Source organism: Schistocerca americana, unplaced genomic scaffold, assembly GCF_021461395.2.
Source record: "Schistocerca americana isolate TAMUIC-IGC-003095 unplaced genomic scaffold, iqSchAmer2.1 HiC_scaffold_73, whole genome shotgun sequence".
NCBI classification, from domain to species: Eukaryota; Metazoa; Arthropoda; class Insecta; order Orthoptera; family Acrididae; genus Schistocerca; species Schistocerca americana.
In genome coordinates, this window is record NW_025726489.1 from 459,431 (window position 1) to 531,519 (window position 72,089).

The window sequence follows — 72,089 nt, forward strand, 5'->3', positions numbered from 1 at the left end:
GGAAAAAAAATCTGCCTTTTACAGCTGCTGATTTTTGTCATTTATTTTACGTAGCCCATCCATGATGATCTACAATCAGTTCTTCCTTTTTATGTTGTATTTTTTTGTAAGAATGTTGAAATATAGATGATTGTTATGCATGTTTGCAGCAGCTAAACTTCAATATTGTACTTAAAAATGTTATTTGTTGTCTTTTTTAAATTAAATTGTTGTATTTAAGAAGTGAATTAAATAATTGTTATCTGTGACATAATTTTGTAGCAGCTAAAATTAAATGTTGGTCTTCAATATTTTAATTGTTATAGTTTGGGGTATGATTGTTGTACTTAGAAAATGAATGTGCGCCTGGTGCACTATGTTGTTACAGTAATTTGGAGTTTATTTTGTACATCATCTGGTGTAAATTATAAGGTATTTAATAAAGGTGAAAGTAATAATGCTGTTCTTCTGGTGTTTTCTTCCATTAATTATTTGAAAAATTCCAGAAAGGGATCATACACTTCACACAGTGGAAGAGGTCACAAAACAAAATTGTGTGATGTCTTCTCACGTGTGCTACTTCATGCTCATACCTGACATAACATCTCGACAATGTCCCTTGTTATAATCACCAGACATCTCTTGATGCACAAAGCTGTCAAGGTAGTTGCTGATCCTTTTGTACACATTACACGCCATCTATCATTCAGCGAATTCAATGTAGAATTCCAAGTTTTTGCTGATTTGGTAGGCTGTGGCCTGTTACTGAGAGCTTGATGACCAAATAAAGAAAAAGATGGTGTGCTATTCATTATATAGAGGAGACGGTAAGTCACAATGTGGCGCAAGGTAAAGGCTGCTGTGTGAGTTGTGCTTGTTCGAATGTGTGTGTGTTTTCTACTTTAAAAGAAATCCTTTTGGCCAAAAGCTCATATCTATAGCAGTCTTTTCCTTATGCCTGTGTGTGGCTCAAAATCTCCTCTATGTGGTGAGTAGCAACCTATCCTTTTCATAGAATTGTCATTATTACATCCTGGACGTTCCATTGTTTGATGTTCAGATAACTTACAGCCATGCAAATGGGTAATGTCTTTTAACGTGTCAGGAATTTCATTGGTGAACATTCCATCATTTTCTGCCACAAATTAAATAAGACATTACTGTCCAAAGCACTTTACATCCTCAGTGAGTGAAGCTGCATCAGTGTGGAAACAGACAGTATATGCAGAAAGGTAACACACGGTGCCAATAATAATTAATGCCGTGACACAGTCAAATATGACTGACTTCAGATGTTATTGATAGTGAAATATTAACCGAGAACAGGTGTCAAAAGGCACCAACACTGTCCCTCTGTTGTTTGACCCGGGTCAATACAGATCCAAACAGAATTTAAGCAAAAACTTCTGTCTCTCAACAGCTTCCTTAATAACACTGTTCCAGTAACTGGACATGCATATTGAAATACCTGTGTTTTATATTAGATTCTATGACCTGTGCCCAGTCAATATTTTGCGGTTGCAAATATGCTTGACTATTATTAAGTGTGTGTGATGCTTATGCCCTACATACGAGTCCTCCAAGCTACTGATGACCTGACCAATGTACGACATGCCGAAATGCTACGGCTGCATGGGGAGATACAATTAAATCCCCCCCCTCTCTCAAAGATCAGCAGGTTCAGGAATCTAACACAGAAAGAATTTAATCGTAGTTTCTGTCATACAACTTAGTCCAATTTTTTGCTAATACAGAAATAACATTTTGTGATTTATATTGTGTACTCTTCAAAAGATCTAATTATGTCCTCATTCCTTTCTTATAAACGAAACAGGAAAAAACTGACAATAATTGTCATTAAAATAAAACACACAAGTGTCTCCATAGCATCATTGAGCTCATCCTTTCAGCATTTTTGGCCCAGGCAGTGAACATAGCAGCAGTCAGTCTATGACTTGCAGCAGGTGAATCCCAGTCAGCTGCAGTGCTCATGCACCCCACATAGATAATAATAATAAACAAAATCTAACGATACACATAACCAAGGCTTGATTTGTGACAGTATACCGCTGATGACAAAAAAAAATTAGACCCAAAGATTTTGAGGTGTGGTACAATAGAACTTTTGCTCTAGTTGAAGCGGTATAAGACAAATGTTGTATTCACACTTTTAAAAAGCTCAGAGAAGTGTTATAACTTTTTCAGAAGTCTAAATCAAACTAAGGAAATGACAGAGTGCTACTTACCATAAATATATGTTAAGAAGTCTATTTTTTTTCTTTTTCTTTTAACAAATCTAGCACTGCATATTACTGCCAAATTAGTCATTACCTATATGACTGTTCCATTTCATATCCCTACAAAGTGCTTCACACAGGTAATTGTATGAATAGACCTAATCCAAGCAAGACACCCGATACTGTGGTCGTACCACACTGCGTTTTCATTTTGTGAAATGCACGATTTTACATGTCTGAACATTTAAAAGAAAGTTTAAAATTATCAAGATCTGACGAATGTTTGTACAATTTCTTTCAGACTGTACTTTATTCTAGATAAATGCACTATCTGTGAAAAGAGTGACTTTACTATTAATATTGTCTGCAAGGTCATTAATGTACATGAACACGAACAGCAAAGGTCACAACATACTTCTCTATGAGACATGTGAGATTACTTCTACATCAGATGATGACTCCCCAGCCAAGATAATATGTAAAGTCCTTCCTACCAAAATATCCTCAATCCAGTCACAAATTTCACTCGATACCCATCACGGTAGCAATTTTGATAATAATCATCGATCTGGCACTAAGTCAAAAGCTGTTCAGAAATCGAGAAATATTGCCTGCACCTGTCGTCAGGAAGACGAAAGTTTTAAGGTCATCAGTTTAGGATAAATGAGATGACGTTGACAAAACAGATTTTTAACACACTTGGAAACAAACCTAAAGTTTCTGCCATAGTTCAGGGGAATGAGAAAGGATCTTTGACAAGCTGGATTAAATCTAGGCGGTATCTCAGACCGACCAGAGTTACAACTTTAAAGGCTTCTACACTGAGCATAAACTGTGAACAGAGCAAATAAGACAGGGTGCTGGAGGAAGAATGCAAAGGCGGCTTCTAGTAATGTGCAATTGCTATTCTGCGTGGTCTTTAATAGCCATTATCAAATTTTAAAAAATTGAGAATAACAATAATACGATACACAACAGGAAGGGTACAGCAGACTTTCCCTGATTGTTCCTTTCATTACCTTTCCTTGATCTTTTTTTTAAAAAATGATAATGTTTCTATGTCTTTCCTGGTTTCCATTGAAAGGTTTGGATTGTTTCAAAGATTAATTTACACATTTTTTAATATTTTAATGTATTCTAAGACAGGAACTCAAAGAGCACAAGTATAAAAAAACTACATGTAGGACATTCATGTAAAGCTTTCCATTTTTAACTGCAAAGTAATGCCAGTCTATTTTGTTACAAGAAAATGAATGTCATTTCTCAGGTTTTATTGGCATATCTGATTAATAGTGTGCTTCCAGGTGTTCTACCAAGCTGTTTAATCTGAAGAAAATGGATGGGTTGGTCATCAAAATATTGTGCATAAAATGGAAACAACTTACCAGAATACTATTAAATTACTACCGTTGGCCCTTAGGTAGCTATTAAAAATCTAATCAGTCTTATATGACTCGTACAACAAAAATATTGTTGAAATTAAAATTGATTGAAATGCAAATTTAAGGTCTTCAATTGATCCCTGTTCGACTTTAGGGCACTTTTTTATGATAATGTGATATTCACTTTTGGAAATGCTTTGTGTATACAGCAAGTTGCAAAATAGATGGAATCCTTTGCTAAACTCTAAGACCCCCTACAACTGATAAGGGTTAAGTGGTTCCCAGATCAGAGGAAGACAATAATATACTGGGTCAACAAATGTTCACAGACCCTCACCTTCTTGTCCCACATTCAAACAATTACAATAATATAAGTTCATCACCACCAATATAACCCACTTCCTCAAATTAATTTTGCACATTATCACTCCAGTTCTCAGTCTGTTGGGTGTCATCATTGGAGATGATAGCCTGATGCCAACTTCTATCTTGCTGTCCACAATCCACCATGAGACTTAGTTCTCCAGAGCTGATGCTATTATAAGGAGTTGTGATGGAAGAACATGAGGAGCTGATGCTATTATAAGGAGTTGTGATGGAAGAACGAGTTCCAAACAATGGATGCCTTGGATCTGTTTGCTGCTGCTTCTTTTTAATCTCTGCTGCTAATCCCATGAGTGAAAGATCTCTACCAATGAAAAAGTAGATTTGAATGACATCAAGTTTCTTCTCTTGCCAATAGTTGTTTCTACTGAAGACAAATGAGTCTGGTCATCTTTGTTCATTTGCAGTAATTCAAAGGTGTCGTGGCACCTGATATGTACGCTTGAAAATAACAAAACGATCAAAATTGTAATTAACAAAAGTATTGACAGCAGTAAGTTGTATTTATCACATTCAAAAAGTTTGTAAAAGCTGTGGACCCTTGCTTTATCATGTCAATCCATTTGTGCCAATGGCTAACAGAGTACCATTGATCATTATGTCAAGTGGCATTTTGCTTGCATCGTAAATATTGAGTGTCAAAAGTTAATTCTAACAATATGAAATAGGACAGATTGCTACTCACTAGTTAGAGCAGGCAATGGGCAGCAGACAGGCACATTGAAAAAAAGAACTGTCAGATACTATAGACTCAAAAAAAAAAAAAAACACTTAGGTACTAAAGGAATTATCCAAATACCAAATAGGGCTGAAATCAGTAAATGTGACATACATGTGAAGACAGAAAAATAATTACAGTTTCAGAAAAAACTGGATGATTTATTCAAGAGAAAGAGCATCGCAAATTGGATGAGATGGTCCACCTCTGGCCCTTATACAAGCTTGGCTCTGGTTGATAGAGTTGTTGGATGTCCAACAGAGGGACATCATGCCAAATTCTATTCAAATGTCACGTTAGATTGTCAAAATCCCGAGGTGGTCTAACGGCCCTGCCCATAATGCTTCTTACATTCTCAATTGGGGAGAGATCCAGCAACTTCGCTGGCCAAGGTAGGGTTTGGCAAGCACGAGGACAAGCTGTGTGTGGACAGGCATTATCTTGCTGAAATGTAAGCAAAGTATGGCTTGCCAAGAAGGGAAACAAAATAGGCTATACAGTATTGTGAACAGACGAGTATGCTGTAGGGGTGACATGGATGACAACCAAAAGAGATCTGTTACGAAAAGAAATCGCACCCCAGATCATCAGTCCTGGTAGTTGGACCGTACTCGTATGGGAGGCGACATTCAGGGTGGTATCCCACCAATGTCTGGGGAGTCTTCAGACACATCTGTGCTGATCATCGGGGCTCAGTTCATAGTGGGATTCATCACTGAAGCCAATTATATTCCAGTCAATGCAATTCCAGACCAGAGACGTGCCTGGGGACACACCAGATAACAGTGCACTATACAGCCAAACGATGAATGATAGTCTAGTGTGCCATTACTTTTCATAACAGGACCCCTTTGGTTGTCATCTTTACAACACAGATGTCTGCTGACGATATTATAAACCCCATTTTGTTTCTCTTCATGACAAGCCATCATCTGCTTACATTTCAGCAAGATAATGCCTGCCCACACACAACTTGTCTTCATACTTGCCAAACCTTACCTTTGGCAGCAAGGTCACGGGATCTCTCCCCAACTGAGAATGTCTGGGGCATTATGGGCAGGGCCACCCAAACAGCTCATCATTTAGACAATACAATGCACCACTTGGATAGAATTTGGCACGATGTTCCTCAGTAGGACATCCAGAGGTGGACCAAATTGCTCAATTTGTGAAGCTCTTTCTCTTGAATAAATCATTCAATTTTTCTGAAATTGTCAATTTTTTTTTTTTGTCTGTGCACGTACATCACATCTACATATTTCCATCCCATTTGAATTAGTCTTTCATGCTGCATAATGTTTCTTTTTATCTTATGACTGTAATCTAATGGACAGAGCCCATCTCAGCATAAGGAGTCTCTGCTGGTTGGTAGGGAAATGGGAGCAAGGGAGGGCATTGAGGTGTGGGGCCACAGGAACGAAGCCTAGTAACTCTAGCTGCAACATATTTTTCATTCCTGTAAACCCCATTGCCTAAACCTTTGCTAGTCTCTGTGTCTCACATATCTAGGCCTTTACCTGCTCCCACCCCAGCCTCACACCACCTGATATCCCCCACCACAACTGCTGGATGAGGACTCTGTCCCACACTTTCTAATATCTAAAAGTCTTCCTTCAATGTGCCTGTCTGCCACTCAGCGTCTCCTCTAGGTGGGGAGCAGAAATCTATCGTATTTCATATTATTGTTATTCCATCCCAGATTTCCCAATGTTTAAAAATTAATTTTAGGCTTGCTGTAAAGTATCACACAAGCACTAAGTGGTTATTTTTTCCGATATTCAAATTATATTTTGCTCTCATTTTCGTCCCTTTATCTAATTGACTTTGCCTTGTAACATTTCTGCCGAAAGTGCAAGTTATTCAGAAAGTAGGTAAAAAGTAGTGAATTCTTTCTTTGAATCACTCTCACTTTGTCTCAGGCACAAGCAAATGTGTGTACTGTATATGCGTTTAGCTGTATCAAATTATCTTCCCTAACACGAAAATGGGGTCATTATTCAATTTATCTTGAAAGTATGTGTGAAACGCACTTTCCACAAAAATGCTCATATGCGTAACTCTTAAAATATGAGTTTGAACAATAGGTCTGGAATTATTAAAGACAAGATGAAGAAACCATTGGATTGTATAATTTTTTTATTAATCACAATGAAACAACATGATTCAAAGACATCAACAACATCAATGGAAGTTCAAGTGAATTGTCCGCCTCCAATTCTGATCAGAGAGAAACACTCCAATAGGAAACAGGGCACAACATCCTGCCCCATTTTCAAAAGATGCAATGTCAAATATTACAACCTGTAAAAAAAAAAATTAAAAAAAAAGTCATATGATAAATATTGTTTACATATCGATTACAGTAACAGAGGCATATATGGTCTAATAGGAAGGGGGAACAGAAGGGCAGGACATGGGGAACATTGAACAGATGAGATGTGAAACCACGGTAAGTTAATAGTGGCAATAATGCCAGTTAATTACATGTGTGGGAAAAGCAACCGCTCGAGATACTCTTGTTTCTACAACTGATCTTCCGTTCTTTCATTGTCCCTATTTTTCTCATATTAATAGTTCTAGTTATAGAAGGTTTTCTAACTAAACACTTATTACGATTTTGTAATGAAACCAATCAACAATACAGTCTCATTCTCTAATGGAAGAACACAGTACACCGCGTTTGTAAATAACTTGATCCAGCAAAACTTTTTATATGAGTATCTGGATATTCATTACACAACATTTAATTAAGTATCAATACAAAGACTTATATAAAACATTATTTACAGTCAAAACACATTATTCAAAATTGATGTCCGTGTGTGTATCTTTACATTAGCAATTATTAATATAGTTATTATTGTTAGCTTTAATATGGGCTGTTAACATTTCTAAACTTTTAACTCAAAAATGAACTGTAAGCAAAATCTTTTATGTTAAAAAGTTAATGTTGAAACCACTGGAGTAACTTTATAATGTATTACTGTAGTCATCCTGGGGGGGGGGGGGGGGGGGGGAAACACCACCAAAAAGTAATTAATGTAGAGTAATGAAATTTCAGGAACATTTGTCTAGGTAACATATTTAAGTGATTAATGTTGCACGATCACAGGTTAATATAAGTGCGAGATACACCATTGCAAATGTGATACACTAATACAATGAAATCCAGTGTAACTGCCAGAATGCTGAATGTAAGCATGCAAACGTGCATGCATTGTGCTATATAGATGCTGGATGTGAGTTTGTGGGATGGAGTTCCATGCCTGTTGCACATTGTCACCAATACCGAGATGGTTAATGCTGTTTTTGGAAGACACTGGAGTTGTTCAATAATGTCCCGTATGCACTCAATTGGAGCCAGACCTGGTGATCAAACAGGCCAAGGCAACATGTTGACACACTGTAGAGTACTTGTGGCTATTAAAGTGGTATGTGGCTGAGTGTTATACTGTTGGAAAACACCTTATGGAATGCTGCTGTTCATGAATGGCAGCACAACATGTCAAATCAGCAGACCGACATACAAATTTGCAATCAGGGTGCTTGGGATAACCACAAGAGTGCCACTGGTGTAGGAAGAAATTGCACCCGACACCATAACTTCAGGTGTAGGTCCAGTGTGCCTAGCACACAGACAGCTTGGTTACAGGCCCTCAACTGGCCTATTCCTAACCAACATACAGCCGTCACTGGCACCGAGGCAAAAGCAGCTTTCATTAGAACACACAACACACCTCCACCCTGCCGTCCAATGAGTCTCACTTAGACCACTGAAGTCGCAAATGGCGGTTTTTTGGGGTCAGTGGACTACACGCTACACGACGTCTAGCTCCGAGCTGTTCTTGAAATAATCAATTTGTAACAATTCATTGTGTCACTGTGGTGCCAACTGCTGTTGCTGATGCAGTACAATGTGCCGCAGCCCTACGCCGGACACGGTGGTCTTGCCTCTCGGCAGTGCCATCCGGCTGTCCAGAGCCCCGTCTTCTTGCAACTGTACATTCTCGTGACTGAGTTGAGGTGGCACAGTGGTTAGCACACTGGACTTGCATTCAATTCAAACATGCGTCTGGCCATCCTGACTTAGGTTTTCCACGATTTCCCTAAATTGCTTCAGCCTAATGCCGAGATGATTCCTTTCAAAGGGCATGGCCGATTTCCTCCCTAATCGAAGTTTGGGTCCAGTTCTAATGACCTCATCAACATAACATTAAACACTAATCTCTTCCTCCACAAATTTTGGTGCCATCACTGCCAGCATACGTGTGCAGTGGCTACATTCCTAACAAGTCTTTCTGCAATAGCGCAGAAGGAACATCAAGTTTCTCACAGCCCTATTACATGACCTTGTGCAAATTAAGTGAGGTGTTCACAATTACATTTTTGTCACCTTAAAGGCATTCTTCACCAACATCAACTAACCACGTCCAACTTCAAAAGTAACTAATGCTAACGATCATTACAGACGGTATTTAAAGCAAACCTAATCTGTATCCTCATAGTGGCTCTACCAACGCCACTCTTGTGCGTCTGAACTGAACAATGAGTCTGTTGTACAAGATGTAGCCGGTACTTTAGAGCTCATAAGCAGCTGAGATGAAGCTAATGCTACAGTTGTACCTCCAGAAGCCAAAAGAAGGAAAGCGTTAGGAGATGGAGGAGAAAGTGGTACGTTATCTACAAAAAAATATAAATGTAAGTGGTATAAATGTCAACCAACGTAAACAAACACTAGTGAACCAGGGAAGAGCAACGAACATTATGTTGCGGAATGTCTAGCAAATAAGACAGTGGCCCAGGTGTTTGAGGATTTTTTTTCTGAGAAACTAATGAATACTATTATCGAACAAATGAAATCTATGCTTGCCAACATAACAACATAAATTTTCTGCTAACCAAAGAAGAACTAAAATCATTTATTGGCATACTACTTCTGAGTGGTTATCATAAACTTCCCCATGAGAACAGGCTCCTGATGTCGGTGTTCCTTTAGTCTTCAACTCCACGACAAGAAATAGGTTTCGGGAAATAAAGAGATTCATTCATCTCAATGACAACTCGAAAATAGACAGAAACAACAAGATGCACAAACTGAGGTTGTGCTTTGAAACGCTGAAATAGGAATTTGGTAAATTTGGCGTATTTCATTCAGAACTCTCAACTGATGAAATGATGGTACTTTATTATGGCAAACATTCAGCTAAAATGTTTCTGAGGGAAAAGCCTATCAAATTTGGATATAAAATTTGGTGTCTTACAAGTTCCAGTGGCTTTCTTTATAATTTTTCGCCATACTGTGGCAAGACTGACAACAGGAGCCTCTAGGTGCAAGGGTAATAAATGAACTAACCAGCATGATTCCAGAATCAAAGTATCCGAATTACAAGCATTTCTTTGACAGCTTTTTCACCAGTGTTGACACACTGATCACACTCAGAAAGAGTAAAATGAAAGCTACAGGAACAATAACAGAGATCCAAACTAATGCATGTCCTTTGATTGACTCAAAGAATGGCAAAAGAAAAGGAACGAGGATTCTATGACTACATATTTGACAAAGAGAACGAAGTTCTGGTTGTGAAATGGAGTGACAACAAACCAGTATGTGTAGCGACAAATTACAGTACTATTACTCCTCTGAGTTCTACTAAAAGATAGTCATGGGCAAAGAAAAAGGAAATATCTGTTACAATGCCACATCTCATTGAAGAATACAATGCCCATATGGGTGGCGTAGATCTACTGGACAAGCAGATATCACTTTATAGGACAAGGATAAGGTCAAAGAATGGTGGTGGCCATTATTCACACAGATGATAGATATCTGCATAGTAAACACATGGCGTGCATACCAAATTGCTAACTCTAATGAGAAGCTCTTACTTTTGGATGTCCGATGGAGAATAGTGATGTTTTACCTAGCAAGGAAAACAGAATCAGTACCAAAACGCAGAGGACCACAAGGAAGCAAATTGAAGGGAGGACGGGTGAGCACAGATGTACGACTAGATCCAGGAAATCATTTCATTGTGCCAAGAGAAACACAGACGAGATGTGTTTACTGCAAGAAAAAAAACAACAAAAATTTGGGATAGATGCAATGCTGGTGTACAGACAAGTGTTTTGCTTCATTTCATACTGAATTCACATTCCATAATATTAAAACATTCTTTATTTAATGTTTGTGTTGCTTCTTACAATATTATGCATGGAGAATAAGATTGTGAATTTGGATAGGGCATTTGGCCAATGTCCCAAAAATGGGACGGTCTGTAGTTTTTGTTCTAGTAAACCGAAAATTTTCAAAACAACGTTTTATTCAATTGATCACTCAATGTAACGTATTTATGTATAAAAGTTTGCAAAAAATAATCCGATAGAGTTTTGGCCAGTAATGGGTTAAGGGAAAATCAGATGTAACACAAAATGTCTGTCAGAAAATCTGCTACAGTAACCAAATCACAAACCCCGACTGCTCACAGATTATGCAATGGACAATGGTAACTTCCGAAAATTCTCAAAAACACACGTTTATTTGCATTGATATACAATGAAATTCAGGGGTGGTGTATACTTTGGCTGAACTGTGAACCACAAAGCATTGATTTGCTACGAAGTAAATTACGTATACAAAACAATGGTAGCACTAACTTACAAAGTATAGTTTTGTAGGCGTCTGAAAATTCTGAAACTAAACTATTTCTCACATAATTGGACAACAAAATTAGAGACAGACTATTTTGAATGAGGATGATAGGCCTACTGTTCTTAAAATTTTTGAAAGAGAACAATTTAGTTTAAGCCTACAATTGACAATAATAGTAATAGTTTATCATGGCATTCCCAAATGTTCGAAATTTCACAACATATCAGAATACAAACAAGTATCAATACAATCAATGAAAAATTATGCAGAAGTGACATGAACAGCAAAATATGCAAATACAGAACTTTGAATAGACACATTATCTAGTACAAGCAGTCCCCACATAAGGGAAAATTCCTAAGTCAGCTTTATTTAAATGGGTAAATAAAATAAATAACAAAAAACTGGAAATTGTCCCTCCTCTTGCAATGAATTGCTACTGGACAACTGCTTTTGTACATTAAATGGAGAGTACAGTACACATCTAATTAACACCAATGGATTTCTTTTCACAGAATAACAATCTTTGGATACTGTACTGCATAATGTGGGAATTCTGAGACATCCTGGGTTGCTGCAGAGTGATTCATTTTCTAAAATAGACAGTGTGTAATGGTGTCCACTGTTAACACACTAGGCATATTACACGGGCCACTTGTTCACTCCTTTTGTACACACATCAGTTAGACTGAGGTAGCAGTGGAGTTTAAAAGAAGACATTCATACATGGCACTGAATTTAAGATAGAAGTGAATTTAAAGCAGTATTTGGAATATCTTCATGCAATAAACCAACAGTCTGCAGCTGATTTAATGATTTCTGAGACACACTCTTGAAGACTGAAGTCAATAATGACAGCCACTACTGAAGAAAACTAGCTTCACCTCTGGATAATGATGACTGAAGAGGGCAGCTCCCCACTGTCTCTACCAACAAAATGAATGCAATCTTTGAATCAGATCAGAACTAGTTTGTTGAGTTCCTGCATGGCAATCTTCAGATCAGAAAAATAGTTGTTAGATACACCACCTTTCAACACTTGAGTAAAAAAACCTGCTGCTAAATCCTGATATTAAACAGTTGAAAAATTTGATTCTCAGTGGTCAAAAGCAGCATACAATAACTAATGACAGAAAACAACTGTACCAATCTGAGAAACAAAGCAGTAGTCATGTGATAGATCTTCTCAGAACAGACCCATATGGCAAAAGTGAAAAAGGGGACACAAAAATTATTAATGTCATTGGATGAAAATGATATTTTTCAACTTAAGATAATATAGTTACTAAAAATATTTTTAGTTAACCAACTAGTTTCAGCTCGAAAAGCCATTTTTCGGTTTACACACATAGCGAAGTCCCACAGAAATAAAAAGGCAGCAAACTCACACTATGTGCTGCTGTTCATCATGGCTTACAAATTACAGTAGAAATGCTACTGTTTATTGTACTTTAAAAACACATAAAATGGCTTTTTGGGCCAGAACTAACCGTATAATTAAAGAGAGGTCTTATTAAAATACAACAGCTTAAATGGAAAAAATATCACCTTCATTCATTACGAAGGTTGTCGTAATGTCAGAGACATTTAGAATGTATCACACATATTTAAATTTAATCACCTGAGCAGATCAGTATCCTTCATCACTCCAAGTAATGTTGTAATCAGGATATGCAGTCTTCAGAATTTCTACAGTCTTGCTGTGGTCTGCCTTCCCAAACCCCTGAAATGAAGCAGTCCTTGGATATTTTAAAACTAAAGTACAATTAAACAGTGTGCTACATATCACAATAATAATTAAACACTAAAACGAGAATCTTAACTACAACTACATCATATGTAAACAATGTGCTTGTACGTACACTAAAAATGCATCTAATACAGAGCACACGAAACTGTAAAGCAATCTGAAATTTTCTAAACCACACATCACAACACAAAAGCAGCAGAAAAAGGAAGTGTGTAAAGACCTTCAGACCAGATGTGCAAGCTGTAGCATCTGAATTAATTTTTGTATTGATGGGTCTGGCATTGTACACAACACTGAAACACAAGCAGCAGTAATCACGCAAAAAATTAAACACATACCCACAATCTGCAACTGTATTAACTGTGATAAATGAAACAGGTAGGTCACAAAATATGTGAAACACAGTCTGAAAAATATAAAATAGGTTCGAGGGGTACAGAGGAATCATTTGATCTGCTCCAAGTGCAAGGAATTGTTGATTTGCGTGATTACGACAACAACTGACCTGGCAACTGGAAAAAGTCTTGTAAAAACACCAGGATCACCACAATTTATGTGCTGCCGTAACTATACTCAATCAAAAGATAGAGAGGCTGGTAATAATGTCATTCTCTCTCTCTCTCTCTCTCTCTCTCTCTCTGAATATACAGGTGGTAGCAAGAATTGTGGCCTCAAAAATAATCTGAAAGGTGTGAGAGAAAATCATGAATCAGATTGGATAGCTCAGTTGGTATCAGCATTGTTCACGGAAGACAAGGTTTCAGGATGTAGTCCTGATCCAGCACATAGTTTTAATTTGTCAGGAAGTTTCATAATCATGGCTGCTACCCAGAACAAAAGTAGCAATTTCAACCAAAACACTTGTCCACAACACCACACCCAAATTATTGTACACAGTTGTAATAAGCATCATGATGATTTACAGGTATTAACATCTGGTGACATTTACTTCTGACCATCTAACAAGGTATTCTATAATTTGTGCCATGTAACCAAAGCAGAAACTGCTTTCCCATGGAGGAGCTTGGCATATGGAATTGAACAAAATTGTTTTATGACCTGTTTTTCACAGAATACTGGCAAAACACAGATAAAAAAAATAAATAATAGAACAGTTGGTATATTTGATTGCACAATGTCCTGTACTGTCCTAAAGTGAGGTTGGATTGGACATGGTAAATAATCAACTAAAATATTTTAGTTTCTGACAATTCAGTCTTAGGGAGGAATATGCACAGAAAAATATGGATGTTGCATGTACCAGAGAGAGCTATTAATGTGACTGGACAAATTATACACAAACAGTAACATTCTTAAAAACTTTAAAAATACTTGAATTATAGGGCACACAATGTATGAACAGAAACTTCACTGTTTTTAAAATATATTTTGTTAACTGTGGTCTGAAGCTTATACGAATTGTAGAAATGACATCACGTAACACTTTAAGCTATTGATAAATTTTTTTTTATCGATGCAACCAGTTTTGGTCAAAGACCATTTTCGAGCACCTGATGTACCCACAGCACAGAAACAGGGAAAATTCAGGCAAAAAGAATGTTTCAAAATTGTAGTAACAATACACACAATGCTTGTGGATGTTTATATTTCTGACATTGTATTCTTTTGATATATATATATATATATATATATATATATATATATATATATATATATATAAAAAAACAAAGATGAGGTGACTTACCGAACAAAAGCGCTGGCAGGTCGATAGATACACAAACAAACACAAACATACACACAAAATTCAAGCTTTCGCAACAAACTGTTGCCTCATCAGGAAAGAGGGAAGGAGAGGGGAAGACGGAAGGAAGTGGGTTTTCAGGGAGAGGGTAAGGAGTCATTCCAATCCCGGGAGCGGAAAGACTTACCTTAGGGGGAAAAAAGGACAGGTATACACTAGCACACACGCACATATCCATCCACACATACAGACACAAGCAGACAAGCTTGTATCCTCGCACCTAGTAGCAGGGACCATAGTCAAACTTTGAACAAAAGTACTAAGCAAGAAGAAAACACAAAAGTAGCAATGTGAGTGGAAATTGTGGCCTCAAAAATAATCTGAAAACAAAACTTATATATATATAGTTTTTGCTGCTAACCAAATTCTGTAAGTGCCGCTTGTATTGTTACTATAATTTTCAAACATTCTTTTCACCCAAAATTTTCATGTATCCACGATGTATATACAACAAGAGCCTGAAAATGGTCAACTGAAACCAGTCACACAGTAAAAAATTAAGTTGAATAACAGCTCAAGATGACACATACTGTCATTTCTACAACTCACTGCTTTTGGTATTACCTGTGAGTAGCCGTACACTTTGATGACCTTGGCACTGGGGTCGTGCTGTATTCTGCCACCACCAGTGCACTCGGTATCAACGCCGAGGCCTTTCACCCTGTCCATCGTCTCATCGTAGACGTCCGAATGGAAACCAGCTCGCTTGTATCCTCGCACCTAGTAGCAGGGACCATAGTCAAACTTTGAACAAAAAGTACTAAGCAAGAAGAAAACACAAAAGTAGCAATGTGAGTGGAAATTGTGGCCTCAAAAATAATCTGAAAACAAAACTTAAAAGAGCTGATGTTATATCCACTATCTATAGGAAACACAAACAGGAGCTTCTGTGTTTTCTAGTACCTACTGCAAATGAAAATGAAAGCTTTTGTAGATTCGGACATGTGTTCTCTCGGGAAACATGGAACATAATGTAAATCATCTAGCTGACAAGGTAGTTGGCAACATCAGCATGTGGCTTTTGGAGAACAGATTAACACTTCACTGCCAACAACTGAACTCTTGGTCGAACAGACATTTTAAATTCTTAAGAGTGAAGGTAGATGAAAAGCTCTCTCGGAAGTATCATGTTCAACACCTTAAGCAGAAAATGAACACTTCTGTCTTCACTATACACAATGTCTTGGACACAAACACAAAAGCTTGTTTACTTTTGCTCTGTTATCTCATATGGTGTTATAGTTTGGGGCAATTCTGTGCACTTAGCAAGAATATTCTCATCCCTTAAAAATGTAGTCAGCAAGCTCTGCAGTGTCAGGTTGTGAACATTCAGGGTTGCCGCAAGTTTCCCCAAGTGACATTCCCTGATTTCCAGCAAGTTTTAGCATTTTTCCCTGACAAAATTCGAGGTCTCAAGGGCAAGCACGCACACACACACACACACACACACACACACACACACACACACACACACACAAAAGAGAGAGAGAGAGAGAGAGAGAGAGAGAGAGAGAGAGAGAGAAGTAAGGACTTCTGTATTTCTTCACCTCATGAGCAAAAATCTTAAGTACTAATCTAATCTTTTGTAATGAACAGTTTTTAGATGGAGAAAGAAAGACAATGGTATACAGTATTTCATTGAGACCACCGTCGTTATTTTATTTCAATAAAACTAAACATATTTGGTGACACAAATACGCATTTCCTTGGAGTCGCAACACAGATTTAAAATACCTACACTGATTTCAGAAATAACCTCAGAAAAAAGTAGGCCTATTGAAAGAAGTATTAAGGCAGGCCAAAATATACGGGTACATAGCATACGAACCGCCAGTGACTGCCACAAGTTCTTCTTCCTATCGCTCGTACTTTCTAATATACAGGATGTAGGTTACGTCTGCGAACACTTTCAATTATTTATTGCACAAGAACCAAACATTGCACATATATCACACATGTCATTTTGAAGAAAAACCATGAAAGTTCTTTTTCATGTATACCACCACAGCACAGTTTGGTGATTTGCCGATAGCACCAGTCGTAAACATGGCAAGTTCAGGTGTGGAGCGAGCTTTCTGTGTGTTGGAGTTCGACAAAAAAAGTGTGTGCTACAGCTGTTCAATGGATGTTTAGAACAAAGTACGCTAAGAAACCACCAACAAGGAAGGCACAACAAATTTATTATGACGGGTTGCTTGTGCCCAGCACAGAGCAGCAGACGTCCCAGTGTGAGTGAAGTGAATTTGGATTGCGTACAAGAAACATTCATAAGCAGTCCAAAGAAATTGGTGCGTCGTGCATCCCGTGAACTCGAAATTGCTCCACTGACTGTGGAAAGTCCTGCGACAGAAGTTGTCTATGAAACCATTCAAACTGGAGCTAGTGTAGAAGGTCAATAACGACGACAAGGACAAGTGTTTTGAGTTTTGCTCAACAACTGAATAAGGATGGGGATGGCATTTTTGATCGCTTAAGTTTTAGCAATGGGAAAGTGAACAGGCATAATCGTCGAATCTGGGGTACAAAGCATCCACATGAATGCATTGAATTTGAGTGTGATTCGCTAAATGTTATTTTTTTTTATTTTGTGCTTTGCCATGTTGAAAACTGTACAGGCCATTCTTCTCCGTCAAGAGCACTGTCACTGGATATTCCTACTCGGACATGTTGCAGCAATGGCTGATGCCTCAGATGCAATCGGACTCTCCGTTCATCTTTCAGCAGGATGGGACTCCACCCCATTTTCATCGTGAAGTTCGTGGGTACCTGAACACGGAGCTGCCGCATCAATGGACTGGCCGTGCTACAGAAGGGAACAGCTGTTTCATGAAATGGCCTCCCTGATCACCAGATCTCACTCGGTGTGACTTTTTTTTTCTGTGGGGACACATTAAAGATCTGGTGTATGTATGGTCTGTACCACGTGATGTAGCAGAGCTCTGGGAGAGAATACGAGAAGAGAATGTCACAGTCGACGATGCCACGCTGGGACAGGTGTGGCACGAATTCGATTACTGTATAGATGTCTGCCGGATCACTCATGTTTTGCGTATTGAATGTTTGGGGGGGAGGGGGACCAACAACAACACTTTCAGAGTTTCTCTTCAAAATGCAATATGTATGACATCTGTACAATGTTTAGTTCTTGTGCAATAAATTATTGGAAGTGTTCCCGAACTTTATGTACATCCTGTATAAATGATTTTCTAAGCCCCAAAATGTACTAGAATAAATAAAATGTTTATAAGACAATGTACCGCACAATGTACTTGCAGTGAGAAAGTCGCAATTCCTGAACTCCATCGCCCGTGGCCTCTGGCCTGCCGAGGAGCACCACAGTCCTGAGTCCTTGGATAAATCACAAAAATCCACTGCACACACAAACAGAGCCAGCCTGGGAGCAGATCGGTGAGTCTAGATCCGACGGGCAGGGCTTGCACATTATTGGGAAACAATGGGCTTCAAATCGGCAGCCCCAATCCCTTACAGACACCCACAGAAATGGCCTGTCATTCATAAGTCACTGCCATTATGTTGATGAAATGAGATGGTGGTGATAAATCCATCAATTTGTGCAAATACTCTGAGAATTAATGCTAATGAAGATAGATGGCAACTCACAGTAAAGATGATCGCTGAACCATGGACAGACACGTAGAAAAGACAATCACGCTCTCACAACTAAATTTTCTGCCATAGCCTTTCTTAGAAAATGACAACACACACACATATTCACACAATCACTCAGACACAACTCATGCACACATGACCGTCATCTCCAGCCGCTGGGTCAACAATCTCCAAGAACCATATCAAAACAAATCACTCCTCACGCGTCCCAGCGGCAGCTACTAGGCTAGTGGCAAGAAGTGGTAGCAGTACTGACTGCAAGCTGAGGGGAGTGGTAGGAAGGGGAGAAGCAGTAAGAACGAGGGAGTAGGGAAGTGGTGCATGTATTAAGCTGCACCCAGCCAGCGACGATGCATTAAATCCCAGTAAACAAACCGTTTCATCTACTGCACAGGAGACCCTCACAATACTTGAGAACTTCTCTATGCAATATGTAATTTATCCTAATCTCTCTAAATTTTGTATTTTATTAATTCTGTAATTTTTTGTTTTAAAATTTTATATTCAGCTAGGTACCACCTCATCCCATGAGCTTTGGCTCATAAAGTCTCAAGATATCAGATTTAAAAAAAAAAAAAAAATTGGCAATCCCAAAACCTCACACGCCAATATAATGGTCTGCATGCAATTATCCTGTTGATAATGGCACATTAAATTTGTAAATGGAAAAAAAAACTGATGCCCTCGATAATTTGAAGCTCTCATTTAAAGTCACAATTGTATGTATTATAGAACACTGTACAGGAAAAATGGAAGTATAAATGTAGTTGTGTGTTTTAGTGAAAACGACATTTTTCTCAAATGATGGAGAACCATGGAGATACGTGTTGCTAACATCTGCTCTATACCATAAACCAGCACAGTACTTGGATGGCACTTTATAAAGTTTAGTCAAAGGCCTGTTTTGTGAGGTGAGAGAATTTCTTTCTGGAAGCTGAATGCATTGCTTCTGTCACCAAAGACAGCAGTAAGAAAAAATTATGCATTCAGGCCCCTCACATCATACATCACCAGTACAGACCCGAAGATATTTCTCATGTAAATCTACATGACACTCTGGCAGTCCACACTTAAGGATACAGGGCATTTTTCCAGCTCAATATTATGTAAAAATCAACACCTATTTCTTTCAGGCACTGTTTATAATGTATATGTTTTACAGATTTTTTGTTGATATCAGATAATAGAGCACACTTTCTAAACAAATTAGAAGTATTTTGAATATTTTTGAACCTGCTTAGGGTTATTTAAAAAAATTAACAAGTAAATTGATGCTCTTTTTTCCAAAATGCTTCCTCACACTGAGGTACCATTTAATCCAATGTTATACATTTGAAGGAGACCAAATTTTAACATTTATAATGTTTTTCCTAATAAAAATGTTATTTTTTCTATGATTTAGCTAATTCTGCAATAAAGCTTAGGTCTACTACATAAGTATGGACTACTGCAAGTTACAGAAAAAAATTAGATTAGATTACAATAATACTTGTTCCATAGATCATGAATACGACACTTCGTAATGATGTGGAACGTGTCAGGTTAATAAAAGATGTCTGTACAAGATATAACATTACACAAAACATTGCATGACACTAATGTTTAAGTTGTTGTTGTTGTTCCCCCTTAATTTATATCTAAAAATTCAGCCAATGAGTAGGAGTTGTCATCTAGAAATTCTTCTAATTTATTTTTAAATGTTAGTTGGCTATCTGTCAGGCATTTGATGCTGTTTGGTAGGTGACCAAAGACTTTTGTGGCAGCATAATTTACCCCTACCTGTGGCAAAGTCAGACTTAACCCTGCACAGTGAAGATCATCCTTTCTCCTGGTGTTATAGCTATGCACACTGCTATTACTTTTGAAATGGGTTGGATTATTAACAACAAATTTCATAAAAACATTCCACGTGGGAAAAATATATCTAAAAACAAAGATGATGTGACTTACCAAACGAAAGCGCTGGCACGTCGATAGACACACAAACAAACCCAAACATACACACAAAATTCTAGCTTTCGCAATCCCCAGTTGCTTCGTCAGGAAAGAGGGAAAGACAAAAGGATTTGGGTTTTAAGGGAGAGGGTAAGGAGTCATTCCAATCCCGGGAGCGGAAAGACTTACCTTAGGGGGAAAAAAAGACGGGTATACACTCGCGCGCCCACACACACACACACACACACACACACACACACACACAGAGGCTCTGTATATGTCTGCTTGTGTCTGTATATGTGTGGATGGATGTGTGTGTGTGTGTGTGTGTGTGTGTGTGTGTGTGTGTGTGTGTGTGTGTGTGTAAATCCGTCCTGTTTTCCCCCTAAGGTAAGTCTTTCCGCTCCCGGGATTGGAATGACTCCTTACCCTCTCCCTTAAAACCCACATCCTTTCGTCTTTCCCTCTCCTTCCCTCTTTCCTGACGAAGCAACTGGGGGTTGCGAAAGCTAGAATTTAGTGTGTCTATCGACGTGCCAGCGCTTTCGCTTGGTAAGTCACATCATCTTTGTTTTTATGAGGGAAACATTCCACGTGGGAAAAAAAATATATATATACTTACCAAACAAAAGCACTGGCAGGTCGATAGACACACAAACAAACACAAACATACACACAAAATTCAAGCTTTCGCAACAAACGGTAGCTTCGTCAGGAAAGAGGGAAGGAGAGGGAAAGACGAAAGGATGTGGGTTTTAAGGGAGAGGGTAAGGAGTCATTCCAATCCCGGGAGCGGAAAGACTTACCTTAGGGGGAAAAAAGGACAGGTATACACTCGCGCACACACACACATATCCATCCGCATATACACAGACACAAGCAGACATTTGTAAAGGCAAAGAGTTTGGGCAGAGATGTCAGTCGAGGGGGAAGTACAGAGGCAAAGATGTTGTTGAAAGACAGGTGAGGTATGAGCGGAGGCAAATTGAAATTAGAAATTAGCGGAGATTGAGGCCTGGCGGATAGCGAGAAGAGAGTATATGCTGAAGGGCAAGTTCCCATCTCCGGAGTTCTGACAGGTTGGTGTTAGTGGTAAGTATCCAGATAACCCGGACGGTGTAACACTGTGCCAAGATGTGCTGTCCGTGCACCAAGGCATGTTTAGCCACAGGGTGATCCTCATTACCAACAAACACTGTCTGCCTGTGTCCATTCATGCGAATGGACAGTTTGTTGCTGGTCATTCCCACATAGAAGGCTTCACAGTGTAGGCAGGTCAGTTGGCAAATCACGTGGGTGCTTTCACACGTGGCTCTGCTTTGATCGTGTACACCTTCCGGGTTACAGGACTGGAGTAGGTGGTGGTGGGAGGGTGCATGGGACACGTTTTACACCGGGGCCGGTTACAAGGGTAGGAGCCAGAGGGTAGGGAAGGTGGTTTGGGGATTTCATAGGGATGAACTAAAGAGGTTACGAAGGTTAGGTGGACGGCGGAAAGACACTCTAGGTGGAGTGGGGAGGATTTCATGAAGGATGGATCTCATTTCAGGGCAGGATTTGAGGAAGTCGTATCCCTGCTGGAGAGCCACATTCAGAATCTGATCCAGTCCCGGAAAGTATCCTGTCACAAGTGGGGCACTTTTGGGGTTCTTCTGTGGAAGGTTCCGGGTTTGAGGAGATGAGGAAGTGGCTCTGGTTATTTGCTTCTGCACCAGGTCGGGAGGGTAGTTACGGGATGCGAAAGCTGTTTTCAGGTTGTTGGTGTAATGGTTCAAGGATTCCGGACTGGAGCAGATTCGTTTGCCACGAAGACCTAGGCTGTAGAGAAGGGACCGTTTGATGTGGAATGGGTGGCAGCTGTCATAATGGAGGTACTGTTGCTTGTTGGTGGGTTTGATGTGGACGGACGTGTGAAGCTGGCCATTGGACAGGTGGAGGTCAACGTCAAGGAAAGTGGCATGGGATTTAGAGTAGGACCAGGTGAATCTGATAGAACCAAAGGAGTTGAGGTTGGAGAGGAAATTCTGGAGTTCTTCTTCACTGTGAGTCCAGATCATGAAAATGTCATCAATAAATCTGTACCAAACTTTGGGTTGGCAGGCCTGGGTAACCAAGAAGGCTTCCTCTAAGCGACCCATGAATAGGTTGGCGTACGAGGGGGCCATCCTGGTACCCATGGCTGTTCCCTTTAATTGTTAGTATGTCTGGCCTTCGAAAGTGAAGAAGTTGTGGGTCAGGATGAAGCTGGCTAGGGTAATGAAGAAAGAGGTTTTAGGTAGGGTGGCAGGTGATCGGCATGAAAGGAAGTGCTCCATCACAGCGAGGTCCTGGACATGCGGAATATTTGTGTATAAGGAAGTGGCATCAATGGTTACAAGGATGGTTTCCGGGGGTAACAGACTGGATAGGGAGTCCAGGCGTTCGAGAAAGTGGTTGGTGTCTTTGATGAAGGATGGGAGACTGCATGTATGGGTTGAAAGTGTTGATCTACGTAGGCAGAGATGCGTTCTGTGGGGGCTTGGTAACCAGCTACAATACCTACTCCAGTCCTGTAATGAGAAGTAGTAGAAATGAGAACAGCGAGAAACTAACATCAGGATTGATGGTCACGAAGTCAATGAAGTTAAGGAATTCTGCTACCTAGGCAGTAAAATAACCAATGACGGACGGAGCAAGGAGGACATCAAAAGCAGACTCGCTATGGCAAAAAAGGCATTTCTGGCCAAGAGAAGTCTACTAATATCAAATACCGGCCTTAATTTGAGGAAGAAATTTCTGGGGATGTACGTCTGGAGTACAGCATTGTATGGTAGTGAAACATGGACTGTGGGAAAACCGGAACAGAAGAGAATCGAAGCATTTGAGATGTGGTGCTATAGACGAATGTTGAAAATTAGGTGGACTGATAAGGTAAGGAATGAGGAGGTTCTACGCAGAATCGGAGAGGAAAAGAATGTGTGGAAAACACTGATAAGGAGAAGGGACAGGATGATAGGACATCTGCTAAGACATGAGGGAATGACTTCCATGGTACTAGAGGGAGCTGTAGAGGGCAAAAACTGTAGAGGAAGACAGAGATTAGAATACGTCAAGCAAATAATTGAGGACGTAGGTTGCAAGTGCTACTCTGAGATGAAGAGGTTAGCACAGGAAAGGAATTCGTGGCGGGCCGTATCAAACCAGTCAGTAGACTGATGGGGGAAAAAAAAAAAAAAAAAAAAAAAAAAAAAAAAAAAAAAAAAAAAAAAAAAAGGACCTACGACCAAAGCGTGTGGGACTCCGTACTTGATAGCCGCCCCCCCCCCCCCCCCAAGTTTGAGGAATCAGCTGTTGTTTTAACATCACATAAACCACTTATTTCAACTTTCTGCATTCTTCCAGTTAAGTATGAATTAAACCATTTTTGCACTGCCCCCCTCAAACCATAAGGATTTAGCTTATCTAAAAGAATTCCATATGATTTACACAATCAAAGGCCTTTGAGAGATCACAAAAAATACCAATGGGTGATGTCCGGTTATTCAGAGCATTTAATATTTGATCAGTGAAAGCGTATATAGCATTTTCTGTTGAAAAGCCTTTCTGAAAACCAAACTGACATTTTGTTAGTACTTTATTTTTACAAATATGGGAGGCTACTCTTGAATACATTACTTTCTCAAAAATTTTTGATAGAGCTGCCAGAAGAGAGATTGGGTGGTAGTTGTTGGCATCCAACGTATCCCCCTTTTTATGCAATGGTTTTACAATGGCATATTTCAGTCTATAGGGGAAAACACCCTGCTCCAAAGAGCTATTACACACGTGGCTGAGAATCCTACTTATCTGTGGGGAACAAGTTTTAAGTACCTTGCTGCAAATGCCATCAATTCCGTAAGAGCTTTTACTTTTCAGTGGGTTTGTTATTTTACTGATTTCAGAGGGAGAGGTTGGTGGAAATACAGTTGTTTCAAACTGCACAGGTATTGCCTCTTCTATTAGTAGCCTTGCCTCTTCTAGTGAAGATCTAGATCCTTTTTTCTCCACAACATTTAAAAGATGATTATTGAAAATATTTTCAATTTCTGATTGTTTGTTAGTACACTTATCATTCTGTTTTATGGCACTTAAGTCTTCCCGTGCTCTTGGTTGCCCTGTTTCCCTTTCAATAATATTCCAAATTGCTTGAATTTTATTATCAGAGTTACTGATGTCAGACATGACACACACATGCTTCTGGACTTTTTAATAACTTATCTTAGTACCGCACAATAGTTATTGTAATATTGAACAATTTCGGTGTCTCCCTCTTGCTGTTAGATACAGTTCTCTTTTATGGTTGCAAGATATTCTTATTCCTTTAGTTAGCCAAGGTTTTTTATATGTTTTCTTGGAATTATGTTTAACTATTTTCTTGAGAAAACAATTTTCAAATACCCTTAAAAATGTATCATGAAATAAGTTATATCTCAAGTTTGCATCGGGTTCCTTATACACTTCATCCCAGTCTAGCTGCTGTAGGCTTTCCCTAAAGTTTGCAATATTTATATTGTTAATTGAACACACTGCTTTGAAAGTCTGATTTGATATACTGCATGGAGCTATGTCATGTACTGTAACTAGCTGTGCACCATGATCTGAAAGACCACTTTCAACTGGATAAGCATTTATGTCCTTAAACTTATCTTGGTCTATAAAAAAGTTATCTATCAATGTACTGCTGTTCTTTGTTATCCGAGTAGGAAAATCAATGACGGAGCTCAAATTGAAAGAACTGAGTAATACTACAAGGTCATTCTTCCTATTACACTCTTTCAGGGAATCAACATCGAAATCCCCACAAATGATAATTTGCTTCCCCCTGTCTGACAGATAGCACAACAAAACATCCAAGTTTTCTAGAAATAGCTGGATATTCCCTGAGGGGGGTCTATACACTGTTACAATTATGAAAGTGCCATAATTTAGTTTAAGTTCAGTGGCACATGCTTCCATATGTTGCTCTACACAAAATTTTTTAGTTTCTAAATTTTTTACAATGTGGAAGATTTTGACATATATGGCAACTCTTCCTCTCATCATACATGTGCAGTTAATTTGTACCCATTGATGCTAACCTTTTGCGTATCAGTGACAATGTGATGCTCAGACAGGCATAGTACATCTATTACATTCTCAGCTTCTATATCTTCTAAACAAAGCAGAAGCTCATCAATTTTATTCTTCAATCCCCCAATATTTTGATGAAATATACTAACATTATTTTTCACTTTACTTTTGTGAGTATCTTGAACTTTTTTAACATCTTTAGTACTTGCTTGGCTGAGTTTCCCACTGGACACTGATCTTACACTAAAAAAAAAAAAAAAAAAAAAAGTTTCCATCATGAGATGTAGTTCCTCCCCCCTTTACATTTCCTGCCATCAGCCCAGCCAGTTTACCCTTCCCTTTCTTGTTGAGGTGTAGGCCATGTCTAGTATAGTCCCACCTACAGAGTGAATCAACAGGAACCACACCAATGTGTGACCCTGCACCAGATCCAAGTAGCCGTTCCAACTCCAAATTAACTCTCCTGACAGAAGAGCTCAAATGGGGTCAGTCGTGGCGCTCCAGAACCGACACTAACTCAACACTGGTATGACTCAATGTTGATGCAATCTTTGCCAGGTCACACCCTATGCTGTACCCCAGATCTCTGTCAATACTGTTGCCCGACCCACCCACAATAACCACGGTATCTTCCTTAGTAAAGCCTCTACATAGTGAACCTAAATCCTCTGTAACCTGCCCCAGCCCAGTACTAGGTTTGAAAAAACTTGTGACCTGGTATTCTGACCCTAATTCATCCTGCAGAACTTGGCCCACACCCCTAGCATGCGAACTGCTTAGCAACAAGACTCTCTCTTTGCAGACTTCCCTACATTCTTATTCAATTTGCTGCTGAAAGCTTGTTGAGCCCTGTCTACATCTACTTCTGTGAGAGGCTCATCAGTTCCTGACTGAGGCAACAGGTCAAACCTATTTTGTACATTAATAACAAAGCAGTCAGAAGAATTTCTTGGCCTGTTCCTTATGCCTGTTGCCACTTCCTACCCCTGTTTACCCTTCTCCCCCCTTAACCTGCCCAGTTCTCACCTAGCCTCATCTAACTCAGCCTGAAGGGCAGCAATTTTCCCCTCCTGTTCCACAATCTTTCTATCTCTACTGCATAGCCTACAGAGCCACTGATGAGTCTCGCTCATTTTCCCAATTCCCACGCCACTACAATCGCCCCAATGAAAAAAGTTACTACATCCATCACACCAGACCCCGGAGCCAACAATTCTACAGCACGTCAGGCACTTTACACTCATGGTACAAATCGATTTTAGTGACAGAAAGACAATTGAAGTTACCGGAAAACAATGAAAATATGTGTACGAAAAATTAGGCCTACTCACGACTATGTAGACAGTGGATCAGAAGTTTTTTTACTGGAAATTATTTAAGAGATGACGATACTCTACAGATATAAAGGGGCAGCAAACGTATTTAGCACACTAAACTATCTGTAAATGCACTTGAAATTGCGGTATGAAGTTTAATCTTAAAGCTCAAAAGTTCGGTCTGGCCGCGAAATGTAAACAAAACGAACTTTACATGATTACTGTGAAAATACGCGAGTAAGACAAAAACCTTTAATGGTAAGCTTGAAGAGCACTATAATTAACGTAATAAATTAGTTTAAAGTGTTAAAAACAGTTTATTACTACTTACATTACTTATCTTGTACGAGAGCTGTGACTCAGACGTCCGTATAGCAGGTGCAGGGCTACCAACTTTATAAACTTTAGGAAATATTTGTACCTGAATTCTGAAGAACACAACTTGCGAGAAATTGCGAATGAACATATGAGTCCAATTAAACTGAGCCTCAGAATATTCCTGAAGCACAGTCTTCATCCTGCAGCAATTCTTCATCTTCAAGCTTGCTCTTGGGATTCCTTTTAGCACTTCTTGCTTCTTTGATAACTTGAAGAGTGAATCTTTCAGCTTCGTGCACCCATTGTCTGTCACACGCAAGAAATTGATCTTCCATATTAGAGCCACATTTTATGCCTAAATTTCTCAGGACTTCCAACCTTCCTATCACTCCATCATTGAAACAAAGCACAACATCTAGTACACCCACTTTTAATGTATTTAGCCCTATAAAAACATTCTTGGGTAATCTTTCCCATATGGAATGGTTGAAACGTTCATTTGTATTCTGAGTGCCCCCCATGGAAGACATTTACTAAGCAAAACAGGGTCCACTCAGGTCTCTAAAAATTGGTTTTATTCCATTCATAACAGGCTCAAGAAGATGATGCTTATGATCTTTTGATAGTATATTTGACCACTTTCTTTTGCTTTGTGGTAACCACTCCAAGAATCTGCTCTTTTAGGGCAAAGTCCATGAACAGGATGGTCATCTGTGAACAACTTATGAAATTAGGTGGCCCATACAGCTTTTCTCATTGCTGTAACATCATTCAGAGGTGCAGTTTGTCTAATGGCCAGTCCTTAATAGCTCTGAAGAAGATCTATTTCAGTTTCTGTCACTCTGCCTCAGCCAGACAGGGATTTTCCATCAGATAGCAATTTTCCTTTCATTTGTCTTCTTAGCTTCCTCAATCTAGCACCCATCCTCTTTTGCACATATCCACAACACTCCAGTTTTGTTACAAAGGTATCACCATAAACATTGAACTCATTAATTTTATTGAAAGCTTTAGAGTCCCCATCGCCTAGGTACTTTGTATATCTAACGTTATAAATGGGCACCGACCTCTGAAATAATTTTAGAGCTCCATCACACTCCATACCTCCACTGTAACCATCATAATTATTAGAACACTGATGTTCAATATGCCCTTCAGTGTTACTATGGCAGGTGTGGCAGTACTTAGATAAGCACTCAACATAACTTTTCCATTCTCCACAGAATTAGCACTTAAAACGCCATTCAAGGAACGATGTCCTCAATGTTGCCATGTCCCATCAAGTGCAACAGCGAGGCCCCTGGTTTCACAAATATTACACAGTTTTTTCTACTGCACATTTCATAGATGCTTTAGACACAACCGTCAAGGCACCTAAAAGTATTCTTATGTACTCGCTGAACCTACTGGGAGGAGGAGGAAGGTCAATCAAATGACAAAACGTTTGTGCAGCCTTTTTTTCCTTTTCCTATTGCACGCGTTGCGTACACTAACCTCAAATTCACATCATACGAATTATGCACAATGTTCGAAGTCATTTTCGAGGTAGATTTATTGCAGGATCTACACAGACCAACTAATTTTGACGCTAAACCCTTCCTGCTACTTTGTTTTTCAGTTATTTCCAGACTACACCATCACATCGTTTACATTTTTACACTTCTTTTATCAAAGGCAATAAGATACCCACATCAACAACAACAAATCCACTACAAACAACGTCATTGTTGACACAAAAATTTGAATCACCAGGAGGCGTGCCATGTGCGAATTTCTTCACCGAAGAACTGACACGTAGGTTACTTTCAACAGTGTGGCTTGTTTTGTTTGTTAACTGATTACCACAGAATTTCCTTCTATTGAATTTCTTGATGTGTGGCATAGTTCGTATTTATTGCACACTAAAAAATAGGTATTTTCACAAATATATGTAGCACTTGGGAAACAAACATTTATTCACAAATATATGTAGCACTTGGGAAACAAACATTTATTAACACGTGAACAAACTGCTTAAGAACACAGAAGTAAATACTTGCAAAGATAATCATTTACAGACACTAGAAACTTGTGCTGTTGCCAACATATACAATGTATCATACATATAATCGCTGGAAACAGAAAGAAAGTGCACAGTTCTTTTCAAAATAATACTGGTTTCTGTAACAGAGATAAAGGGGGCATGGCAGTAGACGAGGTGCGAACATAAAGTAATGACACTGATGTGAAAAAAAATGTTGCTTATCGTTTTAGTCAATTTTAGTGTTGTCTCCTTCAAAGTAGTTCCCTTCTGATTGCAACACTTTTTTTAGCACTTCTGCCATTGATGGTAACATTTCTGGAACTCATCTTCTGTAATATCCTCCAAGACCTTCGTCACAGCTTTTTGGACATCTTGTGTTGTTTGAAAATGTGTTCCTTGACCGCCGGTGGCTCTGGTAGTACTGAAATTTGTTTTGAGGTAAAAAATTGCTGTACTGACAGAGCAGTATGGGATGGCGCATTATCATGATGCAGAATCCAATTATCAGCAATGTTATTATTAGACGAACCGTTCCTCGATTGATGTTCAGTTCTTCTGCAATCATTTTCATGGATAATCTTCGATCAGATCGTATGAGTTCACGCACCCTGTCCAAGTTGACATCCGTCCGTGAGGTTGACGGTTGTCCACTGCGGTCTTCATCTTCAACATTCGTTCTGCCTTCACTAAACATTTTATGCCAATGAAAAACTTGAGCTCTTGACATAACCTCCTCTCCAAAATTCTTCTGAAGCTTACCATAAGTTGTCATTGCATTTTCACCCAATTTAACGCAAAAAGAAATGGCATACTGCTGTGCAATATTATGCAGTTCCATTTCCGTGACGAGACACACAAACACGTGTTAAGTTATTACAGCACAACTCATGACTGAGCAGTTGCATCAATGTGCCGCCTGGACTAGAAGCAGCTTATAGACCAAGGTCACAGATATTGTGCCTACGCACGGTTTCCACATCTTGCACAGAAAATCGGTCTCATTACTTTATTGTCGCACCTCCTACATGACCATAACTTTAAAATTATGTATAGGTCATTTTTCATTTCAAACCCTACAGTGTATATATAAATGTAATCAGGAAAGACTATAAAATTTAATAAAGTCATTTAAAAAATTTTGATTTTTCCACCATTTATAAGTACCCTGTACCCTTAAGTGTTCGGCAGAGGATTCATCGAAAAGCCTTCAGACTATTTCTGTAACATTCCACTCTTCAACAGTACTGGGGAAAAATATCACTTAAATCTTTCTGCGCGAACTCTGACTTCTCTTACTTTATCACGATAATAATTTCTCCCTGTGTAGGTGAGTGTCAACAAAATATTTTGCCATTCAGAGGAAATTTCCTGAAAACATCTCATCATAGAAAAAAACACCTTTGTTTTAATGATTGCCACCCCAACTCGTATATCATGTCAGGGTATACGCGGACAAGGAAAAAAAATTTCTGGATTTCTCAGTTAAAAATACACTTTCTCCCAGGTGAGCACATACTTTTTCCCTGTCAACTGACAGTATATTTTCTCTTGGAACTGTATAACTTATAAGTCCTTTGAATGATTATGGTTTTATACACGGGCGTCGAATTTCCTGGCGCTTTAGAAAAAAAAAAAAAACACGTTTTGGAAAGATCTTTGATGTGCAGCAACACGTATGCTGCATATTTTCGTATTACAAAAGTATAAATTGGAATTCCACCAAACACTGCATGTTACTTTCAGAAGCATTGAAATAAATATTGCGATGCGCTTTTGTAAGCCAGTCATAGCTCATGTCACGTGATTTTGCCAGCCGATCACAGCAGGTATTCAGAGCTTAGGACACGTGATGTAGTTGACCAATAGCAACATCACTGTTAAGTAGTGCGAACACACAAACAGAAAAAGTTAACGGTCTAAATTAATATACATAGTGTTGCTACACGAAATGCAAAGCTTTCACATATAATATTGATCTATAAGATTAATACGCTGCAAGAGACGCTAAGTTTTCACATACAATGTTGGTCTCTTATGCGTGTATTACAATTTAAGATGTATCACACAAAGGTGCCAGTAAAATTTTTAATAACAACATAAATGTCTGATCTTCCGGGCTCAAAATTCATCTAAATGGCATCTTCCAGGCTCAAAATACATCTCAATGGCTCACCATCAAAGAGTTGATTTTTAAATGAGAGTCAAACACTCTGTGATTTAAGAAATTCATTGTACATCATCTCACATAGTTCCGGTGTAACCGCCAGAATGGTACTTTGATGGTAACGCTTTTCAAACCACCATTCGGAATATTTTCCCACGATCTGTTAGAAATAGGTTCGTTTCTGCAGTTGCCAAAGAGCGCCAGATGACAGGCGTCACCGTGCTTGTACAGCTATGATGTCGTAGGGAGCCCGTATGTTCGTACGTGTAAAACATTAAAAGATCTTATATTATGTCACAAAAGAAACAATACATCATAGGATACTCCAAGAGAATTGGAATTTCGTGACCAATACTAAAATGTGCACATTTACAACGCACATTCGTATGTCCAGACTCCCAGTGAAGTAGGCCATGACCTGATATTAAGCTTTTCAATGTGGTTTTCAGGATGTAAATTTTCTTGGAGTACCAGTACTGTGCTATCTCATGTTTGGTTCTTTATTATGGCACAATGCCAAACGTGCTAGAAGTTGAACACGTGCACCTGAAAAGCAGCGAATTCAGTGTGTGTAATTAAACACTTTGTCTCGAATATATTGTCTGCCTTAGCGGAAAAGATTAATAAAAGAAAATTTCTTTGGCAAACCAATAAAAATAACTTCATTGTTCTGCAAGGCAATTAATGCTAGACTGTCAGAAAGGTGGAAATAAATTAAAATCTGGAACTAACAACACGTTTTAGCCTTCCGTAATTAAGTGAATGTACTTTAATTCACTTGATAGCTCCCGGCCACAGAAATCTGCTTTGTTTTCATTTGACATGGGAGCAATAAATGAAGAGGAAACAGCAAAATCACTACATCTATCTAAATCTACATCCATACTCCGCAAGCCACCTGATGGTGTGTGGCGGAGGGTACCTTGAGTACCTCTATCGGTTCTCCCTTCTATTCCAGTCTCGTATTGTTCATAGAAAGAAGGATTATCAGTATGCCTCTATGTGGACTCTAATCTCTCTGATTTTATCCTCGTGGTCTCTTCACGAGATATACGTAGGAGGGAGCAATATACTGCTTGATTCCTCAGTGAAGGTATGTTCTTGAAACTTCAACAAAAGCCCGTACCGAGCTACTGAGCATCTCTCCTGCAGAGTCTTCCACTGGAGTTTATCTAACATCGCCGTAACGCTTTCGCAATTACTGAATGATCCTATAACGAAGCGTGCTGCTCTCCATTGGATCTTCTCTATCTCTTCTATCAACCCTATCTGGTACGGATCCCACACTGCTGAGCAGTATTCAAGCAGTGGGCGAACAAGTGTACTGTAACCTAATTCCTTTGTTTTCGGATTGCATTTCCTTAGGATTCTTCCAATGAATCTCAGTCTGGCATCTGCTTTACCGACAATCATCTGTATATGATCATTCCATTTTAAATCACTCCTAATGCGTACTCCCAGATAATTTATGGAATTAACTGTTTCCAGTTTCTGACCTGCTATATTGTAGCTAAATGATAAGGGATCTATCTTTCTGTGTATTCGCAGCACATTACACTTGTCTACATTGAGATTCAATTGCCATTCCATGCACCATGCGTCAATTCGCTGCAGATCCTCCTGCATTTCAGTACAATTTTCGAACTTCCGATGTCATCCACAAGGTTATTTATGTATATTGTGAATAGCAACAGTCCTTCGACACTCCCTTGCGGCACACCTGAAATCACTCTTACTTGGGAGATTTCTCTCCATTGAGAATGACATGCTGCGTTCTGTTATCTAGCAACTCTTCAATCCAATCACACAATTGGTCTGATAGTCCATATGCTCTTACCTTGTTCATTAAACGACTGTGGGGAACTGTATCGAACGCCTTGCGGAAGTCAAGAAACACGGCATCTACCTGGGAACCCGTGTCTATGGCCCTCTGAGTCTCTTGGACGAATAGCGCGAGCTGGGTTTCACACGTCCGTCTTTTTCGAAACCCATGCTGATTCCTACAGAGTAGATTTCTAGTCTCCAGAAAAGTCATTATACTCGAACATAATACGTGTTCCAAAATCCTACAACTGATCGACGTTAGAGATATAGGTCTATAGTTCTGCACATTTGTTCGACGTCCCTTCTTGAAAACGGGGATGACCTGTGCCCTTTTCTAATTCTTTGTAACGCTACGCTCTTCTAGAAACCTACGGTACACCACTGCAAGAAGGGGGGCAAGTTCCTTCGCGTACTCTGTGTAAAATTGAACTGGTATCCCATCAGGTCCAGCAGCCTTTCCTCTTTTGAGCGATTTTAATTGTTTCTCTATCCCCCTGTCGTCTATTTCGATATCTACCACTTTGTCATCTGTGCGACAATATAGAGAAGGAACTACAGTGCAATCTTCCTCTGTGAAACAGCTTTGGAAAAAGACATTTAGTATTTCAGCCTTTAATCTGTCATCCTCTGTTTCAGTACCATTTTGGTCACAGTGTGTCTGGACATTTTGTTTTGATCTACCTACCTCTTTGACGTAAGATCAAAATTTCTTAGGATTTTCTGCCAAGTCAGTACACAGAACCTTACTTTTGAATTCATTGAACGCCTCTTGCAATGCCCTCCTCATATTACATTTCCCTTCACGTAATTTTTGTTTGTCTGCAAGGCTTTGGTTATGTTTATGTTTGCTGTGAAGTTCCCTTTGCTTAGGCAGAAGTTTTCTAATTCGCTTGTTGTACCACAGTGGCTCTTTTCCATCTCTTATGATCTTGCTTGGCACATACTCGTCTAACGCATATTGTACGATGGTTTTGAACTTTGTCCACTGATCCTCAACACTATCTGTACTTGAGACAAAACTTTTGTGATGAGCTGTCAGGCTCTCTGAAATCTGCTTTTTGTCACTTTTGCTAAACAGAAAAATCTTACTATCTATTTTTAATATTTCTATTTACGGCTGAAATCATCGATGCAGTAACCGCTTAATGATCGCTGATTCCCTGTTCTGCGTTAACTGTTTCAAATAGTTCGGGTCTGTTTGTCACCAGAAGGTCTAATATGTTATTGTCACGAGTCGGTTCCCTGTTTAACTGCTCAAGATAGTTTTCAGATAAAGCACTTAAAAAAAATTCACTGGATTCTTTGTCCCTGCCACCCGTTATGAACATTTGAGTCTCCCAGTCTATATCAGGCAAATTAAAATCTCCACCCAGAACTATAACATGGTGTGGAAATATTTTCCAAATTATCCTTCAGGTGCTCAGCCACAACAGCTGCTGAGCCAGGGGGCCTATAGAGACATCCAATTACCATGTCTTAGTCTGCTTTAACTGTGACCTTCACCAAAATTATTTCACATTTCGGACCTCCATCAATTTCCTTCGATACTATTGCACTTCTTATCGCTATAAACACGCCTCCCCCTTCACTGCCCAGCCTGCCTCTGCGGTATACACTCCAATCTGAGTTTAGAATTTCATTACTGTTTACATTTGGTTTCAGCCAACTTTCTGTCCCTAGTACCGTGTGGACATGGTGACCGTTTATTAATGAGAGCAGTTCTGGGACCTTTCTATAGACACTCCTGCAGTTTACTAGTAGCACATTAATATTGTTATTCCCTGTTGCATTTTGCCTATTCCTACCTTGCCGTGTCTCAGGAGGTGTCTTGTCGGGCCTAGGGAGGGAATTCTCTAACCTAAAAAACCCACATGTGCACTCCACACGTACTCCGCTACCCTTGTAGCCGCTTCCTGCGTGTAGTGCACGCCTGACCTACTCAGGGGGACCCTACATTTCTCCACCAGATAGCCTTCCACTTGGCTCCAAACCAGAGGACCGCGATCGGTTCTGGGAACGATACTACAAATAGTTGGCTCAGATTCCACCCTGTGAGCGAGGCTTTCTGCCTTCACCAACTCCGCCAACCGCCTGTATGAACTGAGGATGACCTCTGAACCCAGACGGCAGGAGTCATTGGTGCCAAAATTTGCAGTCGGGTGCACCCAGTGCTATCGCCGCTGGCAGAGCCTCCTCCACATCTCGGATGAGACCCCCCCCGGCTAGTAGACAGAGTGAACACTGGCCTTCTTCCCCGACCTTTCCACTACCGTATTTACTCGAATCTAAGCCGCACTTTTTTTCCGGTTTTTGTAATCCAAAAAACCGCCTGCGGCTTAGAATCGAGTGCAAAGCAAGCGGGAGTTCTGAAAAATGTTGGTGGGTGCCGCCACAACTAACTTCTGCCGTCGAATATATGTAGCGCCACACAGGCATGCTTTGTAGGGCACAAAGATAAATACTGGCACCAAAATCTCTGCGTCAGTAAATAAATCAAAAAAAAAAGTGGAAGACGAGCCTTTTTCCTCCGCCCAGAGTTTTGACCACTGCGTTTTGGTACATTATCCAACGACGTAAATACAAATTCTGTATTGTTGATCTTCGAATGTAGCAGCATTTCAATGTACTACGAAAATCCGACTGGCAAGACTGTTTGGGATGTTTGTCAATATGGCCAACTCTACGTTCTGAATTTTTTTCTACCTGTGAGAAGAGATGGTTGCTAATAGGAGCTTTTATGAATTGTGAATCACATGTAGTATTCTCTTCGCCATAAGATTAATACGAATATAAACATTTTGCCATGTATTGTTTCATGTTTGCTACTATCTCATTTAAATCCTGTCTGCCTAATAAACTACGAAACTAGAGTGAGACAACAGCAAACGCGGAAGAATATACATATCATGTCATGTTTATATTCGTATTATTCTTATGCCTGATAGTGATACAGTCAGAAATGAAGCACGGCAACTGACTAGATTTTTAAATCTAAGATGACTCTAATTTCTGTGCAGAATGTAATGAACTAAAGAGGCGCCTGCAAAGATTTTCAAACGGAGAAAACTTTTCGCTAAAATTTCGTTCAGAACATCATCTATCATTCGCAGTCTATTATTTGGTTCTTGTTGATCATTATCAAAGAAAGAAGTAGTGTAAGTAACAACAAATGTTTCGCTAATGAGACGACTCCTCTCTATTTTTTATTTGTAAGCGGCGGTAGCGCGCACAAAAGCAAGCCACGCCGCGAGCGGCGACAGGCCGTAAACACGCACTATCAGAATGCGACAAACAATGCATGACACAGTACAGTAATGCATTTTCAGCTTAAAGTGACGTAAACACCTATAACAAAGAGAACGGCACTTATCAGATCAAAGAAAAATAAGCAATCAATTCAAACCAGACGAAGCACGTGAAAAAGGAAGGATATCCGTATCAATACGGACGGAGCGCGTGACGCGTAGCAATGGCTACCTGGTAAACCGTAACTGCTAAGATTACGACTCGAACCAAACTACTGCAGCTGTATCGTCATTCATTCGACCTAAATTGTGTCTCATATTACAACTAGGCGAACTTTGTTTCGATTTGGAGGTGCGACCTAAAACTTTTCTCTCCCCTTGATTTTCGAGTCTCAAATTTCAGGTGCGGCTTAGATTCGGGAAAAATTTTTTTACTTGATTTCGAGTCTCATTTTTCAGGTGCGGCTTAGATTCGAGTGCGGCTTAGATTCGAGTAAATACAACCGCCTGTATGAGCTGAGGATGACCTCTGAACCCAGACGGCAGGAGTCATTGGTGCCGACATGAGCAACAATTTGCAGTCGGGTGCACCCAGTGCTCTCTATCGCCGCTGGCAGAGCCTCCTCCACATCTCGGATGAGACCCCCCCCCGGCAAGCAGACAGAGTGAACACTGGCCTTCTTCCCCGACCTTTCCGCTATTTCCCTAAGGGGCTCCATCACCCACCTAATGTTGGAGCTCCCTATCACTAATAAACCCCTCCCCCCTGCTCGGACCTTGATGAAGGAGCGGCCACATGGCCACACGCAGGCAGAGTGGGTGATGCCAGAAGGCCAGCCTCCACATTGACCATCCGCCTCGTGCACCGTGCACGCCGTTGAACCCGCCACTCCCCATCGGGAGAGGGTGGCCCAAGTGTGCCCAGTACCCGCAAAGATGTCTCGACAGCAGGGACTGTGGGTGAAGCATGGAACACGTGGGGTGTACCATGCGACGCACCGTACTCCCCACTGCCGCTACACTCCGAGGCAGCAGCCTGAAGATGGCTGACTGCGGCCATCAACACGTTCAGCTGTTCGGGAACAGTGGCCAGCTCCTCCTGCGTCCGTACACAGCAGTCACACATCCTATCCATCCTAAGAAATCAATTTACTGTAGAGTTAATCAACTTTTAACTAGACTGCTAATTCACTAAAGGTGGCTGATAGTTGACTAAACTGTGGTTGTGGTGTCACCGCCAGACACCACATTTGCTAGGTGGTAGCCTTTAAATCGGCCGCGGTCTGTTAGTATACATCGGACCCGTGTGTCGCCACTATCAGTGATTGCAGACCGAGCGCTGCCACACGGCAGGTCTAGAGACACTTCCTAGCACTCGCCCCAGTTGTACAGCCGACTTTGCTAGCGATGGTTCACTGACAAAATACGCTCTCATTTGCTGAGACGATAGTTAGCATAGCCTTCAGCTACTTCATTTGCTACGAACTAGCAAGGCACCATTACCAGTTACTAATGATGCTGTAAAACATGTACCGTCAAAAGCGATGTTCACCATTTATGGATTAAAGTTAAGTATTCCACAGCTACGTCCTTTTTTGCTAGTCTAATTTCCTTGACCTGTTCCAGACCTCAAGCCAGCCTGCGTGAGCTAAAACGCGTGCCTTTCGGCTTCCTCTCATACCGGGTTGGCTCTCTTGCCAATCCACAACAGTGGTTACTAGACACTTCTTGTAGAAAACAATGAAAATAGCACTACCTGTCTCTGGACTGTATTCAAAACAAACATGAAATCTATGGAACACTATTACTAGCACTTGACAATTAAAGCTTTCTAAAAGCAAAAACACATGGAAGAAAAAGTGACAAGTAAGAAAAACACAGTTAATACTTAAATTAACTTAGCTCGCTGCACTGTAGACGTGACGCAGACAGCAGTTACAATGACACTAAATGTAAACACGGGTCACGTGGAGACTACCCACTTCCTCACTGTAACTCAGACCACTCTGCGCATCAGTCCCAGACCTCTAGTATTTCCGAACCGGGGCAATACCCCACCATTCCCTCGATCGTTTGAGATAGGACGTTAAAAAAATAAAAACGAATTTTCAAAAATATGTTCATTTTGTAGCACACATCTTTCTGAACAGTATGATGCATACAACATATGTGTTCGAGGAAATGTAAGACATGTCATAAGTGTGCCAAAGTGCAGTGCCTCTTTCCTCACACAGCATTCTTCTATCGCACGTCACTGTACTTCGCTCTGTGGAATTGAAATGTGTACATTTTGTAATGGATGCCATCAAACCATATTCAGTACAGTGGAAATTACAATGTCCTGTGGTGCCTCTCCTCCTTACAGTTGGCTGGTTTGACATTCTGTCCCTCTTTTTTTTTTTTTTAAAAAAAACTCTTCAGAAAATTTGCACTCTTTGTTCCCTATCAGCTAACAACTTGCTGCTTTGTGTGACATAAAATTAAATGTAGGATATATAAACCCAGTAAAGACACTAGACGAGCAAGGCAATACATGTTTCTTCAATCCTTAGCTCCTAGAATTTTTTCTCTCTAATCTTAGTACAGTTTTACATGGTGTGCTTTCCTTTCTGCGAAGTAATCTATTACCTCATCAAAGTTCATCAAACATTTTGCTACATGAAAAGTCGAAATGTCTTTGTCTAATACTGAAAAAGCTGTTAATACAAATAGGACTCAAGACTGGTGTGGTTTCCCAATCTGATTATGTCTATTTTTAGTCACTGTCTGCTAGATAAAATAAAATAGGCCTTTCTAATACTGCAACAATTGTAATACACACAAAATAAACGAGACTGTTTTGGCACAAACGGTCTTTATTGTAACGACAGAATATAATTCACGAAGTACCAATATCAAATGCCTATTAGGCCTACTACAAGCAAAAAGCTTTACGTTAGGAAATAGTTTCACACTTCATTCATACGCTCCAGTTTCTCAAGCACAAGATCGAAAAGTAGTAGTACGAAATTTTTATACAAACTTGGAATCGTCATATTGTTCCATAATTTGTGTGATGCCCCCGTTTCTTATCCTTCCTCATTCTAACAAACAGTCTTGTTATCACTAATTCTGTAAATATTCCTGCCAATGTCAAAGCTTATTTGCAGGTTAACTTCATTAACTCTACCAGAATCACCAGTTTAGCTATTCCGCGATTTTTCTCCGGTTAGGCATTTTTACATGTTCGTACAACGCATCTTCCATGCTTCTTCCAAAACAGAACTTAAAAGCAGCTGCTAGCCAGGGGCTTTACAAGTGGCCCTTACTAGTATAGCAATCTGTCCAAAAATTTTCTCTCAAAATTTCATTTTCTTGAATACACCGAGAAGATAGTTGTAATCTTTCTTACCTGTTATTCGTTTATTTCCACTCCTGTAGTCTGAATCTATGGATTTTGCTAGTAATTGTAACAACGCTCATCATTCGCAAATCCAATCAACCACACAATCAGACAGCGGTTGGCATTCATCCGTTCAGCCTTACTCCGCTCAGCTGTCAGATTCCACTGACAGAGGCAACATGTACACTATGCACGCATTCACAAATCAACTTACGATTCATTCAGAATCAACTTAGGGGTCATTCCATGTCCATTCAACCAATTCAAGAAAATGTTCCAGCTGATAGCCTCAGATTTGGCTGAAATTTAGCACACCAATGCTACCAAATGTGGAACACTCATGTACAAAATTTTAAGTTCCCCTGCCAATTAGTTCCAGAATTATGGCTTGTGAAAGAAGGTGGCGTGACCCGGAAATTGCAACCCACATGTGGCAATCTATCTTCAGACCCAACTTCAGGTCTTAAAACTTTGGAACTATTCCGCACAGTCCAGTGAAATTTTTACAACACAGTAACATCCACTTAGAGAACACACACTATGAATCAAAACACCAGCAACATATTTCTGAGGGAAAATAAAAAATTCCAAAATGTGATTACAAAATGTAATATGTTAAAAGGTACACATTGCAGGTGCCCTCTATGCCAAATATAATTCACTCAAAAACGGTTTTTTTTTTTTTAAGCGTAATGTGGCATAAACACACACAGAACTCATCTTGCCCATATCAGTCTCACAGAGTTACATGCACACGAAAATTCAAAAATTTGAAAAATTACCTGAAAAACATGGATTTTATGAGTGTGGTAGCACAAAAGGGACAAGTGATATCCAAGCCAAATTTCAAACACTGCATAAGTAGACCATAATATAATGAGTGGCAAAATTTCAACTTGTTCTTGCAAGGCATTTGTATACAATAAAAGTTGACAGATTTATTTGATTACATTTCTTTTAACACGATTTAGCAAGTAACAGTCATGATGCAGACAGCTCGTTTCAGATAAAGCAATTGTTGGGAACCATTAGGCAACAGAAAATTAAACAATGGTAGTTTTCAGGGCCAGAGTCGGTCATTGTTAGGCAGGAACAAAAAACGAAACAAGCAACAATTACAGATTACTCGTGTTTTTAAGATTCTAGTTCAGACTGGTTAGCACTGTTGTGGAAAATCAGTATGGAGGCAGAAGAGTGTACAAGTGGTGCTTTTGTTCAAACAAGTTGCAGTATTGGTAGAGCACAAGCATCTGAATGTCATAAAACAATATATGGAACAAAATGTGGCATTCGCTTTGTACTGTATGATCTGGATGAATCGGACCAAGATTTGTTGCTATGGAGATCCAGGATACACCCCCACAAGAAGTACAGTTCCAGGAAACTTTAGTGTTTATCATCATCATATGAAAATGTTTCTGGATAAGTATTCTTTCCTATAAAGAAGTTGTTTTGATCCATTTCGGATTCATAAGAAGAGAGTGAAGTGTAGCCTCAGAGAAATTGATATAAAATCAGCATTGAAAGTGAATCAGTGCATGGGACTTAACATGAAACCAGGACAAAAGTTATGTTCCAGGTGTGTTACACTGCTAAAAAATGAAGAATATTCTGATAATTTACATGACAGTGACAAAGAGTATAAGCCACCTACAACCACAGTGGATGAGCAATTAAATACTTCAGTGACTGCTCTTGGTTTGTCTCCCATGAAGACACACAAAGTTGGGAAAAGAGACAGGCCCAGCTATGGTAGAAGAAAACTACAAGAAGCTCAAATGGAATTAAAACACCAAATAGCTGATACACTAATGGTGGAAGAGGAAGAACTATCTGCTCCAAAGGAACAGAAATCATGCCAGAAATGCTCCGATTTGGACAAAATTGTGCATGATTTGAAAGAAAAATTTGCCATATCCACACGCCAGAAAAAAGTAGCTACACTGCAAAGGAATTCAATGTTTCCACATATATGGTAAAGCAAGCTAGGAAAATAAAAGCAACCCAAGGAGTGCTTCCACAACTTCGGCAGCTCAGGGTAAGCATTTGAGTTCAGAAATAAAGGTGCTAGTGTCGGAGTTTTATGAAAATAATGACTACAGCCAAATAATGCCTAGAAAAAAAGACTATGTAACGCTGAAAATGGGAAATGTACGTGTACAGATGCAAAAAAGACTGTTGCTATGCAACACATCAGAACTATATGTAGAACTCAAGGAATAGTATCCCAATACCAAAGTAGGTTTATCATCTTTTTTCAATCTTCGGCCAAAATGGGTTGTGCCTGTAAGTGCAAGGGGCACACATAATGTTTGTGTATGTGAGACCCATCAAAATGCTAAGCTGATGTTTGCTGCTATAAAGGATTCTGGTCTAGATTACAAAGGTGCGATGAAGCTGCTAGTGTGTGACATCAGTTCCTACCAGAGCATGACACAGGTGTGAAAAGTGTCCTGGTAAGGCAAATCTTGCAGAACACATGAATAACAAACTGTATGGTGAACTCCTTACGGATGACGATGAACTTATTTCTTATAAACAATGGACACACATGGATCGCACAAGTTTGAAACAAAGCAAAGTACAGTGGAAGATTTTGTTGAAATGTGTTGTCAAAAAACGGACAAACTGACCACACACAGCTTCACAGCAACAGCACAATCGGCTTATCTCCAGTTTTGTAAGGATAATTTGAAACAAGATGAAATTATAGTAATACTAGACTTTTCTGAAAATTATGCATTTATAGTTCAAGATGCCATCCAAGCATATCATTGGCACAACAGTCAAGCAACTCTCCAGCCATTTGAGATTTACTATAGAGGTGAATCAGGTGATGTGCCTGTCATGAACTTGTGTGTTTTTAGTGACTGTTTAATTCATGATAAAATTGTAGTTCATGTCCACATTCGCACTGTCATGACGTGTAAAAAACAAGCTGCCTCACATACATTTTGCAAAGTACTTCAGTGATGGGGCAGCTAGTCAGTACAAAAACTGTAAAAATCTCAAAAATTTATGCATGCATTACCATGATTTTCAGATTCACGCAGAATGGAATTTTTTTGCAACAAGTCATGGTAAAAATGTAAGTGATGGTATTGGTGCTACCATTAAGTGCATGGCATCACGAGCTAGTCTGCAGCACCCTACAGAAGGTCACATTCTAACACCTCTTCAATTATTTACCTGGGTACAGAAAAATATCTCTAGCATACAATCATTTTATGTTTCGAAACATGAGGTGAAATCAGTCGAAGAGTTGCTAAAAAGCAGACTAGAACACATTAAAACTGTTGCAGACACAAGGATCCATCATCAATTCTCTCCAGCGGACTCTGACAATGTGCAGATGAGCAGACTGTCCGGTTATAACTATAGGTTCATGCACAACATGTGTCTTCACAGTGTGTCTGACTCAGGATTCAGAAGCAAAAGCAGCAACATACAACCAGGTTGCTATGTTATTGCTGTTTATGATGACAAATGGTACTTAGGATGTGTTGCAGAGTGCTGTGAAGCAGAAGGTGATGTATTTGTGAACTTCATGGCACCAGCAGGACCAGCAAGATATTTCATTGGCCATGTTTGGCAGATAGGTGTTGGATTCCTTTTGAACATATTCTTATGACAATTTCAGTTCCTACCACAGTGTCAGGAAGACAGTATAATATGCCACTCAATGTACAGAGTACAGTAGGTGAAGTGTGGGAGAACGTCTGTTCGACGTACAATCGACTGGTTTTTAGCAGTTAAGGTGCAGTAAACATTAATGATAGGTTGTGTTAATCTCTCTATATGTTGTTGCTTAGTGATTAAAACAGTCATGGGAGAGGATAAAAAGAGGCAGAACAGTTTACGATATGTTTTTACAAAATTGTGTTGTGGAACAATGGCCACATCACCAAATACATCTGTCAACTTCCCTTGTACACAAATGTCTTGCAATATGATGTTGAAATTTTGAGATATATACCGTTATGGTCTACTTATGCAGTGTGTGAAATTTGGCTTGGGTACCACTTATCCCTTTTGTGCTACCACACTTTGAAAATCCATGTTTTTCAGGTAATTTCTCAAATTTTTGTATTTTCGTGTACATGTAACTGAATTTTTGTGACTGATATGGGCATGATGAGTTCTGTGTGTATTTGGGCCACATTAAGTTTACCACAAAAAAATTTATACCCTTTTTGAGTGAATTATATTTGGCACAGAAGGCACCTACCATATGTACCTTTTAACGTATTACATTTTTAATCACATTTTGGATTTTTTTATTTTCCCTCAGAAATTTGTTGGTGTTTTGATTCATAGTGTGTGTTCTCTAAGTGGATGTTACTGGGTTGTTAAAATTTCACTGGACGGTGCGGAATAGTTCCAAAGTTATTAAGACCTGAAGTTGGGTCTGAAGATAGATTGCCAGATGCGGGTTACATTTTCTGGGTCACGCCACCTTCTTTCACAAGTCATAATTCTGGAACTAATTGGCAGGGGAAACTAATACTTTGAACGTGAGTGTTCCACACATGGTAGAATTAGTGTACTGAATTTCAGTCAAATCTGTGACTAAGAGGTGGAGCTCCAGGTTAACTGACATGGAATGACCATTAGAATGTGTTAAAAATGTTCAGAAACTGACAGGGATGCATTTCAAAGTCATATGAATAATCGATAAACCAACAACCTAACGTGCGCTGGATGCTAGTTGCTTTGTGAAACAAGATTTTTTCCCCCCTCAAGAATATGAATTTGACCCCCCCCCCCCCCCAACCCCTCGATTTGGGCCTCCTGCGCATGCATAAATCTGGCAGCTTGGGCGCTCCAGTAAAATTTTTCCCGGTAGCATCTAGCTGCTTGCTGCGACTGCTTACACAGCCAACAGCGACATTTCCGTAGCCAGAAGCTGGAGAAGGTACTGCTCAACTGTGCATGCGCATGATCCCGCTCGTAACTGCTAAAACGAATCCAACGTAAACAGTTGTGACGTCACGTTCAGCGGAGGCAATTTGTTGTTAGGAAGCATTGCACAGCCTTCCTAAAGCCTTTGACACATTCTGCTGTTGGCAGACACTTGTATGAGCACTGTTTTGTTGCTGTATATGGTGCATTTCCCTTGCAATTTAAGTTTTATTTTCATTTTTTCTCTCGTTCATGTTTTACTGCTGCAGTATCGGGACACAGTAATATCCTTTGTTAAAGTATCGGTCCTTACCAATCAAAATTACAAAAATTGAACTGAAAACAAAAAAATGAAAAATTTCCAGAATTCTAAAAAATTCCCGGGTTTTTCCCAGATCTCTCGGGTCATATACACCCTTCATCTCCATGAAGCAATGTTCTTAGCAATAAAACAACATAGTTACCCTTCTTTGAACGCTTTTTCACATCCTCTGTCAACGCTATCTGGCAAGGATACCATAGCACACAGGGTCATAACTGTGTAGCTCAACAGTGTTTCAGTGAAAATCTTTTGTGTATTTTCAATTGTATCGCCATCCACCATCTCACTTCAACTTAACAGTAAACAGTGAAACACTATTTTATGCAGATAACCAACCAACCTTAGGCTACAATTCCCCACTGCAAGTCACTGACATCAATAGAAAAATTCAACTGAAAAAATTGAAAAATGATGCTAAGGACTGTCTCTCAAATAATAATGTATCACCAAGTAGACCAAATATTAGTTTACCAGTTACTGACCACTAATTTGCTTGGTTCTTTGCCATCAGGACCCTCTGGACCAAAGACACGTATTAGAACATACTTAAATGTTCCTTCTGGGTCGATATCCACATCAGGAACGGCGGCAAGCTTCTCTGCTGCTGTCATTAGTGTCCTGTTAAACAGATGTTAAAATTATTCCAGAAATATTTATATACAACAGGTGAGAGAAGAATAGGGATGCAGTCACAATGTAAACAATACAATTCTGCATCTAAAATTTATACTGGAAACAATGTTTCTTTCAGAGAAATAATGATCTAATATTTGGATTTTGAAATGTGTGTCTATTAAGTGAATGCAGGCATTCCGTGGGAGATCATACACCATCCTAAACATAAAACTATCAATTAATTGTATCCAAAGCCATACAATTACACAGAGAGAGAATCGCATCCTCATAGAAAGAATTCACTGGGTGAATTCCTTCATGTTTGGTGGACACAAAGATATTTTTTTTTAAAATTATTGGTTATCGTTTAGAAAGAGCAGCCATTTTTGTTTCCGGCTGCAAGCATTCTTTCACTTTTATAAGTGTCCGTGGTTTTTTAAATTATTCAGTAATGGATTGCCCCAAACCTTTCATATAAGAAGTATTTATTTCAGCAGAAACTGGACTATAAATTAAAACCATGATCACCCTGCTGAATGTATTCCTTCATACACTTTTAATGTCTCAAATTTGTTGGTTGCAAATTTAAAAAACCCATTTTTAATATTATTTTACCAAAGAGTAATTGCTTAGCCTTAATACATTTTGTGCTATTACATTACTCAGTAGAGATACCTTTTTTTTTTTTAGAAACAATTATGACAAGCGTATACTTAAAAACATTTTAAAAACATGTTTTGAATTTTTTCATTCTTTGGCCTGCAAATATCTTTGTTAATGGACCAGATATAAATCTGAAAGTTACACACTTAATAGACCTTTATGATATAAAACTTCTGTATAAATTTCAACCTTGAGATTCCGTGGGCGAATAAAAATTACAAATGATTCAAAAATACGTTTATTAATGTTTGCAATATCTGGGCTGATGGAAAAAGTGTATAAATTACATAATTTAAAAATATCTAGGATAACTTTTTTAAAAAATGAGACAATTCATTACATTATCACGTTCTCAACTTATTTGTTTTTACTAGTTCTTCACTAAACAACAGAGATATTTCTTCATTCATTTTGGGCACTGGCTTAAATGTTCGCCTAGTCACCGTCATTAATTTCAGGGAAGAAGACAGCTCCTTCAATGCATTTTCAACGGGCCTCTCGAATTGATCCTTTTCAAATTTTTTAAGTGGGGTTCTTGGTGCTGGTAAAATGTAACATCCACATCTTGGTTTTGACGAGCAATGTTACCAACTTTGGCAATCCACCACTGTTTGCCATAGACACAAGCTACTATGTCCTTACTTTTGAAGTGTCAGTGGTACAAGTTTTCCACAGTGATGACGTTCACTATCAGAGGATGCCGCGACGTGAACTTACAGTTGAGCAAGTTGTATGACTGAGGAATAAAACAATGAAAAGATCGGGTGCCTTTCTTCTTCCGACAAGTTTTGAGTCTTTCCTCCAAGACATTGGCATAGAGTTTTCATATTTCCTCACATTTAATGAAGCATAAGTAATCCCTTTTACCTGTTCTTCACAGAATTTGAACATTTCTAGAGGTGTCGAGATTTGGTTCTCATAGGTCCGTTGCAGACTAGCTTTTGTGACAGCTTGCTTTGTTGTACCCTTGATGCCATCACACTCTTTTCTTCTCATGGCATGATGCAAAAAAGTGCTATTCTGCATCAAGCCAACAGTATTTCTTTCTTTGAGAAAGGAGATGTTAATATTTGTTTGCTTTTATATTGGCTTGCAGCACCATCAGAGAAGTACATCAGTTTGTTTATGGAATTGTTGTGCTGTTTTATGTAGTTTGTTGACTGCAGGTGAAAAACATGCACTGCTGTAGCTTTGTGTTCAAGGTAATCATTTACAACACAAAAACTATGACTCTAGTTTATCTGGATCTTTATAACATAACACAAATGGACAAACTGTGGCCTGTTTGTTTACCTAGTGGTGCCCTTGTATTTCACTTGAACAACAAAGGAACAGTTTTCAGAAAAGTCGGCAAGAACTACACATTCATCAACTGCCAAAGTTTGCTTTTGTCCTTCAGAGATTTATCCTGACTTTGGCAATTAAATGACGCATTATCGAGTTTTCAAGGTTAGTTACCAACACTTAAAAAAACTCTTCTCGTGGTTTTGAGACTCCATTGTTCAGCTGCACACTTCAAGGGCTCATTATTAACTAATTGTGAGTGAACAGATGTTGGTGGAAGGGGGAATACGACAACACAAAGATTTGTACAGGCTTGTCTACATCTACATGGATACTCTGCAAATCACATTTAAGTGCCTAGCAGAGGGTTCATCGAACCACCTTCGCAATTCTCTATTATTCCAATCTCGTATAGTGCGCAGAAAGAAGGAACATCTATATCTTTTCTGTATGAGCTCTGATTTCCCTTATTCTATCGTGGTGATCGTTCCTCCCTATGTAGGTCAGTGTCAACAAAATATTTTCGCATTCGAAGGAGAAAGTTGGTGATTGGAATTTTATGAGAAGATTCCATCGCAACAAAAAACGCCTTTCTTTTAATGATGTTCAACCCAAATCCATTATCGTTTCTGTGACACTCTCTTCCATATTTCGTGACAATACAAAACGAGCTGCCCTTCTTTGAACTTTTTCAATGTACTCCGTCAGTCCTATCTGGCAAGGATCCCACACCACGCAGCAATATTCTAAACGAGGACGGACAAGCATAGAGTAGGCAATCTCCTTAGTACTGCCAATAAAATGCAGTCTTTGGTTAGCCTTCCTCACAATATTTTCTGTGTGTTACTTCCAATTTAAGCTTGATATCATAAAGATCCATTAAGTGTGTAATTTTCAGATTTTTATCTGCTCTCCTTACAAAGATATTGCAGGTCAAAGAATGAAAAAATTCAAAAAATCCATTTTTTAAAAATAGTGTACACTTTGTGTAAGCTTCTCACTATTAGAAGTAGTTATACTGTGTAGTGCAACAGCACAATAAATATTAAGGCTGAGAAATTACTCTTACTTGGGAAAATACAATTAGGATAGATAAAAAATCTACTCACCAAGTGGCAGCAGAACTCACATATAGAAGACAGAAGAGGGATGAAGGAAAAGGACTGCAGAGGTCTAGGATAATGGGTAGATATCGGGAAAGTCACTCAGAACAGCAGGTCACAGGAGACTTACTGTAAGCAACGTCTTTCCTTCTCATCCCGTACGGCAAGTCTCCTCTGACCCGCGGTTCTGGGTTACTTTCCCAATATCTACCCCTTTTCCTAGACCTCTCCAGTCTTTCTCCTTCACCCCATTACTTCCCCTTCCACCCTTCTGCCTGAAGAAGGAGCCACTGGCTTCAAAAGCTTGCCAATTACAACCGTCTTTTACATGTGTGTTCTGCCGCCGCTTGGTGAGTAGAATTTTTATCTATCCAATTAAATAGTTTAAAGAATGAGTTTTTTTTAGCTTGCAATCAACAAGTTTGAGCCATTAAAAGTATATTAAGGAATACATTCAGCATAGTTATCAAGGTTTTAATTTATAGTCCAGTTAATGATTCTTATTTGAAATGTCTGGGGCAACTCAGTACTGAATACTTTTAAAAAAACCACAGATGCCTGTAAAAACAAAAAATAGCCACTGTTTCTAAATGTTAACAATAAAAAAATTATAAATGTTTTTAAACCCATTAAACATTCAGGAATTCATCCAGCAAATATCAAATTTTATCTCAAATGACCGAACGACTAGTTAGTTTTTTCCCTGACCCACTAGTCCTAGCTTTCATAACAGAAATCTTGATTTTATCAATACCAACTGTCTGCTTTCACCTATCACATCATCAAAATGCTGGACATAAATCACTCATCGAAATCAACCACACACTGCAATGAGAATTTTATCTATTCTCATAACGAAACAATCATAGGCTTCACCAACTTGCATTTAAAAATAATCCAGAAGCAAAATAAATATGGAAAAAAATGACATACTGTTTTAGAGATAAGGGATCTAACATTCTTTTATATATTTTTTGACATAATCTCACAAGCATTTCACAACGCTGTATCCAATTTTGACAAACCAGCTGTCGCCTTTAGGGTAAAGGCACATACTGGTTTCCATTCTCTTCTCAACAACATTGAACACAACAGCAGAAACAGATCTATATCTACTGTCGGCTTCAGCACATGACTTTAGTCTGCGGACGACCACTGACTGGTTGACACTAAGTATGGCATTGTGAAACAACCCATGTGTTCATGTGGAAGTTTTGTGCATGGATATCACACACACCACATCAGTAGCATGCTACCAGTCAAAGGCAGTGTCAGTAGATTCAATTAAACCTTCAGAACTCGGCATTAGGGAAGCATCTGATTTAATCCATCTGCTTTGACCCACGACATCATCAATATAACAGAAATGCCTACGTCCAGAGTATACAAAATGTCGACAATATTGTCACTATGTACACATGTCAACAAACCTGCAGAAAAATAGTAACAGTGAAAGTAATTTTACTTCAACGATAAAATGAAATTAAAGAACAACCGCAGGAAATAGGGGGTCTAGGACAGGGACAAGCTAAATTTAACAATACAAAACATCACATCACCCCAAAAAAAGGCTCAACTTACAACATAATGCTACAGCCACAAAGCCAGCAGGAATCTTACAGTTCACTCGACCTATATAGCTCAAACCAAGCCCACAATACCAAAAAACCAATATCTGCAATAGTGAAAAGGGCACTTATGCAGTTTAGGGGGTACATGCACTGATCACGAGAAAAGTATTTTTGAAGGGAACGCGTATTTCTGAAGATATAAGCATATGTATGCACAGAATACAAAAAAAAGAAGAAGTAGCAGAAGGACCCATTAACGGTCTGCTTTCACCAACTTATTCATGTTGCCAATGTGCTGCAGACACTTTAATATATTTCTTCACAGAGTTCTTTACCCATAGGTATTGCTTACGGTTTCATAAATCCAAACCGTGATAGCTATTGTTGGCTTTGCATATTGTTGCATATGGTATATTTCCCAGTTGCTCAAAGTTATGTAGCTTGATTAGTGCGCCCAACAACCTATATTTTTCTGTTGAGGCTGTCTGTTTTGAAGTCTCGTATAAAATTTTCCAGATTTGAGTGACTTTGTAATGGAAGATTTATACCATGTTACGGAGAACACCCAAAGCTTTATACAATGGGCTAGGCAACAAGGTCTTTTGAAGAACAATTTGGTGTGTGAAAATGGGTATTGTGTTGGATACAACGAGATGAAGCTGGAGAAAACTACAGGGAAAGATGTCGAAATTTGGCGCTGCTCCGTTGGCAAGGACTGTAGAAAGAAATGTTCCATCAGGAAAATGTCATTTTTTGCTGGCAGTCATTTAGACATTTCTAAAATTTTGCGACTGTCTTACATGTGGGCTTTCAAACTCAATAAGCAAAAGTTTTTAATGAGTGAGCTCCAAATTGGCAGTGAGCACACTGGTCGATTGGTGCCAATTTTGTAGGGATATCTGCCATGAATATTTCTTAATTCAGCCAATAGTTTTGGGTGGCCCTTGCCATACTGTTGAAATAGACGAGAGCTGCTTTGTCAGGAGAAAGTGCCATTGAGGTCATACGGGGCCGGAGCAATGGGTCTTTGGTGGTTATCACGTTGAGGCAAAGCCAAGCTTTATGGTTGCTGTGCTACCCATTTGCTGCCAATTTTGCAACAGTATGTTTTGCCTGGAACCACAGTAGTTTCTGATTTGTGGGAAGCTTACAACACCATAGGTAACTTGGGCTACAATCATCTGGCTGTTAATCATTCGCTTTATTTTGTCAATCCCTTTACAAACGCAACCACAAATCACATGGAGTCAGTCTGTCAAAAAGCTAAAGAAAAAAATATAAGGCGTTTCGGAACTCACCGTGCTATGCTGAATAACTACCTGGCGAAATTTCTCTGGCGTCAACGTTTTGGGGAAAATCCATTCCACAATTTCATTGAGCATGTTCGAAAAATCTATCCTAATGCTGCAAATTAACTCGAGGTAGCTGTTTTTATCTAATCTGTGATTCGAGCCTTAATGTATATCTGTGCAAAATAAACAAATTGATTTCTTGAGAAAATTATGTTATTAAATCCATCTCTTTTTGAAAAAATAATTAAAAAAAATAGTTTTTGAAGTTCCGTGCATACATATGCAATACATCATTTTTGATAAAAATAATTTTTTTTTTTTGAGACAGTTTTTTGGCATCCAAATGAAAATATGTACTTTTTTGGTGACGAGTGCATCAGATATGACTGTAACACTCAAGTTTTGAAATACAAAGTTTTTTGGTATTCTGCACATATATATGCTTATATCATCAGAAATAGGTGTTTCCTTCAAAAATAGGTACTTTTCTCGTGATCAGCGCATGTACTCCCTAAACTAAGTGCCACGAAAAGCAGAATCGGATGTTTCCCTCGACCTAGACAGCTGAAATGAAGCCCTGATATCAAGGAACCAATAGCTACAACTCCAAAGAGTGGAATCAGACATTTCCCTTGACCTATGGAGCTCAAATGCAGCTCTCAATACCTACCAGCAATAATAATAATAATAAAATAATAATGAAAACAATGTAAACTTCACACACCTACATAACTCAAAAAACATCACAAAAACCAAAACCTTCAATTCGAAAACGCAAAAACTCCTATATAGGCTACACCAGATCAATTAAAACCAACCGAAGTACGATAAACAGACAGAACATCAGTATTACTACAGAATAAAACCAAAATAAAAGTTTATTACCAAAAAAAAGCCTGCAACAAAATCACCTAGGTTGACCGCCACTACCACTACACACACACACACACACACACACACACACACATCCCAAACTAATCGACCCTAACAAAATGCCACGCACATAAAAAACCCTCACTGAAAAATGCAAAGATTTCCAAATCCACATTGCAGCACTGGCTACCCAGACTCAAATAAACCCATGTTACAACAGTGATAACCAAGACTTGAATGAACCCAACACCACATGTTAAACTCAACATGTGAAGATCCACTACCAGAGGGCGCCATCAAATACAACAACCTGACATCTACAAACACAAACCAATTCAAAAACACACACACCATTATGTCATGGGTAAAGGAGACGGGTGGAATTGAACACTTCCAATGGCCCCTTAACTTAGTTCCTACCTCACGCAGACAGACAGGTTGTGAGGGCAAGGATGAATAGTTCTGAAAGATAAGATTAGCGTTACACTTTTAAAAGTGTTAATCGGCAGTAGAACCTCCTGGGATTTTGCTTCCTTGACTGTCAGTAGTGACCAGCCATACTGTCTTTTCATAAAACAATTCCTTAATAACTTCATTGTTTAATATGTGGATTCTTGCACTGATGTCACCTCATGTGTAAGATTGTTCCCCCTATTGTTATGTAGGCAACAAACTTCAACTCTAAGACATAATATCATGATACATAAAAAGATTTTTACATTTTAGTCTGCGAACGTGGACACTGACTAAGAAGGCATAGCCTAAAATTGCACTTACTTTAAGTTTTCAAAATGTCACAACCGCTTTCTTCTGTCATTTATCACATCTTTAACCTCTGGCAACAATCTGTTAATATAAAAACTACAAAGCTGCCCCACTGTTTTTAGAGTTCATGTTAAACCACACAGACCTCTCTATAACTGACTGGTTGGAGAAAGGAAAGACAAAGGACACGTTATGAACTGTTGTCTCCAAATCAATCTTTGAAATGCCAACAGCAGGATTAGTTAAAAATGTGATACCAAACTTATGAACAACAATACCCTTAACGTGGTGGAGATATAAGACTCACAGAACCGACCAACTGTTCACGTAACTAATAACATTAGCGAAACAAAAAGCGAGAGACTAACAGGATCTCTGTGGGAAAAGGTAGTTTTGGGCCCGGAATGTTCTTTCTATTAATCCTTCAAACATATTAAAAACTTGAAAATATCAGACCATAATTCAAAAGTGGAGCCTCACACAGTTACTTAAATGTATCTATGGAATGACCTACCAACCCAACCTATCCTAGATGTATGTTTACACTAGTCTACAAATCAGCCTGTCAATGTAAAAGAACACATATATACATCTTGTATACCACAAGCATCCCCCCAGTGCATCACCATCTCCAGCTGGCCTAGACTTAAGTTACACATAGCAAACAATACGGTCTAAGCTACCAGCCACAAAAAATAAACTTCATATTATGATCAAAGCACACAATCAAAATATTTGACCGAAACAAACATAATATCCTAGATGCCGTATGACATCAAAACTTCATATAGGCTACCTATGGCTCATGTTGTTCACTGGACTCCAAACAGATTTAGTATTTTTTTTAACACATTTATTATTTAGTCCTGTTTCTTGAAGAAGTGTCATGAGATTATCATGGTTAACTTTGTTAAATTAACTTCCAAAGATAATATCTTTTTGATAGCGATATTCTTCAATACTGGTTGTTTCTCAGATTCCACACCCACATCAGAATATCAGCTTCGTGCTTTCTGGAGTTTAGATATTAGTTATGATGGCAAGACCTTACCAATGATTTACGCTACAATAAAAATAAAACTTATTCACAATTCTAATTACAATAGCTACACATTTCATGTACCGGTATTCGTAAATACAAATCTTTACATACTTGGTTCAGATGAAATAATGGCAATGTGTCATAGTTATTTCGATGTGAGCAATGAAAATTCACGTAAAACAAGCCTGCGATAAAATGCGTAATAAAATGAATATACCGACATCTAGAGATAAGCATGATTACACATAAAAGGGGTGATTGATTCAGTTCAAATTAAAAATGTGTTTTCAACAAAACCGCAGTCCTACAGAACTGGAGGGGTCCAACGGTAATGGTTTTATTTTTTTAGTGAAATTACATACCGGTACTGGATGTCACTAATTCTCCTGAAACCATCAAATAAATGATTACAAAGTTAATTTACAGGTTTTTCTCCTCCGGAATCCAAAACATCAGACAGTATACATAACAACAATAGTATCAGACAACGAACGAAACTTATTTTAGGACGAATTTTCATCAATTTTGAGACGATATGACTCGTAATAGTCCTGGAGACATCTTTTACAACAATCGAATAATTTGTAGCAGTACACCGATAATAATAACTGCTTGCAACTAGCAAGTAATCGCGCAACCAAACTTCGAACACACAAATAACTTCTTAACACGATACGATTACATAACAATGGACACCATACGCATACTCAAAACAACAAACCTAGATAAACACAGCACTGGATTTCGTACGCCTCCAAATAAACTGCGTTTCAGAGATTGTATTTTAATAAATGAAGACATACCGGAGCAGTGGATTTTAATAATACCGGCAACCAAAGACAACAAAGCAACAGAACTACGCACTAGAACAAGCCAGTTTATTTGTTTAATTTAAAATGTGAAGGAAAAAATGAGTTGTTATTTACTGACATGAATCCATGGCCTTTTAGATTAACATACTGACCTCGAAAGTGGGGGCATTTGATGACAGAATTAAACATCATTATTGACAAAGCCAAGCCAATCCAATAGAGACCGTAGATCTTACACTAATAACTAAACAAGAAATTTCCAGTAACTTACCTCTGCTTATTAGCATTCACTTATAAAAATGTGCACAGTGTGCACTAGAAAAATGTGTAGAAGAATGAAACTCAAGGAAAAAATACGAACTGCTTTGGAAGTAAAGGATACTTATTATAAATGTCACTCTCTTTATCATAAATTTTTCATATCATTTTTACAGCTAAATACTTTGGTTGCTATTATTGGCTCATTGTAATACGAGAGTTTCTTATTTAAATGTAAACAGAACCATTAAACAGAGGCACATTTTCGAAGTGTTGTTTGACTGTTTTAGTCACTCAGTAAAAAACACTTTCCTAAATTCTTTACTAGTTTCAAAAAATGGTTCAAATGGCTCTGAGCACTGTGGGACTTAACTTCTGAGGTCATCAGTCCCCTAGAACTTACAACTACTTAAATCTAACTAACCTAACGACACCACACACATCCATGCCCGAGGCAGGATTCGAACCTGCGTCCGTAGCGGTCGCGCGGTTCCAGATCGTGGCGCCTAGAACCGCTCGTCCACTCCGGCCGGCCCTTGTTTCAGCTGTCAAGATATATAAACCGTGCAGTCTTCCGGAGTAAACGTCTTGTTTTTAGCCAAAAGAGGAAATTAAGGACTAATTCCTAACTCCACTGTCCAACCAGCATCCGAGTTCACATCATCCGAGAGAAAAAAGATATAATTTCCATCGAACCCTACTTTTACTGTTTATTAACAAAAAAAAATGTTATAACCATATGAGAAAGTGTTCTGTTCCCTCAAAATGTTACTGCAACTTTTCTGAAGTGTATAATCCTCGACTGATTTGCCAGATTTATGTAGTCTGTAATCTCACTAAATAACTCAAGGAGAATAACAGAGACAGTTTCCTCCTATCCTTCTCCAATCCGTGCATGTATCATGTCTTCAGTAAACTCAGCACCAACAGGACATTACGAATTTTACTTTTTTAAATGTCCAACCACAAATGCATATTTCCTTGTCCAGCATTTCATTCGGTTGGGCAGTCTGCAGTATATGTTTCCTTCTGTGTTTTGTTTGTACAGCACCAATCATTCACATAGCTTTTAACTTATTTTTTTGCCAGTGCACTGCTGCCAGTGCACTGCTGCACAAGCTCTGCAAGCAACAAATGTGCTCTTACAAAACATCAAAAATGGTTCTTCGACAATAAAATAAAAACGAAAGAAGAAAAAACACAACAAAATCTGTCATGCAGCCTTACAAATGTTGCATACCACGACAATATGGAGGCTATCAAACTGCTGGGATTCCTGATTGGCAGCAAATTAATAATGAATGAGCAAACAGTGTATGTGTGCTACCAGCTCTCCGATGTACTGTCTGCAGAAAGTATGTTGACACTCGGCGCCGTGGCTTATGGGAACGACTGTAAATGGGAAATGCCTCCACTGTCGCTCGCTTCAGCCACTTCGCCGAGTGCCAAAGTTAGATTTAATCTTGAATAGTGAAGATCATCCTTTCTCCTAAACTGCAGTTGGACGAGAAACAGGCGACTATAAGTTTAGAATGCACGACGATTACCACTAGACCACGGGCTCACACTTAGTTTGCGCGGACAATAATATACCTTCTCAGGAGAACAGAAGGTGTATTAGCTGACCCATACCTTATAACAGTGCATTATGCAATATTTCATAGCCACATCAATCATGGCCTACTGTTATGGGAATACTCTGAAGGTTGCAAGAAGGTGGCAGTGCTACATTAAAAAAACAGTCAGAATCATTGCATCAAGCTAAAGACTGCAGCACTGCAAGCCTATGTTCACCCAATTAGGAATAATGACAGTCTACATCCAATACTTGTTTTTATGCCACATCAGTGTAAAAGAAAACCAAGGTGTTATCTGCATGAGGCAAGACATACATAATCATGACACCCACAACAAGAGGAACATTGATACACCATGTTGTCGACTGTCTCGAACACAAGATAGTTTTTCAATGGTTGCTTTAAAAATATTCAACTCATTGCCTTAAAAGTGCAGTTCCTGTCACCAGGACCATTCAAAACGAAAACTGCACAAGATATGAAAGAGTAATCTCTCTCTCTCTCTCTCTCATACACACACACACACACACACACACACACACACACACACACATAAACACAAACAAACAACGAAGCACCAAGGAAACTGGTATAGGCATGTGATTTCAAATACAGAGATATATAAACAGACAGAATATGGCAATTCCTATGTAAGACAAGAAGTGTCTGGGGCAGTTGTCAGATCGGTACCTACTGCTACAATGGCAGGTTATCAAGATCCAAGTGAGTTTGAACACGGTGTTATAGTCAGTGCAGGAGCGATGGAATACAGCAGCTCTGAGGTAGTGATGAAGTGGTGATTTCCCCATATGACCATTTCACAGGCATATGGTGAATATCAGAAATCTGGTAAAACATCAGATTTACGACATCACTGTAGCTGGAAAAAATCTTACAAGAATGGGACAAGCGACGACTGAAGAGAAGCGTTCAGTGTGACAGAAGTGCAACCCTCCTGCAAATTGCTGCAGATTTCAATGCTGGGCCATCAGCATGCAAACCGTTCAATGAAACAGCATCAATATGGGCTTTCGGAGCCGAAAGCCCACTTGTGTATCATTGACGACTGCACAACACAAAGATTTACACCTCGCCAGGGCCCATCAACAATGACTGAGACCATGTTGCCTCTTTTCAAATTGTATCGAATGGATGGACAGGTACGAGTATGGAGACAACCTCATGAATTCATGGACCCTGCATGTCAGCAGGGGACTGTTCAACCTGGTGGAGGCTCTGTAATGGCGTGGGGCGTGTGCAGGTGGAATGAAATGGGACCCCTTATACTTCTAGATACGATTCGACAGGTGACACATATGTAAACGTCTTGTCTACCTGCATCCATTCAAGGCCATTGCGCATTCCGACGGACTGGGAAAAATCCAGCAGGTCAATCCAACACCCCACACGTCCAGCACTTCCGCTGGCCTCCAAACTCTCCAGACATGAACATGTTTGGGCATATCTGGGATGCCTTGCAACAAGCTCTTCAGAACAGATTCCACCCCATCACACTCTAGCAGATTTATGGGCAGCCCTGCAGAATTCATGGTGTCATTCCTTCCAGTACTACTTTAGACATTAGTTGAGTGCATGCCACGCCGTGCTGCGAAACTTCTTCATGTTCGCGGGGGCCCTACCCGATATTATGGCTCTGAGCACTATGGGACTAAACATCTATGGTCATCAGTCCCCTAGAACTTAGAACTACTTAAACGTAACTAACCTACGGACACCACACAACACCCAGTCATCACGAGGCAGAGAAAATCCCTGACCCCGCCGGGAATCGAACCCGGGAACCCGGGCGTGGGAAGCGAGAACGCTACCGCACGACCACGAGCTGCGGACTACCCGATATTAGGCAGATGTACCAGTTTCTTCGGCTCTTCAGTGTGTAAGTATATATATATTTCCTTATTTATATGAAAAATGATAAATAACCCCTGCATATGTTATCTTCACACAGTCTGTCCGCCATGACTAGTAAACAATGAAGATCCAGTAATTAAAAACATCAAGTTACTGGTATTTCTATAAATATGTTAACTTTGCACACATTTGTTGTGGAAGTAAGAGCTCTGGAAACCAAGGGGGCTCTTAGTTCTGTTTTGCATATATATCTACTTCATTAGTTCTCATTAACTGGAAAATAATATTGTGGAAATATGAAATCTACCACCCCCAGAAATGACAGTGAGAAGATGGATATCATGTAAAAATAAGCGAACACTGCAGAAAGTGCTAGATTCCCAATTTTTGGAATGGACAGGAAGATTTATGGGTCTCTACGTCAGTCGAACAGAACAAATAGAATATTTTGATAAATTCCATAAATGGACATGTCTGCCACAGCAGCTTGTATTCGAGATGACTGTAAAATCATCTGAAAGGAAAAAAGATCAAGGTCAATTACAAATACGCGCTTTCTATTTAATCAAGTGTTTCAGATGAAGGATTTTTCATTTCATTTATTTATTTATTATACTCCTCTATGCATGAATAATGCAACCAACATCATCTTTTGAGTACACAGACATAGCAATACAATTACATAAATAACACACACAGTCTAAAAAAATATTTTACATAATTATTGTCAGACATTAAATTGTCCATCATACTGCGCATGATGTATTCTGTAGAATCACATACATACGTTTAATGTAATGATACTATGTTAGTGTCTGAGATAATTTTTAAAGCCTATTTCGAACTCTTCTATTGTATAAAATGTTTTTTCTCTCAAAGCCACTTCTGTGTGACGTTTTTAAACATATTGGTACACATTGTGTGCCTGTAGTGACAACATATTAAACTGTTTTACCCTCATGTATTTGTAACTATCTGGAGTTTCCTTAAGTCTAGCGACTGTGATCTCTGTCTTCTGTTTTAGGTGTGTATTATATTGATGGGCCACATGGCTACATCGCGGGGTCAGGGGCACCTTGCCACAGTTCCTGCAGTTCCCCCAACCACCTCCGTTGGAGGTTTAGGTCCTCCCTCAGGCATGAATGGGTGTGTTATCCTTAGCATGAGATAGTTTAAGTTAGATAAAATAATGTGTAAGCCAGTGACCTCAGCAGTTTGTCCCCATACGAACTTACCACAAATTTCCAAAATTACATCGATGGACAGTGTTTTAGTTTGTAATGGTGTTACTTTTCTTTTTTATGTATTAGATGTCTTAATATGAAGAGGGATGTAGATGTTGATATTTTTATTTTTTTGAAATAGCTTTTGAAGACTCATTATTTATAGCCCCACAGATGCATCTGAACTCCTTATTTTTGCCAAATGTGATCTTTTATTGCTCCAGGGAAATTCTTCAATAACACAATGGCATGTCAATTGTGCTTGGAAAAAGGTATAGCATGCACTGAGCAATAGCTTAACATTAATACATGACCTTAGTTTATCTAACAAATATGTAACACATACTAAGTTAGTAGAGATATACTTGGTATAATTCTTCCATGTTAATTTCGTGTAAAGACAGATGTCAAGAAGTTTAACTGAAGCAGTCATTGCCATCCTCTTTAATTGATAAGCTAAAGAGATTATTTAAAGTTTGATATGATTAGTACGAAATTCATTGAGATGGAACCACTTACTGGCTGCTCTGAAATGATCCCTACTTTACTCCTTTAATGCCCCTCAATCTTTACCAGCTGGAACAAAAGTGGTACCTTCATAACCTAAATTTTCACATACTAATCACTGGTTATAACGTAACGTTTCATGAGTGACTAAAATTAGGAAGTATTATGTTCTGTGGCTCGCATTTGGCTGAAATCAGAAATTAGTGGCTTGAAATCAGAAATCGGTCATGTGACATCCCTCACTCACTAATTTTGAGACACACTGTTGCATTCATCATATTTCGTTGTTTCCATGTTATAAATTGGATTTTTTGACAGTATGCCATTCCAAGGCAACGTCAAATAGAAGATCTATCTCAAACACATCACTCTATATACGATTTGTTATAATTAAATATCTCTTAGACACATCAGTCCTTAGGAGATTTCAAGATGAAATGCGTTCTCTGTGGTTAGAGATGTGTTGTTACAGAACTGAAAGAAGTAGGATAGTATCCTGGAATGCACAAATACCTTTTTTCTCCAGCTTTGCTTTTGTAACTCAATCTGGATCTTCTTATGTATGTCCCACAATATTCGAATATCATTTGCATGGAATGAGTTTCTTCGCTTTCATGGCTTCAATCTGATTAAAAAACGAATGATGAAACTGCTGCTAGTGAAACAACCAGTGAAGACATTTATATCATATGAATTTGATATTTTTTCTTCTTATCACAAATAATTGACTTCTTTTTTAATATGTCGCGATTCCTGAGGGTGTGGTACGAGTAAAGCTTAAATTACTGCGAGTGAAACGAGCAGCAATCATATTTATAGTCTTGCTTGTTACCAACACTTCGTGGTTTCTTTGAAATAAGCCACGATTTTTGAGGGTCTGGTTATGCAGAAACCTGGGAGCACAAATTAACTTGGTGCAAATGAAATGAGCAGCAATTATGTTTATAGCCTTGATTGTCATAAATATTTAGTTATGACCGAATCTTTAGCAGTGCTCTCATAAATCTGGTAGTCAAGCCATTGTGGTACTTCCTGATTTCAGTCACTCATAGCATAAGAAACAGTCCCTGATACAACATAAAAATGCTATCAATTTATTGTATCTTTTCATATAAATCTTTTCACTTATATCTACTTTATCAGCTTTCATTTTGTAATTTAAGTTTACTTATTTAGAAACTATCATCAGCATTACTAACACTTAGTGGAAATCAGAACCACCCACAGTAACATTATGTGTGTGGAGGATGGCTTCTATGGACTAATCCCACTAACTCTGATACGAAAGTGTGTTTCACTTTGCTTTTTGGTACTTTCGTTAAATATAGTTTTTAAGCATCTGAGATAGATTGATCAAACTACGGGGTCAAAATGCCGTGATGGAGGTGATCTGATTAATCTAAAAGAAGATGTTTTAGTCATTATTAATTAACTAAAACACAAATAAGGATGTAGCAGCAAATTTCGAGATAACTTAACCTTACAAAATCCAACGCCTAATACGTAATGTGCTAATCAGATACAGTCTTTCGATATACCAGTTAAAGTATGTACAATTTTGATTTTGTAGTAATTATCGTTTTCGTAACTTTTAGCCCTTCTGTCCCCACACAAACCCAGTTTGGTCAATATAATAGAAACACGTTCTGCCTCCAAACAACAGAGACAGTGTGAAAGGAGACCTGAACATCATTTTGGTTGTATTTGAAATTGTTTAAACGATAATTCGATTGAAAAGTCATTGTGTAAGTCTAACCTGACGCCATAAGAATGACATTACTCATCACCATTGTAAAATGAGCTGTTATAGGCAGTTATTTACTAACCAACTAATAAGGGAGACATTTTTTTGGTTTGACAGCTTCAGATGACAGTGTGTATTTTCTTTTCTGAGCTATGATATGGTACAAACATTGATGGCAGTCATATTTAAATGCAGCAAACGTGGTTGTTTGCAGAAATTTATTCAGAAGTGGCCAAGGTTTTAAAATTTTCGTATTTGATATGACTTATTCTATGCCCCTCATCAGATGATTATATCCAAGGAATAAATTTTAACATGGTATTATCAGTTTTATTGTATCTCAAAGCATTGGTAGTTGACTCAGTATATTTTGAAGGACACACTACTTTCATAACCCAAAAAGCAAGCATATTTGATAAATAAATGCAAAGTAAATCTTTCTGTACTAGTAATAATGAATATGGATACATTCTTTTCGATTAAACGATCGAAAATGACATCTGCATATGATTCAACAAATCGGGAAATTATGGCTGAAAATATTCACAAAAGATATTTTCATTCATATAGTGATAATGTTTAGATTGTCACTGAATACTCCAAGAGAACGAAAAAGTCTGACTGGCCACATAAACCTTGTTGGAATTCACAAAAATAACCATAAAAAGTGTGACTGATTAAAATAGGAACTTTGTAGTCATCTGGCTTACAAAATGTAAAGTCTGATCATGTGAATGGATTTATTATATTATATTCACACCATCCAGTGTTTAGGGCTGACCTGTAAAATTAAAGTAAAACGAAGTTTCTTTTTTGGTTTATTTGGATAAATTTCCATCCACAGTCAGCATTCTAAGCTCCCAAAAAACTCAAATTAACCAGTAGAACTGACTTAACAGCCTAGAACTGAAGAAACAAGATTATACTCTAACCCCAGGTTGTCACAATATTGTGCAGCGTGCCTACTGCACTTCAGGGTTCATAACTCTATAACTACATGTAGGCAATGGGTTTGTCACAGTGGTAACACCGATCTCCATTGGATGACCTAAGTTAAGCGCTGTAGAGCTTGGCTAGCACTTGGATATGTCACTGTTTGTGTTTGCCAAGTGCTGTTTGCAAGTGGGGTGCATCGAGCAGGTAGTTTGCAGAATTTAAAAAGGGAAATGAATAGTTTGAAGATTGATATATTTGAAATTAGTGAAGTGCGGTGGCAGAAAGAACAGGAGTTTTGGTCAGGTCAGTACGGGGTTATAAATATGAAATCAATTGGGGATAGTGCTGGGATATGTCTAATGATGAAGAAGAAAATAAGGCTGTAGATTAAGTTTCTATGATCAGCATAGTGAATGCATTATCGTAGTCAAGAAAAAAATGAAGCCAACACCCACTACAAAATTACATGTTTATATCACAACTAGCTTTGCGCATGATGTACAGATTGAAAGAATTTTGGGTGAGATAAAATAAAGTATTCTGATGGTTAAGAGAGACTAAAATTTAACTTTGATGAGGAGTGGAAGTAGGTAGCAGGAAAACTAAAAGAAGGAAAAGGAGTAGCAGGACAAGGACTGGGGGAAAGAATGAAAGGTTATGGCAGATTCTGCATGGACCATAATTTAATCATCGCTAATACATGGTTTAAAAATCATGAAATAAGGCTGTACACATGGCAAAGACCTGTAGACACAAGAAAGATTTCAAATATATTACCTGATTGTAGGACAGAGATTTCGAAACTAGATATTAAACTCAAAAAATTTCCAGGTGCAGATATGGATTCTGCAAATATTTTTATTGGTTATGAATTGCACATTAAAACGGAGGAAACTGCAGAAAGGTAAGAAATTAACGTGATGGGACACAGATAAGTCGAAATAAGCAGCGGTTGATGAGTATTTCAAGGAAGAAGTAGGCAACTATCGACTGAAAGAAGCTTAAGAAACCCAACAGAAGGCAAATGGGTAACATTGAGAGATAAAATGGTGAAGATAGTAGAGTATCAAACAAGTAAAAAGAAAAGGACCAGTAGAAACAGTTGGATAATGCATGAGATATTGAAATGATTGATGAAGAAGAAAATATAAAACTACGGCAACTGCAGCCATGAAAACGGAATAAAGATGTCCAAAAAAAGAGATTGACAGCAAGTGCAAAATGGCTAAGCAGAACCTGCTATATGAGAAATGCAAGGATGAAGAAGCATGCATAACTAGGCAAAGATAAATTCCGCCCACAGGAAAATTAAAGAGTCCTTTTGAGAAAGGGAAGCTGCTGTATAAATGTCAAGAACTTCAATGGCAAGGTAGTACTAATCAAAGAAGGCAAAGTTGAAAGGTGGAAGATATACACAGAAGAGCAATGCAATGTAAATTATGTTGAAGGTACTGTTATGGGAAGGGAAAAGGAATTAGATGAAGATGAACTGAAAATATGGCACTGGAAGAAGAATTTTGGCAGAACACTGAGGACTTAAGTGGAAACAAGGGCCTTGTACTGGACGATATTCAGTGTGAATTATTAGATGCTGTAGAGAGCCAGCCATGACAAACTATTTTACCTGATATGCAAGATGTAAGAGACAGGCGAAATACCCTGAGAATTCAAGAAGAATGTATTAATTCCATTTCAAAAGAGGCGACTGCAGATAGGTCTGAATATTATCAAACCATCAATTGTTTAGTCATGGTTGCAAAATACAGACACTAATATTCACAGAAGAATGGAAAAAACCGTTAAAGCTGATATTGGGGAATATGTGTTTGGGTTCTGGAGTATGAAGGTACACACAAAGCAATACTGAGACTATGAATTATCTTAGAAGACAGTTGAAATGAAGATGAACCTACATTTATAATTTTGTAGACCCACAGAAAGCTTTCGACAATATTGATTGGAATACAGTCTTTTAAATTCTAAAGGTAGCTTGGATAAAATACAGAGAGCAGAAGGTTATGTACAGCTAGTGAACAGACCATATTGCAGTTATGAAATTGAAGAGCATGAAACATAACTTTAAATGTAATTTTAAATCTTTGTTAAATTTTTTCTTCCTTACATGGTTAATATCCAATATTTAACACCTTACCTCATTCGCATATTAATCAGACGTTTGAAGGTGTTTCATATGCATGAGTTTGAATCTTTAAAGAATTAGGTGATTGGTTCACTGATGAGGCATGTAAAAGTTTTAGATGAGTTTTGCTGTTTGGACAGGAAAGTAACTGAGGATGGCGGAAGCAGAGAGGATATAAAATGCAGACTGGTTGTAGCTAGAAACAGATTTCTCAAAAAGCAGAATTTGTTAACATCTAATACAAATTTCAGTGTCAGGAAGTGTTCTCTGAAGGTATTTGTGTGGAGTATAGCCTTGTACAGAAATGAAACGTAGATTACAAACAGTTCAAATAAGAAGAGAATAGAAGTTTTCAAAATGTGGTACTACAGAATAATGCTGAACATTAGATAGGTAGATCGAGTATCTAATGAGGTGGTACTGAATCTAATTGGGGAGAAAAGAAATTTATAGGAGAATTTGACTAGAAGAAGGGACCAGTTGGTACAACACGTCCTAAGGCATGAAGGTAGCGGTAGTCTGACAGTAGAGGGAAGTGTGCTGAGTAAAAATTGTAGAGGGAGGCCAAGGGATGAATACAGTTAAGCAGATTCAAATAGAGGTTGTATTTAGCCGACATGAGGAGGCTTGCACAGGACACAGTAGGGTGGAGAGCTGCACAAACCAGTCTTTGACTCAAGACCACATCAACAACTACATCACGTTTTATTGGCAGCATTATTATTATTATTATTATTATTATTATATTTTCCGTATTACTATGCTTGAGACGCTGGAAACAAAGGGAATAGATACCGGTACTAGCTTCACATTTGTGTTAGGCTTTAACCATAAAGATTGCGCTGTCTGAGAGGCTAATTTTGCATTCTTGAATTAATGTGTTAATCCGAGAATGTTATTAAAATTGTATTTAGAGAAATATAATATCACTCTTCCCAACGATCTGTGTGCTGAGATGAGGTGGATGCGACCACACCCTGCTCTGTGCTGCTATGTGAGTATCACGCCACTTCAAGGCAGCCAATCCCGTGCCAGCACGTCATCACGTGACCGACGGAATGACGCCAGCCTACGGGACTTTGTCCTTCCTGTTTCTTTTGCGCAACACTCTTGCCATATGACTGGGCAAGCTGACGCATTGGTTAGCTCACTGCCCTCGCATTCGGAAGGACGACGGTTTAAACCCGCGTCCGGCCATCCTGATTGAAGTTTCTGTGATTTCCCAAAATCGCTTCAGGCAAATGCCGAGGTGACGGCTTTGAAAGGGCACGGCCGACTTCCTCCCTCATTCTTCCCTAATCCGATGCGACCACCGATGACCTCGCTATTTGGGCCCCTCACCCCAAATCAGCTCAAACCCTCTTACCAGATGAGGCAACATAATAGAAAACTATTGCTTCTGTTAGTGAAAATAACGATTTCTCAAAAATTTCAAAAAAATGTTAATCATGATAAACAGTAACAATCCTGTGGTTTTTCGCACTCATACAGCATACTTGTTTGCAGAACCAGTATAGGTCTGGGTACGGCTTGAGTGAAGAAACACCAAGTATGAAGTAAAAATTACGACTAATCGTGGTAATTTAGAAATCTGATAATTTCCGGTATGAAAAACTGTCATCATACCCACTCCTGTGTGTGAGTTTCGTCTGACTCGAAACGACGGGAAACTCAAAGCGGTCACAAGTCAGTGTAGTGCGATTTAGGTTTAACAACAAGTTGTAGAACGAAGGGCAGCAGCGATCGAGTATTCGCTGCTGCATGGAGGTCTTGCGTAGCAGCGGCGTGTGAGACGAAAGTGGAGGAGGCTGGCAAAGAAGGCGGGGCCAATATCTTATTCACAATCTCTCGACGTCGGCTATTATCGACTGATCGAGAAAAATCAAAGCAGCGACAGTGAAAATACAATCTGATACAACCACAGGCGTCCACAGAAATTTATGAAGAGGGGACAAGATTCTAAAATTGGCGTTTCCTCTCTCTCTCATCCAGCGCAGTGGTGTTTGTTCTACATCTACACTACTGGCCATTAAAATTGCTACACCATGAAGATGACGTGCTACAGACGCGAAATTTAACCGACAGGAAGAAGATGCTGTGATATGCAAATGATTAGCTTTTCAGAGCATTCACGCAAGATTGGCGCCGGACCTACAACGTGCTGACATGAGGAAAGTTTCCAACCGATTTCTTATACATAAACAGCAGTTGAGCGGCGTTGCCTGGTGAAACGTTGTTGTGATGCCTCGTGTAAGCAGGAGAAATGCGTACCATCACGTTTCCAACTTTGAAAAAGGTCGGATTGTAGCCTATCGCGATTGCGGTTTATCGTATCGCGACATTGCTGCTCGCGTTTGTCGAGATCCAATGACTCTTAGCAGAATATGGAATCGGTGGGTTCAGGAGGGTAATACGGAACGCCGTGCTGGATCCCAACGGCCTCGTATCACTAGCAATCGAGATGACAGGAGTCTTATCCGGACGGCTGTAACGGACCGTGCAGCCACGTCTCGATTCCTGAGTCAACAGATGGGGACGTTTGCAAGACAACAACCATCTGCACGAACAGTTCGACGACGTTTGCAGCAGCATGGACTATCAGCTCAGAGACCATGGCTACAGTTACCAACGACGCTGCACCACAGACTTCATTTTTAGGGATGAATCCAGGTTCTGTTTACACCATCATAATGGTCGCATCCGTGTTTGGCGACATCGTGGTGAACACACATTGGATGCGTGTATGGGGTGCCATTGGTTACACGTCTCGGTCACCTCTTGTTCGCATTAACGGCACTTTGAACAGTGGACGTTACATTTCAGATGCGTTACAACCCGAGACTCTACACTTCATTCGATCCCTGCGAAACCCTACATTTCAGCAGGATAATGCACGACAGCTTGTTGCAGGTCCTGTACGGGCCTTTCTGGATACAGAAAATGTTCGACTGCTGCCCTGGCCAGCACGTTCTCCAGATCTCTCGCCAACTGAATATGTCTAGTCAATGGTGGGCGAGCAACTGGCTCGTCAAAATACGGGAGTCACTACTCTTGATGAACTGTGGCATTGTGTTGAAGCTGCATGGACAGCTGTACCTATACACGGCATCCAGGGTCTGTTTGAATCAATGCCCAGGCGTATCAAGGCCGTTATTACGGCCAGAAGTGGTTGTTCTGGGTACTGATTTCTCAGAATCTATGCAGCCAAATTGCGTGGAAATGTAATCACATGTCAGTTCTAGTGTAATATATTTGTCCAATGAATGCCCGTTTATCATCTGCATTTCTTCTTAGTGTAGCAATTTTAATGGCCAGTGGTGTACATTAAAGCCCCGCAGACCACCTCGCGGTATGTGACGGAGGATACTTTGTGTGCAACTGTCAACCCTCCCCCTCCCCCCAACAACCCCCATTCCCCTCTCAGACAAACATAAGCTAAACGATGTCAAAGTAAGCGTAAGGAGGGCTATGCGTGAAGCGTTCAGTGAATTCGAAAGTAAAATTCTGTGTACCGACTTGACAGAAAATCCTACGAAGTTCTGGTCTTGCGTTAAATCAGTAAGTGGATCGAAACAGCATATCCAGACACTCTTGGATGATAATGGCATTGAAACAGAGACTGACGCGCGTAAAGCTGAAATACTAAACACCTCTTTCCAAAGCTGTTTCACAGAGGAAGACTGCAGTTCCTTCTCTAAATCCTCGCACAAACGAAAAAATGGCTGACATCGAAATAAGTGTCCAAGGGTCAGTGTAGTCAAAGGGCATCGTTGAATATATCAGGCCAACATCGCCTTCGTTAAACTCAGTAAAAACTTTTCCAGATGGTCGCGAGTGACACCAAGACCTGCATAACCCGTTCCCGTTCACAGGAGCGAGTAACAGAATAATGAATATTACTCGCTCCTGTGAACGGGAACGCGTTATGCAGGTCTTGGTGTCACTGGCGTCCGTTTAGATAAGTTTTACTGAGTTTAACGAGGGCGATGTTGGCCTGATATGTTCGATGCCCTTTGGCTACACTGACTAAAGGTTCCTTCTAAGAAATACCAAATTAAGGTAACCTGAAGATGTCTAAATAAGGCGAAACGCGTGGTTGAAAAATAAAAAAACTAAAATTGCAACCAAGATTGTTTTTAACCTATACTCCTCACGGAATGTAGTTCATCAACAAAGGTAGTAGCTCACAAAATACTCATTCGACAAATACTTGAATATTACCCGTCAGTATGGGATCTGTACCAGATGGGATTGATAGAGGAGAGAAAATCCGAAGAAGAGTGGCAGCTTTCTTTATGGGTTCATTTAGTACGTACGAATACGTCGCAGAGATGACCAACCAACTTCAGTGGAAGACGATGCTAGAGAAGCGATCTGCATCACGCTGTGGTCTACTAAAGTTCCGAAAGCGTACGTTCCTGGAAGAGTCAACCAATATCTTACAGTACTTCCTCTCAAGAATATCTTACGAAATGGCCATGAAGATAAAATCAGAGAGATTCGATCCACACGGAGGCTTACCGGCAATCGCTCTTCCAGCGAATCATGCTCGACTACATCTACATCTACATTTATACTCCGCAAGTCACCCAACGGTGTGTGGCGGAGGGCACTTTACGTGACACTTCATTACCTCCCTTTCCTGTATGGTTCGCGGGAAGAACGACTGCCGAAAAGCCTCCGTGACCTCTCGAATCTCTCTAATTTTACATTCGTGATCTCCTCGGGAGGTGTAAGTAGGGGGATACCTCATCCAGAAACGTACCCTCTCGAAACCTGGACAGCAAGCTACACCGCGATGCAGAGCGCCTCTCTTGCAGAGTCTTCCACTTGAGTTTGCTAAACATCTCCGTAACGCTATCACGGTTACCAAATAACCCTGTGACGAAACGCGCCGCTCTTCTTTGGATCTTCTCTATCTCCTCCGTCAACCCGATCTGATGCACGTCTTACGTCAATGCGGTATTCAAGTTCTTGCCACACTGCAGCGAGCATGTCTTGAGTTACAGCTTCCACGGCTACTGTTACGCAAAGTCTCAGTTCATTCATTGTTGTTGGTAGCGGAAACACAGAAACAGAGTGTTTTATAAACTACAACAAGGAATAATCACACACAGTCAGGTGCGGTGACCTTGGAGGCCACTAATGTAAGGCTGGATAATTTGGTCCAAGGCAACCAATCCATTGTTCAGTAATCCTTTGATTTAAAAATTCCTGCCCTTCCAGATGCCAGTGTGGTGGTGCCCATGTTGGTAAATGAAGTCTCCAACTGTAGGAAAAGAAAATTCTCAAGCATATCGAGATATGTGCTTCCTGCAACAGTGTTCTCGGCAAAGAAAAATGGACTGTACAGCTTTTCCCGTGAAACTGCACACAACCTATTAAATTTTGGAGAGTCCCTCTTTCACGTGGTTGTTCCGAATGCCGGACATTTGCCACACCGGACATTTGCCACGCCGGACATTTGCCGCACTTGCCCCTTCGCCAGGTAGCTTGAGCAGCGATCCCTCAGGTAAGGGACGCCCTTCCCCGCACTACCTCTGTCCGCTTTCAAACCTCCGTCTCCACATCTTACCAGATACAACCAGTACGTAAGGGACCTTCTTCTTCGACATCTTGGCCAAATACAGAGCTTCTTTTCCGAAATCGAAATATTTATAACTTTTGGGAAACGAAAGCAATACCGACGATTATGTCAGTATGTAATTAGTTCTGCCAAGTATAAATACAGATTCCTCTGTCTGTACGGTAGCTTCCTTTCACGATGAAACGAGAATGCGAATGTACGCTAATCATTTCTTTTTGATCTCTGCATTTGTGCCTACTTTAATTACTACAGCTGCATACCCAAAAGACAATAGGGAAAGAATAAATGGGTTTGTGAATGTTTGAAAAGAAGAACGACGTACTCCATATTAATTTACTCTCTAAAAACATTAGTTAATAAAGTGTAGCGGGACAATGTTCAAAATGTAACTGAAAACACGTTCACTAAATAGAGATAAGAACATCTATGATTGACATGTCATCTAAAGTCGACTTATAATTTTAAAACGTTAGAAATAAGGAAATGAAGTAATACAGAATGCTACGCTTATAACGTATATTGTTGTACTACGTTGTTTAGCTCTGGTATTCACAGGGTCACAGAGAAAGCATCTTAGGTTCTGGAGGGAAAAGCCGTAATTGTAATTATCTGCACTACAACAGAAACAAGAAGGACAACTTAAAGAAAAATAATGTAAGCCTACAATCGACTTTGAAGCAGATGGTTCCTGTGACTTAGTATGGGCAGAGGTTATGTTCAAATGTGTGTGAAATCTTATGGGACTTAACTGCGAAGGTCATCAGTCCCTAAGCTTACACACTACTTAACCTAAATTATCCTAAGGACAAACACATACACCCATGCCCGAGGGAGGACTCGAACCTCCGCCGGGACCAGCCGCACAGGCCATGACTGCAGCGCCTTAGACCGCTAGGCTAATCCCACGCGGCTGGCAGAGGTTATATTCGACAACCGGAATTAATTAATAACTGGCTCCTTTTACCGACCCCCTGTCTCAGATGAAACACTTGCTGAACAGTTCAAAGAAAGGAAAACTTGAGTCTCATCACAAATAGGTACCCTACTCATACAATTATAGTTGGCAGTTACTTCAATCTACCTTCCGCATGTTGACAAAAATACAAAATGGCTCTGAGCACTATGGGACTTAATATCTGTGGTCATCAGTCTCCTAGAACTTAGAACTACTTAAACCTAAGTAAGCTAAGGACATCACACAACACTCAGTCATCA

The 72,089-nt window shown here is 39.3% G+C and overlaps 1 protein-coding gene across 5 annotated transcripts; it reads right to left on the reverse strand.

Annotated features, from left to right (window-relative positions):
* Nucleotides 1-6,818: 6,818 nt before the first annotated feature.
* LOC124589808 (sex-regulated protein janus-A-like) lies at nt 6,819-55,384 on the reverse strand. 5 transcript variants are annotated; one of them, XM_047131599.1, is made up of 5 exons: nt 55,302-55,384; nt 45,493-45,628; nt 15,426-15,581; nt 12,971-13,072; nt 6,819-7,001 (listed from the first exon to the last, which is right to left on the reverse strand). In XM_047131599.1, exons 2-4 carry the CDS (start codon nt 45,619-45,621, stop codon nt 12,980-12,982), a joined length of 378 nt encoding a protein of 125 aa, XP_046987555.1. In that variant the 5' UTR covers nt 45,622-45,628; nt 55,302-55,384; the 3' UTR covers nt 6,819-7,001; nt 12,971-12,979. The 5 variants fall into 5 exon arrangements, with proteins under 5 accessions (XP_046987555.1, XP_046987553.1, XP_046987556.1 ...); XM_047131597.1 differs by lacking the exon at nt 55,302-55,384 and adding an exon at nt 54,940-55,063; XM_047131600.1 differs by lacking the exon at nt 55,302-55,384 and adding an exon at nt 55,022-55,044.
* Between the last annotated feature and the right edge of the window lie 16,705 nt (nt 55,385-72,089).

What these genes read in the sequence shown, in the direction of transcription:
- LOC124589808 (XM_047131597.1), bottom strand. Translation starts at nt 55,019, where the DNA reads ATGTCTTCATTTATTAAAATACAATCTCTGAAACGCAGTTTATTTGGA. An exon ending in AAGAACCAAGCAAATTAGTG is followed by an intron (nt 15,582 to 45,492) that starts GTCAGTAACTGG and finishes CCCTGCTACTAG; the next exon opens with GTGCGAGGATACAAGCGAGC. An exon ending in AAGTGTACGGCTACTCACAG is followed by an intron (nt 13,073 to 15,425) that starts GTAATACCAAAA and finishes GCTTCATTTCAG; the next exon opens with GGGTTTGGGAAGGCAGACCA.